Below are 72,089 nucleotides of genomic sequence, written 5' to 3'. Positions count from 1 at the left end.
ACATGTTCACCGCGATCTATGTGGACCATCCCAAGCTGACGAATGTTGAAAAATTGTACCACTTGAGGAACAAGACCCAAGGGAACGCAGGGGCAATTGCACAAAGGTATTCCCTGTGCGATGAAAATTTCACTCTTGCTTGGAATTCATTGAAAGCGTGATATGAAAATAAAAGAGTGTTGGTTGACAATCAGCTAAGAGAGTTATTTAACATACCCAATGCGACATCCGAAAATAGTGAAAATATTCAAAAAATTCAATGTACTGTTAGCGATTGTTTATCTACCCTAAAGACACTAAATGTTGACGCCAAAGGTTGGGATCCCATCCTAATTTATTTGATTTCCACAAAATTGCCTGATGAAACACTTTTAGTATGGGAACAGTCGCTCAAAAGCCATAAAGAACTGCCTACCTGGGTTGAAATGGAACAGTTCTTAACTAATAGGTACGAAGTCGTCGAAAGGCTCTCAAACATTAAATCCATTAAAACTTTAAATACAAATTCTAGTTTGTCCAAAGTGCACACCTACCATTTCCAAGAAAATCTAAACTCTACATGCAAACTTTGTGAGGAAGAACATAGTTTAAGAATTTGCCCAAAATTTAAGGAATTTGCAGTACAAGAAAGGATAGATTTCGTGTTTCGAAACAAATATTGTAATAATTGTCTATCGATGTCACATTTCAAACAAAAATGCAAAAGTAAAAACACTTGCTTCCATTGAAAAAACGCATCACACTTTGCTTCATTTAAAACCTCACAATTCCACAAATTCTGATATCAAAACCGGATCAACGGATTGCACCACTAATGTAGCTTCAATTGAAAACTATTCCGAATCGCAAGTGCACCCAAATGTAGTATCAAGCCAGGGACCCATATTGTTAAGAACAGCATTAGTACAAATAGAGAGTAGAGGCGAATTATTTACTGTTAGAGCTCTCATAGATCCAGGATCCCAAAGAACCTTTATATCAGAAAGAATAAGAAACAAGTTGCAGATTCCATACCGGAAGTCTCACTATGAAATTGTTGGTATAGGTGTTCAAACACAAAGATCCGATAAAGAATGCGAATTTGTTATTTATTCGTCTATATATAACACACGTTTTACTGTCAATGCTATTGTTTTGACGAAACTGACCAAACGTTTGCCCGAAGTCTCATTCGACGTTCCAAATAAATCAGACTTTCAAAATTTCGTATTAGCTGATCCATATTTTAATCAATCTGCTCCCATTGACTTGATTCTCGGCAATGATTCAGAACGTTTTATCAATATTGAGGGATTAAGAAAAAATGTGTGGGGAGAAACATCTGCATACAATACAGTTTTTGGTTGGGTGTTAAGTGGGCCAGTTAGAGCAAAAACTCACTCATTCACAACGTCCACGTTATACAAAGATTCAACTCTTAGCGACACAATACGCAAGTTCTGGGAGCAAGAAGAAATTCCAAGATGTCCTCCAACTTCCAGAGAGAATCAGTACTGCGAGGACTATTACGCATCTACAACAACACGTACTAAAGACGGGAGGTATATGGTTAGGCTCCCCTTTAAGAAAGAATTTCCTGATTCGATGTCATTATTTATTGCTCTCTCGCAATACTCCCGAATGGAAAATTCATTATATAAATCCCCAGAACTACAAGAAGAATACCATACTGCTTTAAAAGAATACATCTCACTTAATCACATGGAAGAAACATCTTCCTCAGAAGTTTTCGCACATGGCAGTTGCAAATCTTGTTATCTCCCACATCATGCTGTGGTACGACCCGAGCACAAAACAACTAAAGTTCGTATAGTGTTCAACGCATCAAGAAAAACTAAATCAGGATATTCTCTGAATGATGTGTTATACACCGGCCCAACTCCACAACGTGACCTTATCTCTGTAATATTAAACTGGAGGAGCTATAGATTTGTATTCATCGGCGACATTCAGAAGATGTACCGCCAAATCTTAGTACATCCTTCGGACAGACCCTTTCAGCGAATTCTCTTCCAAAATAATCCTCAGGGTCCTATCAAAGACTATGAACTAAAAACAGTCACTTTTGGACTGAATTGCGCTCCGTTTTTGGCAATACGGACTCTCTTACAATTGGCTAAAGACAATGAAACCCAAGTTCCCAAAGTTGCATCCATCCTAAGAAGAGAGACTTATGTGGATGACATTCTTTCCGGAGGTCACACTATTGATGAAACAAAAAGTACACAAACGCAATTAATTGAGATACTCAGTTCAGCTGGTTTCATTTTAAAGAAATTGACTGCAAACGATACCAAACTTCTTGAGCATCTTCAAGCTGAGGATCTCTTCGATCGCGATTTCCTCCGACTTGACAATACGAGTTCCACAAAAACGTTAGGTATAAAATGGAATGCAAAAAAAGATGCATTTAGTTATACTTTCATGCCATTTGCACACTCCCCAAATATAACGAAACGCAACGTTTTATCTGCTGTCGCTCAGCTCTTTGACCCCGCGGGTTGGTTAGCCCCAGTGGTTGTAAAGGCAAAGATTTTAATGCAACACCTCTGGTTGGAAGGATTGGATTGGGATGATGAGGTTTCTGACGATTCACTCGAAACATGGAATGATTTAGTTGCAAAACTTCCATTCGTTGAACAAATCTCAATACCACGGTGGATACACTACATGCCTTCACACAGAGTTCAAATACACGGGTTTGCAGATGCGTCTAAAGCTGCATATTGTGCTTGTATTTATCTTAGATGTGAAACTAACTCTCAGCTGTTGCACTCCAATTTATTAGTAGCAAAAAGCAAAGTATCTCCGCTGAAAACGATATCTCTCCCTCGTTTAGAACTGAATGGTGCACTGTTATTAGCTAAACTGCTTCAATACGTATGTACGTTTCTGCACTTCGAAATATCTGATATTTACTTATGGACGGACTCCTCGATCGTTTTGGGTTGGTTGTCTAAACCTCCTTGCGTTTGGGAGACCTATGTAGCCAATCGAACATCTCGGATTCTTGAATTAGCTCCAAATGTACAATGGCAATATGTCTCAACTCAAGAGAATCCAGCAGATCTCGGTACTCTAGGATGCCCACCACAAGAATTAGCTACCAATAATTTATGGTGGCATGGTCCAAAGTGGCTTTTAACTCCCGACTCAACGTGGCCCACAAAACACTTATTGTTTACTCCTGATGAAGGGAGAAAGATACAAGTGTTGAAAGTAGCTGTTGAACAGTTTGATATCCTTTCCCGGTTCTCATCATACAGTAAAGCACTTCGTGTTCTATCCTATGTTTTTCGTTTTGCATATAATTGTTTATCAAAATATAGAACAAGTATTAGTTTCACATCTCTAGGGTTGTCGCAAAAGGAAGTTAATTTAGTAAAAACTCGGCTTTTACTTCTATCCCAAAAACTATTTTATAGTGAAGAATACACATCTCTCGAAAATTCGAATCCCGTATCTGGGAAAAGTTGTTTGAAATCCCTCAACCCGTTTTTAGACGACAACAAATTATTACGTGTTAACGGCCGTTTAGCAAACTCGGGTTTGCCGTACAACGAACGTTACCCAATTATACTCCCCGGAACTCCCGATTATGTTCCTTATATTTAACCCATTTACATGAAGTCCTCTTTCATGGTGAGTGCAATCAATTATGCAGAATTTCTCAAACGGAATTTTATATCTCTAGATTAAAGCCCCGGGTTAAAAGCATAATTTATAAGTGCAAAGTATGTACAATATTTAAGCAAAAGGCTTGCCAGCAAATTATGGCACCATTAATCCAAGAACGCTGTGCCCTCACTCCGGCGTTTCACGTTACAGGTGTAGACTTTGCGGGGCCATTTGAGCTAAAAAGCTCTAAAATACGAAATGCACCTACAATAAAAGGCTATGTAAGCGTATTCGTATGTTTCTCTACAAAAGCCATACATTTGGAATTATGCTCCGATTTGTCTTCGGCTGCATTTGAAGCGGCATTTGCTCGATTCGTTGGGAGGCGGGGGTTACCTCGAAAAATTCTCTCGGATAATGGTAGAAACTTTTTGGGGGCAAGTAGAAAATTGCTCAGAGAATTTAGGCTCTTTCTTAAAACATGTTCAGATAACATATCGCAGAAGTACATTACTCACGGCTTTGAATGGTATTTTATTCCACCTCACGCACCACATATGGGCGGCTTGTGGGAGGCGGCTGTTAAAAGTTTTAAATTCCACTTTAAACGGATTTCTGGTACACAACGGTATACATTTGAGGAAATGTGTACATTACTTGCAAGGATTGAAAGCGTTCTTAATTCAAGGCCTATTTCAGCCGTATCTGAAGATCCCTCTGATTTAACTGCTTTGACTCCGGGTCATTTTATAAAAGGTGCCCCTATGTTAGCCTTACCCGAAACACAAATCCAAAATCTCTCACCCACATCCAAATGGGAAAGACTTAAAGTTCCCACCAACAATTTTCAATTCGTTGGAAACAAGACTATTTGAAAAAATTACACAATCGATACAAATGGAAAAATTCTCTCACAAATTTAAAAGCTGGTGATCTCGTCGTGATAATGGACGATCTCGTTCCACCCAACGAATGGCAATTAGGACGAATTGAAAAGACGTATATAGGCTCGGATAACAATGTTCGTGTTGCAGACGTAAAAACATTATCGGGTATTATCACTAGACCTACAGTTAAACTTTGCTTCCTTCCTCTTTTGGATGACGCAAATTCAGAAAATTCCACTTGTAACTCCACAACCATATCATAAGTTAATATCACCTCTCGTTGCTATGCAACGAGAGTCATTCCAAAAAATTAACTGTTTTCTATTCTTCCAGTACATAGTTTACTATGAAACGTAACACAGACATCCACATGTGTAAGCTTTGCTTTAGATATCATCCTATTCGAGTGTGTAGAGCCTTTTTGAAAATGAAAGTTCCTGATCGTAAACGTGTCATAGCAAAACACAGGTACTGTTTTAACTGTTTGGCAAGGAGCCATGAAGTGGACCGGTGCACATCCAAAGATAGATGCTTTAAGTGTAAACGTACTCATCATACACTGCTCCATATGGAACATCCTCGCTTACAGGAAGCAAAACGTAAAAGCACAACAAATAATCTAATCGTCAAGGAACCAAAGTCAAAGAAAAATCCAAAACCACAACGTCTGCCTGTTATCGGAAGCAATCAAATCATTGGCAACCGTTCTCTGCTTTGCTTCGACTACTCTAACGTCGATCCCAGGCCGGGAGCATGTCTAAAAATGTTTAGACCTTAGCATACTATAGTTATTTTATACTTTTTTCTTGAATTGAATTTCAAATAATTAAAAATTGTAACTGATCTTTATTACGGATACTTCCAGTTCTAAAAGAAACATTATTGTGAATTGTCAATTTAAAACTACATCTTTAAGCTACAAATTTAAGCAAATGTCAAACGAATAGTTATCATCAAATCTGAATCTTTCACTTTTTACTTTGGATTCAAAAGATGAGGTTCAGCAAATAAACCTATTTTGAACTATAAGTCGCTGTCCATTGGTTTTTTATTCCTAACCCTCTTCTTAGCCGCTGCCCAATAATAATAATTTGTTTGAGCTGACTAATTGTCCGATTTCGTAAGGAAGTTAACTTTCCCAAACTTACTCAGCATCCCGAATTTACTCCGCATCTCAAATCCCAGTAGTTGGATTTTTATTTATTACAAATGCATATAATTTAACATCATCTACAGGCCAGTCCATATCTGCAATTGTTCAGATAACAATTTGGTATTAGAAAGTCCTGACGTGGATGTTAAATGTTCCTATGTCTGTTCACTTTTTGATTCCCTCTTTTCCTTCGTTCCTACTGTTAGGAAAGAAATTAGGTACTCTGGTGATCCTTGGATGGTGTGTAGAGGAGTCGGGTTTGCTACATCAATCAGGGATTTAGCTTTCTTGTCATTCCAAAGAAACCCATCCCAGCAAAACTGGCAAATCTACTGCAATTACAGAAATGAGGCTAAGTCTGTTATACGCAAAGAGAGAAGACTATGGAAACTTTATGGAAATATGGATTCTTGTAGGCATTGGAAGGTTCTAAAAAGCCATGGTTGTGGTTGAAATGACAAAGAAGGGATCAATATCGATGTGAATGCTATCAATGAGTTTTCTGCTAGTTCTTCTGATATATCGAATGATATTTTCTTTAATATTGATGACATCACCGATTTTTATTCATCATTTTCATTTCGTTGTATAAATGAAGAGGAACTGATTGAAGCAATGAGTAAGATTAAATCTACATCTGTTGGTTTTGACGGCATACCTATATCTATCATCAAATTCGTGTTTCCCTATATGTTAGGGATTCAGACGATTTAAGACACATTTCTATTTTGCCTGCTATTTCTAAGATTATGGAACATCCCAGCTAACATTTTGTTCCGAAATAGTTTCGAATTCGGACAGAATTTTTAAAAAAATTTCCGATTCTGATGCCGAATTCGGAAAGAATTTTCTAAGGAAATTCTAAAAAAAGTTAGGGTTTCGCGAATGGTAGAATCATTACAAGGTAGGGCATAGCAAACAGCTGATTACAATTTTTTTCTATTGGTTTGCTTATTCTTTCAAATCAGTATATACAAATTGTGTATGTATGTGTATGGTTTTGAAAAATATGACATAATATTTTATACATATTATAAATCAGTCTAAATGAAAATTGTTATTACAACATTTATTATTTGTATTTATTACAACATTGCACAGTATCCGATTTTCCAAAAAAACCTGGTCAAAAATCGAAAAAAAAAATTATCAATTTACACTAAAAAGGGTCAGATATTGTTTATAGGATCCCATTGCGTGTAGTTATGAAAAAATATATACATTTCTTGTTTAATAAGTGGGTATAAAAGCAAGTCGAAGTGACCCTATTTGGAATTTTATTTTTTGTTTTAATATTTAAGTTGTTTACAAATCTATGATAATATGCAAAATAAACAACGGTTATTAAATATTTTCTTTTTGTAATTGTAATGAAAGGTATGTGAAATAGAGCTGGCAAACCATCGATATTCCCAACATTAGATATTTTCGATATAATAGTTTAAAAAATCGATTGCTATCGATATTATCGTTAATTTGTCACCACCATTAATTTGGAAATGAAAATGGCGGAAATGTCTACGCTTTTCTTGATATTTTGCACAAATAGTTCACAGAAATCAAAAAGGAGAAATGAAACAATTGCATTTATTTAATAAAAATACACTTTACTTTTTCGATAAATTTGTACGTGTGACTACCAACTTACATTCGTACATCCACAAAAACGAAAAGCCGCGGATTTCTATTAATTTCAATGCATTTTAAGTTAGGGGTTGTAATCCGATAATATCGATAGTCAAAACTATCTCTCGATATTGTATTTTTAAAAAATAATCGATATTATCGATAGTGCCATCGATTTTTTGCCAGCTCTAATGTGAAACGTATTTAAGATGTTCAGTGTCGCCAATGAATTGTGCGTACTTTAACAATTGATGTCCGTACTTGTTAATCTTTTCAAGATAAATTTTCACAATAAATTATGAAAATAGTTGTGAGTAAGATCGAGTTGGGCCGTGTAATTTATCATTTCATAAAAAAAGACAGGGTTTTTTACCAATTTCCATCGAAACATCCTGCACACATTTGCACTTTTCGTTTTTATGTGATATTTTGTCTTGCAGGTATATACAGATTTTCTTTCATTCAGAATGTAAGAATATAGTATAGGGTCACTTTCTGGCGTTTGGGCATAATTTAGAGTTTTGATATATTTTAAGATCTATAGTAAAACTTTATGGCGAACAAATTTCTAGAATATTTTGGTCTGATCCGACCACATTTTTTAGGAGATTTTAAAGATTTGTGGAAAAAGGGACCAAAAGGACCCCTTTTATGACTCGCACGAGGGTTAATTTTTTAAGACAAATATTCCTTGCATTCTTGTCAGTAAAGTTGCCAAAGACATTATACACCTAAAGTGCAAGGATTCCAAGTGATCTTAACTGAAATATTTCCAAAACTGTTGAAATTGTGGAAGCTTGCACCCCTATTTTAGTTTCTTGGTTTTTTGGCAAAATTGATACCGATATTTCCTTGGTATGTAATGCAAATAGAGATTTCATATCTTTGGTGACTTATAGTGAAATTTAGCTGAAAACATTTTTGTCTTTGACGCCATTCTTCTAAAATGATGCTTTGTATGACAATTTTGCCAAAACTTTGATGAAGTACGACATTAACCCTAAAATGTTTTTCTAATTTGCATATTTCCGGAGTTAAGGCAAGATATAGAGTTTTGGTGTATTCTAGGACCTATAGTAAAAATTGATGGCGAAGAATTTTGTAGAATATTTTGATCCGATAAGATCACATTTTATAGGAGGAGGGACCAAAAAGACCCCTTAAATGACCGTCTGAGGGTTAAATAATATCAAAAATGTAATCAGCGGCCCGAAAAACATAAGAACCAAAGGATAGGTCAAAATCCATTCATTTTTAAAGTTTTGGCCAGGGTTTTCGGAAAATCGGACACTGTGCATTGCGATGAAACAAACTTTTGAACATATACAGAAGCTGACTTTGTAAAGAAAACTTAGCCTCCCTTTCATTTTTCGCGTTTTTAGTTAATGATCCAAAATATCAAATAAACAGTACAACCTGTTGCACATTAAGTTATGGTAATTCGGACAGAATAAGCCTATACACCCAGGCATTGGACCTACCTTCCAAATTATTGTACCATGCGATGCCACTACCTGGGTAATTGTGCCATGGTTGTGAGTCTAGTTGTCTACCTTTATTCTCTGGTGTGCCGCAAGGATTTGTTCTGGGTCCTATTCTATTTATCTAATACAAGCATGGTCACATTTGGCACGGCGGTGCCGATGATTTTCGGCAATTTACACGCACACGACCCGAATGCACAGAAAGAGCGTACAAAAGAGAACAAATGTTTTGATTTGTTATTGTTTTATAGCTTGCGTGAACACAAACTTACTAACACACTGTTATAAGTTGCCAATATTTAGAACACATTCACATTTTCTCCGTTCTCTTTTTGTCAAGCCTGATCTAATGTATGAATGTCTTTCCTCTTTGTACTAATTCTTCTGGCTGCTTACCTTTTATTTTTGCTGATGATATATTCTTGCTTTTTAATGGCAGACGTGATGCCTCTACTATACTTGAATATAACATAATTTCCAACTTAGGTTGCTTTGTTCGTTGGGCTACAAGAAACTCATTAAGAGTGAATCCTTCTAAGACCAAGGCTTACGCTTCTTGCAATCATAACTATTCTTACCACCCTTTGGGTCACACTAAAATTGACTTCGTACAGCAACATAAATGCTTGGGAGTAATTATCGATTGTGATCTTTCATTCAAAAGTTTAGGGCATATTGCGTATGGTTTATGGTTCTAATTTATATCTTTCTCACCGAATAAAGTTATTGCTGGCGAATTCTCTTTTGATGTTCCAAATATTGTATGGACTTGAGGTGTATTCTGATACTATTGGCGTCAATATTGACAAAGTGAGGCTATTGTCAATACTCTTACACGTTTTTTGTTTAATCTTCGAAGTAGTCATGTATCAGGTCATGTCATCCGGTTTCTGGGTTGCTCCTTCGATATGTTCATAACATGTCGTTGTACGTTGCATTTTTTTATAATCTTATAAAGAATGGTATATCTTGTGCCTTAAGGAGAACGTTTAATTTTCACATTCTACTAGAAATGTCGAAATTTTTATTCCTAGGATTTGGACAAATGTATATTCTAGGTCATTCTTAGTCAGAGTCGCTCGGTTTTGGAATTTTTTTACAATTAGAACTACACATTTTTTCTCATAGCAATAACGTTTTTAGTTTGAAAAGTCTTAGGTACATTCATGAGCTATTTGATTGATCTACATTTTTACAACATCCCACTTTCTGTTAAATCAGATTATATTGAGTTACCACTCATTGGATATGTTTTTTTGCGACTTTCTATCTATTTTATTGAGGTTATGGAGGTTTTAATCCGATAATATCGATAGACAAAACTATCTGTCGATATTGAATTTTTAAAAAATAATCGATATTATCGATAGTGGCATCGATTTTTGCCAGCACGGTGTGATCGATCAAATTGAAACGGAGGCAATTGGTAATTAACCGGTTACGATTAAAGAATTTAAATGAGCATTTAAGCAAGACAAAGAGGTAAAAAAGCTGGTTGAGTGTCTGAAGTATGGACGGAAATGTAAGCCCTGTACGAGTATATATATTCACCAGCTATTGAGAACAAAAATTCTACGTGATTTACACTCAGGACATTTTGGTACCGCAAGGATGAAAGCTTTATCTCGTGCTTATTGCTGGTGGAGGGATCTGGACAAGGACATTCAGAGCATGGAGCTAAATTGTCAAGCTTGTCAGACTTCTAGGCCGAATGATACTCCACAGCAAGTACATTGCAGGTTGCCACCTAAGAAGGTTTTTGAAAGGTGTTTGCCGAGCCCTATTTCGTATTAGTGGATGCCTACAGCAACTGGCCGGAAGTACGAGTAGTGCCTAACATTACAACTGAGACCACGGTGAGGGTATGTAGAAAAATGTTCGCTACTTTTGGTATACCAAATGTTCTGTTGAGTGACCATGGCACTCCGTTTAAGTCCACTGAGTTTGGAAAGTTTTTGAGACGAAATCGCAATTTACAAAAGAATATAAACAAAGTGCTTACATCATATCGATACGCAATTCACCCTGCCCTGCGAAATCATTATGATGATTACGATGATTATGTTTAACAGGCAAATTCAGTCCAGGATGTATTTAATTTTTTGCCGGTAGTGTGCCCCGTGATCCACTACGCACATTATAACGAAAGAATTTAAGGAAACAATGCTGCATACTCGATTTTATAAGCTTTTTTAATGTTCTTAGCATTTTCCAATCAGTTTGGGTATATTTAGGTACATATCTGGAATACAGGAAGTTTGAGCTTTTTCGCGTCACATTCGAATTATATCAGATGAAAATTTTCGTTCAGAATTGCTAATGGATGAACATCGTCTATCTTGTTCTGAAAAGTGTAGGAGTCCAGGGGCTCAATTCTGTTTCTATGAAAATGTAAAATGAAAACTTTTATAAAGGAAATAAATATTAAATGAAAAATTTTATAAGGCAATTATTTTTCATTTCAAATTTTCATAGAACGAGAATCCAGCCCCAGGTTTCTACCCTCTTTAAGATTACAGTTAGTCAGTCAGGTTTGAATGACTATTTTTTACGATTTCCAGCAACCATAATATACGTGGATGACCGACAAACTGTTAATCAGGCGATATTGGAGCAGAGCTATCACTCAAAAAGGCAGTCTATTTACCTTGCTGCATTATTGCAAACTCGATAACCATAGGGAAAACTCTCATCTGGTGAAAGCTTTTTGATGGCGGAACTTTGCATTTGCATCTGTACGTAATATGTGTTGCTTGATGGCAACCCCGATAATCAGATGACAAACAACAAAGAAGACAAAGATGTAAACAAATTTGTCAAAAGGTTAGGTTTAGGATGCGTAACTGCCGTGCCGGCAGTCACTCCACTCGGAGACCTTAAGGTCCATTGTGATCATCCTGACTATCGAAATATAAGTGTTGTAGAGATGATGATGTTACTGTAATTCAATGAGGTGTATGGTTGGTTATTGATTTGTAGATGAAGAATGTGGCTATGTGTATTGTTCGGAGGTGTGCCGGTTGTCGATTTGATGGATGGATGATGGATGGTGTTGAAAAGAAGATTCCTTGTAGACTATGAATGAGATGATGTTTGATGCAGCAATGTGGTGATATGTGAGTGCAGATGGTGTTGATGTGTAGTGGAAAGTGTGATGTGTTTCTTGCTTTGGGCGAGGCTGTATAATGTTGCGTGACTGCAGATTGTGGTGATATGTGTCTGATGGGTATATGGTGATTTGTGCATACGGAGATGATATTCTGAATGATATTAGATGCAGCTATATGGTGATGTGTGAGTGCAGATGCTGTTGATGTGTAGTGGAGAGTGTGATGTCTTTCTTGCTGTGGGCGATGCTGTATGATGTTGCATGACTGCAGATTGTGTTCTGAATGGTGCTGTAAGCCTACAGATGATGATGCAAGGCTGTTTATGATGATATAGTGAGCTATTGTGGATTAAGTTGGAAAGATGGGAAGGAGGAAAGGGGAAGGTGATAAGACAAAAGAGACAAGAATAAGAAGAATGAGTAATTGTAAAGAAGAGTAGTAGATTGTTTTAAGAAGAACGAGATTATTTTTCTAGACCGTACTAAGCCTGTTCTGACCCGCCCCAGAGACACTTTAGACTCTTGTAGTAAACCAACAGGATAGTAGGGTCAATAGAGGAGAAGTAAGAAAGAGAGTCAATCACATGTACACCAAATAGTCTATGCCTTTTGACCATCATTCTAGGACATCTACATAAAAGGTGCTCGATTGTCTCCGTTTCCTCCTCATCCTCACATAACCTACAGTACTCAATGTTGTTATCATCCCACTTACAAGTCAAAAATCTTATTCTACATGGGCCAGTTATGACCCCTGTAGCGATTCTGATTTCCGACTTGCAATGTGAGAGAAGGGACGCAGTTCTACGCCCTGAGATTGCCGGCCAGATTGACTTCGATACCTTGCAACCAGGTACGTCTTGCCAAATTCTTACGGTTTTCTCTGCATAAACCTGGCAGAGTTTGCTGAGGAATGAGCAGAGCGGTTTGACATAGTCCTCTACCATAAGGTCAGAGGACTGGGAGCCTCGCCTTGCTAGTTCATCAACAATCTCATTCCCTTCAACATTGCAGTGCCCTGGAACCCAACAAAGGTTGACGCTTAAATTGCAAGTTTTTAAGGTGGACCTACAATCTTGAACGATCTTAGATTTAATAGTGTAAGATCCTAACGCCTTAAGGGCAGCCTAACTATCTACATAGACTGTAACTGTCCTGCCTGCGTTGTCCGTCATTCCTGCTACTAATTCTAAGGCCTTCAATACTGCAAAGACTTCAGCCAGAAAAACACTGAAATGCAGTTTGCATTAAGCTTGAACGAGCATTTAATGTTTAGCTCTTCGCAGTACACCCCGCTCCAGTACCTTCATCCATCTTTGAACCATCAGTAAAGATGGAAAGGCTATCGGGTAGTGGTCTGCCATGCTTCCATGCACTTCTATCAGGGATAGTTATCTTCGCTACATCATAATCCAGTGAAGGCGAAATGTAGTCGGTTACACTCCCCCCTCTTAGTCCGATCCGACTGCGTAGCTGTTGTAAAATGCTAGCATGTCCAGACCCTGAAGAGTGCCACTGGTTAAGCTCCTTGAGCCTCAAGGCACTACGGGATGCTTGGTACTGAACAAGAATATCCAGAGGCTGGATGTTCAGTACTGCATTCAGAGCTGCCTGAGGGGTGCTCTTCACTGCTCCTGTAATTAGAATTGAAGCAGATCTTTGCACAGTAGCTAACCTAGACAAATTTGGCTTACTGTTCAGGGCCTGCCACCAAACAAGACATCCATAGGTCAAAATTGGGCAGACCACTGTCATAAACAACCAGTGTATCACATGCGGTCTCAAACCCCAACTCCTTCCTATGGAGTTCTTACAGGAGTAGAGTGCAACTAGACCCCTCTTAGAGCGCTCCTCTGTGTTCCTTTTCCATCTGAGACGATGGTCAAGAATCACTCCCAGGTACTTCGCCTCCGTAGAGGGACTTAGCCGCACTCCATCTAGTGTTGGCGGTACGAACTCGGGGGTTTTTCGTTTTCGTGTAAAGAATTTGTCAAAAAATAATTCGCATAATATGAAGAATCGGCGGTACTTCTTCTTCTTCTGTGCTTCTGTGAAAATAAATAAAATGTCATTCCCCACCAGTTTTCATTCGTTCTGTGCCATTTATTACTCAAATAATTCAGGTCTTTTCCATTCGTTTATTTCTGACGTATTCGTTTGTCTGATTTTGTTACGTGAACCAAAAAATTACGAAAATGAAAAACTTTCATTTGTTTGTTACACTAATACAAAAGTTAATTTATATAAAAACCAAATTGTGTTTTCGTTCATGAAATAGACGAACGGATGGACAAAAACGGGCTGTTGTTAGATTTACTGATGTGGGTTGTATATCTTATGTAGTTAGTAATATTGCCATAACAGCGAAAAATTGGCATTAATCGATAGCCAAACCTAGTTTTGGACTATTTTGACGATTTTCCAAATTTTATTGACGATTTGGCGATTTTTTGACAATTTCCGATCAAAAACTGTCGGCAACGCTGGGTGACCAAAGTTTGAAACTACTTCGAGTTTCCGAATACATCCAGCCTATTGTAAATAATAAACCTTATATAGCTGTAAACATATTTAGGTAAATAAAAGAAAATATATAAGAGTATAAATAAAAACGACTTTCACGACTTCCTTTGAATGAGTTAAAATGCTAGGGAAAAGATCGGATCTTTCACGACTTTCTTTGAACCAATGCAAAAGATGACATGAAATCACGTCATCCAATAGAAACATTTCCTTCAAATTTTGCTGGGTACAAGAACAATTTTTGTAAGTTCTCAGTCACAGAACTATCAAAAAATCACTCTCAATTAGCTCTCTTTTACTTTATGCCATGTTCATACCGGCATTTGAATCACGTTGTTCGATAATTTCGTACACGAATTAACCCTCTCATCCCCGATGTTGCATATATGCAACATTGTCTTTATGAGCGTGTAATTACCGCTATTTTAATATTAAAATGCGTTGTGTACAGTCCAAATTATTCTAATCTTTTCTAAATCAAAATATATGAGCTTTATGTTAAATTTTAGTTCTGATCCTTCAAAAGTAAGACCAAACGAACGCTCCTGAACGATTAAAACATTTTTGACACAATTCCACAAAATAATGACCATATAAATTTCAGAAATAATGTTCTGTATCTTCCGAAACAGTGGGAGTAACGATCCGAATTTTTGACATATACTTTAATTATATGTTTTCAAAATAACTATTAGCACAAGGAAAAAAATTTGGGGATGAGAGGGTTAACCCGTTCATACGACATGGTACACAAATCATAGCAACATAATTCATAGTTTCATGCTTTTTATTTACTGATTTTAAAGAAAGTTTCGGCCAAAAGACGAGTAAAATTAATTGATCTGAACTGAAAAAATATTTTTATTTGGTATGATTTCAATATATACTAGTCGTTAAACCGTTTAGTTTTCATTCATGATATGCAGTTTTTCTACGAATGTTTGGGTTTTAAATAAATTTTGTATTTTTCCTGTCTAATATTTATTTCGATAAATCCTCTCATTTGTTAGAGATGGGACATATTTCATCCTCGTTCGGAGTGTAATGTAAATTGAACAATGTACAGAAATAATTGTTCTTTCTCAAACTTTTGTTGGGAAATGAAGTAATTAAATCTTTTTTTGTTTTGTTTTTCTTTTCTTTTCTTTCTTTTTTTCTGACTACTCTATGCAAGAATAAAAGTTTTCTCGCTGCTCAAACTAATCTGGTTTTAAAGTATGTATGAAACATCTTTTTACACAAAAAGTTTACCACACGGATTCTAAGTCTTCGTTTTATAAGATTTATACCGATGTTTTAGCTGGTTGTTAAATAACATAAATGAACATGAAAATGAAATTTGGGTTCGAACAACGAATAGAGAGCGAATTAACCCTAGTATGAACAAGGCGTTACAGGTTTATTATCGAACCGCATTTTGTAAAGATTGTACAAATTTTTGGGTTAGGCCATGTTTGGGTTAGCCTTTTGCAGGGTTAACCTTCTTTATGAGAATTTATTTGAAATATAAGCAATGGAATTGACATTTGAAACCCAGTGGGTTTGTTAAATCCGGTGACACACGATCAGTTGACAGTCGATTTTTCGTAAATATGGATTGGATGCCAAACCGTCATCCAACTTATAAAATTTGTTCAATAAACATGGACACTGACTACCAGAAACAGATGAAAAAAAAAAAACAATAACAACAATTAAATAAAAATAAAATGATCCATATTAATAAATACATGGTTATTTTCTATATACTTGAAAATAACCCAGCAAAAAGTTTGCCTCCAAAGATGCAGTTAAATCATATGTACAAGGGATTTGAAAGTACATCAAATTATGCATTTTCACTCATGATTTTCACAACAGCGCTACTACTGAAAGATGTACTCCATTAGTACCGCATTTTAACTAACGCTTTGGCACTGCACTTTAACTATCCCCCTGGAATCGCATTTAAACTAACCCTTTACGGGTTTTCATGCAGTGCTTTGGATGGAGTTTAAAGGCAATTTCGGAATGTGTTTTTATGCAGTTCAAAGATGCAATAAAATTGCAAGCCATTGCAAAATATCCCAGGAATAAATTAAAAGAATTTACTATAACAAATGGGCGGGTAATTGGGATGGCTCTCACGGAAACACCCGAGCAGTAGTGCTGGCAAACCATCGATGGAAATATCGATATTATCGATACTTGATTTTTTACACCAATATCGATGAATAGCTTTTTATATCGATACTATCGAACATTTTGATATAACTAAATAGGAGCCGCAAAAACAATAGCCAGAAATTTGTTAAAGCAAATTGTTAACAGACGCGATTGATTCTTCATGCTTTTTGTGTAAATGAATAAAACGATTTCATGAAGTTTTTTAAAAGCTTAAAGAAAATGGCGCTGACGGAAGGGTGGGGTAGGAGCGAACTGGGCCGCCACTACCAACATGATCCCAAACACCAAGGAGGTTGATGGAGAAGTTACCTTGGAATTTAACGGCCATCATTTGTGCAAGATGAAGGGAATGTTCGAGGTGTAGAACAACTTGATAACGGGAAAATGTGGTTGGCAAATCAACTAGGAAACCTTGGAAGTAGATGACAACGGCAAAGACGAGAGCAGTGGCCACCACGAACATTATCGTTTCGAGTGACCATAAAATGGAACAAGGCAATAACGGCACCTTCGACTTCAGTATCACGTACCGGTGGTTGGTGAGAAGACCTTCCACACATAGGTTTCGCATGATGATCAAGAAGCAAACACCGACACCTATTTCAGATGGATCACTATACATTTCAGACATGACATAAACAATGGCTTGACCAATGGTAATAACCATACCAAAGAGTTTTTGGGCGTCATTGAACAAAGCACGATCCTTGGGAGTGTCACCAACTTGAATGATTTTGACACCAGTCAACAATTGCATAATCAAGCCAGATGTAACAATGGGAGAGAACCCCTATTCCATAAGGGTTGGCACGAATCAAGAAGAGAGGTTCAACAGAGGGTTTTGACATCATACCAAGAAGATGAAGAGCGTTGTGGCGATCCATAGCACTTTCTCTATGAATTTGATTTTGCGTTTGGTTTTGGCAATTTCTGGCAGTATACTGCAAAAGGGCTTTTATCTTCGGGGAATTTAATTGCCATGAGTCATTTTTGTTTTGTATTCACACTATTTTTTTATTTTTTTTAACGCCGACGAGTCAGTAAGAATAGAAAGTGAAATATTATTATGATTTCGTTAAAATGAGCTGGAACAAATCTCTTCAAACTCCTTCTCGAGAGCACGAAAACTTAACGTACCGACGTTTTAAAATTGGATTTTACAACGTTATTTCAATCAAATGTAAACAAAACACGTTTGTCGGTCATTTTGGATTCAAATTTGATAGGGTGATAAATCCACGATAGTATCGATTTTATCGATAGTTTGAAGCGGAAATATCGAAAAAATCGAATGGGGGTGATATCGATAGTTTGCCAGCTCTACCGAGCAGTTACTGCAACGAAAGCATGTGATTGCTTCAATATACTGGAAGAATATTTGCCTCCTCATTTAGATGGTCCACTGGAGTCATGAGGTGGCACCCTGTTGCTGTTCTCAGGGTGGCATTCGGAAGTGTACATATCGTAACTGTGTTTCCTCCGATCTCTATTTAATCCAAGCTGTGTTGTTCTTGCTTCATATGTTAAAGGCGTTTTTTATATTTTTTTTTATTCAGCCCAATCACGAATAACAATTCCTTGGCGAATTTTTCCCATTTCCTTTTCCTACTATCTCGAATGAAAAATCCGTACGGAATTCCTCTTGTTTATAATTTTAAAATGTGCACCTTTTTTTGGCAACCGTCTAAAAACGAATAAAGAAGAAAAGAGAAAAAAGTATATATCACAAAGACGTTGGATTTGTATTTTCCTCCAAAAGAATTAACTTTTAAAACTGCAGGGACTTTTCCAGAAAATGTAAGTATTTATGATAACTTATACTTAGAAAAGTTAATAAATCTTACACTCTCGTTTCATAGGTCAAAAATACAAATAAGACGCAAATGCAACATCTGGTTTCCCTAATGGAATCAAATCCAGACATCGCTCGCGAATTTTTCAAAGGCAACAAGGAGACACTTTTACGCTTTTGGGCCAAAGCCAAGCAAATGCATTGCAGATTGGAAGAAGGTAAAACAAAGGTTGGTGTATTTAATCAATAAATTATGTTACTTTTTGATCTTAGATTTGGGCAGAACAAAAAAGTATGTGAGACAGAGGGCTGCCCAGAATTTTAAAAACAAGAAGGGAACCGGCGGTGGCCCCAATAAAGAACAGATATTATCGCCCTCAGAAGAAGCGATATACAACATAATCACGATGAAATCTTCAGTAAAGGGGTGTCGGTAAAACCCATAGGTTTAGATGATCCAGAAGAAGATATTCTCCCATTAATCATCGAGATTTTGGACGAGTTTGTCAATAGCTACAGTGAAGGCATCTGCCCCAATTAAAAATAAAACAAAAAATAACAAGCCAAAAAGTGAAGCCAGTACACATATGTCATATGATGTACTTCAGACCGAACTCGCAATTCAAAACGAAGTATTGAAGTCAGTAAAATTGGTTGCCTCAATCCAAACTGAACAAACTGAAGTACAAAAGAATATATGCAAGTCAATAGACCAGTTGCGTGATATACACTCAAGACATCTCCAGGAGATGCAAAGGTTGAAAGCTATAGGAAATGCAGCGTCATAACATTGTTATGGAAAAGTATCGGCTTAAAGAAATAGAATATAAATTGCAAAAAAACAATTTGCAATTACAACAAATTAGTGAAACTGATTTTCAAAATTTTGACTAAATGTGTAACATTTGCTTTACTTTGTTCCTTCCACTGAAATGAGTACAAATATTTTTATTTATTCTATTGTTATGAATACAAATGTATTTATACCCTATACCACAATGTGGAAAAGGGTATAATAAGTTTGTTTTCCCAAAAATTCATGTAACGCCGCGAAATATTCGTCGTAGACCCCTCATGTGGTATACCAAACTTCATATCTCGACGAGATAAAGCGATTTAGCGATGTGTGTCCGTCCGTCCGTCCGTCTGTCCGTCCATTAAAAATTGTAATCAAGCTAGAGGCCGCAATTATGGACCGATTGTCACGAAATTTAGTATGGAGGTCGGGTTTGGACCAGAATAGAACTGATTAGTTTTTGGCGATGATCGTGAAATGTTAAAGGGATGAAATGGACCAAAAACAAAATTTTTGCTCGATTTTGTAGCCGCTCTGTAGGTCGCAATAATAGTCCGATCGGCGCGAAATTTTAAACGTAGTTTTGGTTTGAGATGAAGAAGTAGCGTGCAAGTCAACGGTATGATCGGATAATATTTAGCGGGTTAAATTGATCAAAACTTTTGTGTGAAAATTGGTAAAATTTCTAATGCACATCTTATAACAGCTAGCCCGGAAAGCTAGTGCACAGGGATAGTGGTATAGGGTATCACATGGTCGGCCCCGTCCGACTATAGTCTGTTCTTACTTGTTTTGTTTGGTTTTGTTTTTTTAAATTTAAAATAACGCGTAACTTCAGTCTTTTATTTTTCACAAAAATATATTTTGAGATCAAGAAATATATTTTAAGGCCAGCCATAACAAATATTTTATACATTCGCTAGTATGCAAAACTTCGCCAATGTTAAATCTTACAGTTTGTGCTGCAAAGAGGTATTGGTTGACACTAGTTGCAGGTGTTTCTTCCTGAGGCATTTCCACTGGCGTTGTATCAATTTCTTCTTCTCTCACTTTATAGTGTATACATATATTGTGCAGTGCGCAACATACATTCACAATTCTTGCAGCTTTTTCTGGCCCGTAGTGTAATTCTCCTGCACCAAGGAGACACCTCCAAAGTTTCTTAGAACTCCAATAGTTCTTTCAATAATGTTTTGGCACTTGGTGTGGATGTTGCGCAATGCCATTTCTTGGGAACCGATTTCCGGCATCTATGTGGGATAAGAAGCCAAGGCTCAAGAGGATTACCAGCATCTCCTTTAAATAAATGTCAAAATTATTTATGTTTTTTTAATTTTGGTATATCGCCTACCTCGGAGCCAAAGCTTACTTTCACCCTGTAAGTATCTCTCTTCGAAATAATTTCGAAGATCACTCGTGCTCCACACGAATGAATCGTGACAAGCCCCTGGGTGCGAAGCGTCTACATACCGGATTTTCAATTCATGGTCACAATACTAAAAGAAAATAGTGTTACTGATACGTGAAATACGCATAACAGAACAACAACTTACAAGCAAAACATTCATGCTAAATTTTCCTTTTCTGTTATAGAAAAGATGTTTGTTGTCGATTGGTGCAATAATTTGCGCGTGGGTTCCATCTATGCACCCAATAACACCAGGAATTCGATGTTTCTTGTAGAATCCCAAAGCAATCTTCCTTTTCTCCTCGGTACTTCTCGGCACTTTTATCCACTTAGTACGCAAGTGAGTTTCAAGTACCGTTACCATTTCCACAAGAACCTTGCTTAGAGTTGATTGTGCAAGTCCGACGTCACAGTCCTTTCCAACGCTTGTTTGGTATCCTCCTTCTGCAAAGAAACGTAGTGCCGCACTAAGCTTTCTTATTGCAGGAATTCCAAATTGTTTTTTTGTTGCTGGCGTATTTTTGGAGACCACTTCCAACAAGTAAAGAAAGACCGGCTTGTTAACTCGGTAATATTTTCTGAATCTTGAAAAATATGTAATAATCAGGAGAAATTTATTTATACAACTATTTTGTAAACTTACAAGGATTCTGGTAGTTCAAGTGGGTTAATTGCATCCCTCAACTGCCTTCTTGCTGCAATCACTTCCAACTTTTTTGATGCTCCTCATGGTCAGCAACATTCTCCAAATAAATGCGCATAACAATACTGTTCTTGTTTTAATTTTCTTTACTGTGTTTTCATATTCAATTAAAACTTCACTTCCCACAAAAAGTAAACAAACGCCAAAAAATACATATAGGGTAAGCAAAGTGCGAAAACGTCAAACAGCTGATTTTGAATGTTGCCATATTCCTATTTTTTCATTCCATCGGAATTAGTGGTTTGAGGAATCACCCCTTCAAGGAAATCATTTTCCGGAGGAACAGAATTCCTTGCGGAAATTCGTGATTGGGCTGATTGTCTTTCCATTGCCAGTTAAGATTTCAATCAGCACAACAACGAATATTTCTGCGGAATATAACTCTCGCGGAATAGATTTTTCTCGAAAAAACATTCCTTCTATTATGAATAATGTGAGAAAAATAGTCATTGAATTTGGCAGCACTGAAGGGTCTTCTTCTTATCTTGTGTGCCCTAATTGTTATGAAAAAGGAAAAAATGTTATGTGTTTGTGTTTTTAGACAAACAGCCCAATATTGAATGAAAATTCCGTGCGGAATTTCTCTCTTTCCCCTTCTTTCCTATCACAAACAAAAAATCCGCAAGGAAAAACATTTCGATGGAGAAAAAGTAGGTATCATGAACGCCCTCAAACATGTGCTTTCCTTCAAACAATCTCCCTTGCAAAACTGAAGGGAGTTTACGAAAAATCTTAATCAGCCCAATCATGAATATTCTTGCGGAATGCAGTTCTCGCGGAATAGATTTTTCTCGAGAGAACATTCCTCCTATCATGAATAATGTGAGAAAAATAATCATTGAATTTGGCAGCACAGCAGGGTCTTTTTCATACCTTGTGTGCCCTAATTGTTGTGAAAACAAAGAGGAAATGTTAAGTGTTTGTGTTTTTAGACAAAATAAACAAATTTTATCAAATAAATTACACTTTTACACATCAACGAAAAACATCAAACAAGGTTGGAAAATTCCAAGGAAACTGTGAATGGAGCTATGGAACTGCCACTATCACGAATGTATTTAAAACGAGTGTTTTTAATAAAAAGATGGCAAAAATTAAAAAAATATGAATTTTGAAATAAAAATAATTGAAAATATGCATTTATCCAGTGTTTTCAACAATAACGAATCGGTATTTTGTATGTGCAAAATTCAGCCATCCCATCGTTGTGAGAGTGAATGAGTTTGCAAACTAATGTTATTTTGTAAAATATGATCAGTTTTTAATAAATTACCAACAGCGAATTGAAGATTTTAATATAAAACCCCAACAAAACTGTTTATTTTGCATGTCTTGTACACAATTTTTGTACTGACCAACGATGGGATGAGAGAATTTTGGACATACAGAATTGTTGTACAACATTTGTTAAAATAAAAACACTGGATAAATGCATATTTTCAATTATTTTTAGTTCAAAATTCATATTTTTTCAATTTTTGCCATTATTTAATTACAAGCACTCATTTCTAACTGTCTCCTTAGAAATTTGTTTTATTATGACAGCGATACTATGTTCAATAGTAATTCTCGAAATTAATAGAAAAATACTAGTTCTTTTATTTCATATTCAGCCCAATCATGAATATTCTTGCGGAATACAGTTCTCGCGGAATAGATTTTTCTCGAGAGAACATTCCTCCTATCATGAATAATGTGAGAAATTGAATTTGGCAGCACTGAAGGGTCTTTTTCATACCTTGTATGCCCTAATTGTTGTGAGAACAAATAGAAAATGTTAAGTGTTTGTGTTTTTAGACAAAATTAAAAATTTATTCAAATAAATTACACTTTTATACATCAAAGACATTCGGAAGATGTTAATAACACTGTGATACAAAAGTGGACAAAATTTTTTTGCAGGATTTCTGATGCACAAATTCGGTTTTGTGGGAGTCCATAGAAGACGAAAATACCTTTGGTTTCTTTGGGTCACTTCGGGTTTTGATTTTATAACGGTAAATGTAGTGAAAAATTTACTTTCTTGAATTTTCAAATTTAAACGGACATTACTTCTTTTTTCCACAACCGATTTGCACACACTGTTTTTCGTTATAAAGGGGAGAGTAATGCCTTTCGAACAAGCCATAGATTTTTAAAATCGGTTAACAAATGGCTAGTCAATAGTGGCTTAAGTGTGACAAAAACGCATTAAAAAACAGTACAATGTTTTTCATTGTGCTCTAGGCTGCGTAAACGACACCTAACAGTACAATTATTTACTGTTAGCAAGTAGGAAATTTTGTTGGCTTTACAAAATGGGAAAAACCAACGAAATCGGTTGAAAAATGAATGAGTTATGGCATTTTTTGTTTTTCAACTATTTGATTTTTTTCATATTTTCCTTTATAAAAGATGGGTAGCTTAGCATGTATGATTCTAATTGTGATTATCCTGCTTAACAATTACGCACAAGGTATCAATGTTTTATAAAGGAAAATATGAAAAAAACCAAAAAGTTGAAACACAAAAAATGCCATAACGCATTCATTTTTCATGGGATTTTCTTGTTTTTTTCCCATTTTGGAAAGCCAACTAAATTTCCTACTTGCTAACTGTAAATAATTGTACTGTTAGGTGTCATTTACGCAGCCTAGAGCACAAGGAAAAACATTTTACTGTTTTTTAATGCGTTTTTGTCACACTTAAACCACTATTACATAGCCATTTGTTAACCGATTTTAAAAATCTATTGCTTATTCGAAAGGCATTACACTCCCCTTTATAACGAAAAACAGTGTGTGCAAATCGGTTGTGGAAAAAAGAAGTAATGTCCGTTTAAAGTTGAAAATCCAAGAAAGCCCATTTTTCACTACATTTACCGTTATAAAATGAAAAACCGAAGTGACCCAAAGAAACCAGAGGTATTTTCGTCTTCTGTGGACTCCCACAAAACTGAATTTATGCATTAGAACCCCTGCAAATTTTCACTGTAGCACAGTGTAATTATGAAAACTATCAAATGGGATTGCAAAATTCCAAGGAGACTCCATTGTGCTATGGAACTGTTATTGTGTTTGAAACGAGTGTTTTTTAATAAAATAATGGCAAAAATTTAAAAAAATATGCATTTTGAAATAAAAGTAATTGAAAATATGCATTTATCCAGTGCTTTATCAACAATTGTTGTGAAGCAAATTTGTATGTTCAAAATTCTCTCATCCAATCGTTGATCGGTACAAAAAGTGGAGAGTGACTGAATTTGCAAACTGTTATTTTGTAAAATTTGTTCAATTTTTAATAATTTTCCATCACAAGTTAAAGATTTTAGCATAAATCCCAACAGAAGTATTTATTTTGCATGTTTTGTACAAAGTTTGTGGGAAATACTAAGATTTTTTGTAAACTCCCTTCAGTTTTGCAAGGGTGATTTTTTGGAGGAAAACACATGTTTGAGAGCGTTCATGATACCTACTTTTTCTCCATCGGTTTTTTTATTTGTGATAGCAAAGAAGGGAAAATTCGCACGGAATTTTCATTCATGATTGGGCTGATTATATTTACACCGCAAATGTATTCCTTGAATAATGCTTTTTTTGTTCACACCATCAAACCAGGACACAACCAACAATTGACTGTCCAATATCCACAAATTTTTTTGTGGTTGCCTGAATGGCCACACTGGCAAGCAACCGATTTGAGTAAAGCTGTTGGACAAAACTGATCGTGTGTACCGCGTTTTACGTTTTAGTTTAATACCCCGTTTACACTTAACCGGATTTAATAAACCCACTGGGGGTTTCAAAGTGTAAATTCCATAGAGCAAACATCAAATATATCCTCATAAAGAAGGTTAATCCGACAAAAAACTCTAATGCAAACGCCGTTTAACATGGGTATACAAGCGACCTCTCGATTCTTCTGAAATTTTTACCACAGGTAGGCCTCTTTGTCCTGAACACAAATATATCGTCTGCTCCGTCGGAAAAGGTCGTAAGTCCACTTTTTTTGGAAATCGCGTTTTTGTTACAGGATGATAGTACATGTCAAAACACGTCGTATGATACAAAGAAAATGGTAGTATGTCGCGTTTTTCTATATGTTTTGCCCTTGTCGGAAAAGGTCGTAAGTCCACAGGAAAATGTATACTTTAAAAGAATACTACTGCTAAAGTAGTTCAGATATAATGTTTAACGTCGTCCATGGTTGGGGTACAATGTAAAGAACTAGCCTACACCTTTGGATGATAATCGGATGATATATGGCGGTGCCTTTGGACCAAACTTTTGAACAAAAATGTGATAATTTCTATATTGCAACGAAAATTTACATTTGAAATCTATTTTCCCTTATAAGCAAACTGATTATGAAAGATGGACTTCTGGCTTCTTTTCATTGATACAAATTGGGATGCTGTATGTGTTCAAATACCTCAAATATTGAAAAAAATATAAAAAACCCAAGATTTTTACTGTTTTACAGTCGCATATCTTACTTAACTTTATTAACTGGTAATTTGTGGTTTCTCTGGGGACATTTATTCACATAACGAGATTAGTTCGTATTCTGAATTGAATAAAGTAATACCTTCTAACGGACGGGTAAGTGCAATGTTTATATTATTAAATGATTCTAATATAATAATTGATTGAAATGTTATTAAACTATGAACACATAATGGTTTTTGCTAACAAAGATCAGTATGAATTTGGAATGGAATTATACGATGTTGTCATGGGTCTAGTTTCCTATGGTTTTCACGGTGAATCTGAAAGCTCTGATGATAAACTTCCTAAGCCCAGGAAGACATTACATGCTGAAGATTCTACATGGTTTGCAGACAAAAACAAAAAACCCCAAACGAAGAATAAATACCAAATTTCAGCCATTTCTGAGGAATATTGAGGCCACACCTTCAAAATACCGGAAATCTGGAGGTACCGTTCTATGGGGACTATATGAAGGCGTCAATACCAAACATCCTAGAAGTAATAGAAACTTCTATACCAAATCACGAAGATATATCTTTAAAATTGCGAGCTGTATCTTAATTTCAAAAGACGGACAGACGGTCATGGTTATACTGACTTAGAATTTTACTCTGATTAAGAATATATATAATTTATAGGGTCTACAGTGAATATATCGATATGTTACAAACTGAATTATTTAATTTAATTAAACCCTCCATATTATGGTGGAGGGTATAAAAATCTTCAGAAATGTTGGTGTCGATATACAATTGTAGCATCATCTTTCATAATCAGTTTGCTTATAAGGGAAAATAGATTTCAAATGTAAATTTTCGTTGCAATATAGAAATTATAACATTTTTGTTCAAAAGTTTGGTCCAATGGCACCGCCAAATATCATCCGATTATCATCCAAATGTGTAGGCTAGTTCTTTACATTGTACCCCAACCATGGATGACGTTAAACATTATATCTGAACTACATTAGCTGTAGTATTCTTTTAAAGTATACATTTTCCTGTGGACTTACGACCTTTTCGTACTCAAATTTGTGCGTTTTGTAAACTTACGACCTTTTCCGACAAGGGCAAAACATATAGAAAAACGCGACATACTACCATTTTCTTTGTATCATACGACGTGTTTTGACATGTACTATCATCCTGTAACAAAAACGCGATTTCCAAAAAAAGTGGACTTACGGAAAGGGGAAGGTGATAAGACAAAAGAGACGAGAATAAGAAGAATGAGTAATTGTAAAGAAGAGTAGTAGATTGTTTTAAGAAGAACGATATTATTTTTCTAGACTGTACTAAGCCTGTTTTGACCCGCCCCAGAGACACTTTAGACTCTTGTAGTAAACCACCAGGATAGTAGGGTCAATAGAGGAGAAGTAAGAAAGAGAGTCAATCACATGTACACCAAATAGTCTATGCCTTTTGACCATCAGTCTAGGACATCTACATAAAAGGTGCTCGATTGTCTCCGTTTCCTCCTCATCCTCACATAACCTACAGTACTCAATGTTGTTATCATCCCACTTACAAGTCAAAAATCTTATTCTACATGGGCCAGTTATGACCCCTGTAGCGATTCTGATTTCCGACTTGCAAAGTGAGAGAAGAGACGCAGTTCTACGCCCTGAGATTGTCGGCCAGATTGACTTCGATACCTTGCAACCAGGTACGTCTTGCCAAATTCTTACGGTTTTCTCTGCATAAACCAGGCAGAGTTTGCTGAGGAATGAGCAGAGCGGTGGCTTGACATAGTCCTCTACCATAAGGTCAGAGGACTGGGAGCCTCGCCTTGCTAGTTCATCAACAATCTCATTCCCTTCAACATTGCAGTGCCCTGGAACCCAACAAAGGTTGACGCTTAAATTGCAAGTTTTTAAGGTGGACCTACAATCTTGAACGATCTTAGATTTAATAGTGTAAGATCCTAACGCCTTAAGGGCAGCCTAACTATCTACATAGACTGTAACTGTCCTGCCTGCGTTGTCCGTCATTCCTGCTACTAATTCTAAGGCCTTCAATACTGCAAAGACTTCAGCCTGAAAAACACTGAAATGCAGTTTGCATTAAGCTTGAACGAGCGTTTAATGTTTAGCTCTTCGCAGTACACCCCCGCTCCAGTACCTTCATCCATCTTTGAACCATCAGTAAAGATGGAAAGGCTATCGGGTAGTGGTCTGCCATGCTTCCATGCACTTCTATCAGGGATAGTTATCTTCGCTACATCATAATCCAGTGAAGGCGAAATGTAGTCGGTTACACTCCCCCCTCTTAGTCCGATCCGACTGCTTAGCTGTTGTAAAATGCATGTCCAGACCCTGAAGAGTGCCACTGGTTAAGCTCCTTGAGCCTCAAGGCACTACGGGATGCTTGGTACTGAACAAGAATATCCAGAGGCTGGATGTTCAGTACTGCATTCAGAGCTGCCTGAGGGGTGCTCTTCACTGCTCCTGTAATTAGAATTGAAGCAGATCTTTGCACAGTAGCTAACCTAGACAAATTTGGCTTACTGTTCAGGGCCTGCCACCAAACAAGACATCCATAGGTCAAAATTGGGCAGACCACTGTCATAAACAACCAGTGTATCACATGCGGTCTCAAACCCCAACTCCTTCCTATGGAGTTCTTACAGGAGTAGAGTGCAACTAGACCCCTCTTAGAGCGCTCCTCTGTGTTCCTTTTCCATCTGAGACGATGGTCAAGAATCACTCCCAGGTACTTCGCCTCCGTAGAGGGACTTAGCCGCACTCTATCTAGTGTTGGCGGTACGAACTCGGCGGTTTTTCGTTTTCGTGTAAAGAATTTGTCAAAAAATAATTCGCATAATATGAAGAATCGGCGGTACTTCTTCTTCTTCTGTGCTTCTGTGAAAATAAATAAAATGTCATTCCCCACCAGTTTTCATTCGTTCTGTGCCATTTATTACTCAAATAATTCAGTTTTCATTCAAAACGACGGGTCTTTTCCATTCGTTTATTTCTGACGTATTCGTTTGTCTGATTTTGTTACGTGAACCAAAAAATTACGAAAATAAAAAGCTTTCATTTGTTTGTTACACTAATACAAAAGTTAATTTCTATAAAAAACAAATTGTGTTTTCGTTCATGAAATAGACGAACGGATGGACAAAAACGGGCTGTTGTTAGATTTACTGATGTGGGTTGTATATCTTATGTAGTTAGTAATATTGCCATAACAGCGAAAAATTGGCATTAATCGATAGCCAAACCTAGTTTTGGACTATTTTGACGATTTTCCAATTTTATTGACGATTTGGCGATTTTTTGACAATTTCCGATAAAAAACTGTCGGCAACGCTGGGTGACCAAAGTTTGAAACTCCTTCGAGTTTCCGACTACATCCAGCCTATTGTAAATAATAAACCTTATATAGCTGTAAACATATTTACAGCCAAAAAGTGAAGCCAGTACACATATGTCATATGATGTACTTCAGACCGAACTCGCAATTCAAAACGAAGTATTGAAGTCAGTAAAATTGGTTGCCTCAATCCAAACTGAACAAACTGAAGTACAAAAGAATATATGCAAGTCAATAGACCAGTTGCGTGATATACACTCAAGACATCTCCAGGAGATGCAAAGGTTGAAAGCTATAGGAAATGCAGCGTCATAACATTGTTATGGAAAAGTATCGGCTTAAAGAAATAGAATATAAATTGCAAAAAAACAATTTGCAATTACAACAAATTAGTGAAACTGATTTTCAAAATTTTGACTAAATGTGTAACATTTGCTTTACTTTGTTCCTTCCACTGAAATGAGTACAAATATTTTTATTTATTCTATTGTTATGAATACAAATGTATTTATACCCTATACCACAATGTGGAAAAGGGTATAATAAGTTTGTTTTCCCAAAAATTCATGTAACGCCGCGAAATATTCGTCGTAGACCCCTCATGTGGTATACCAAACTTCATATCTCGACGAGATAAAGCGATTTAGCGATGTGTGTCCGTCCGTCCGTCCGTCTGTCCGTCCATTAAAAATTGTAATCAAGCTAGAGGCCGCAATTATGGACCGATTGTCACGAAATTTAGTATGGAGGTCGGGTTTGGACCAGAATAGAACTGATTAGTTTTTGGCGATGATCGTGAAATGTTAAAGGGATGAAATGGACCAAAAACAAAATTTTTGCTCGATTTTGTAGCCGCTCTGTAGGTCGCAATAATAGTCCGATCGGCGCGAAATTTTAAACGTAGTTTTGGTTTGAGATGAAGAAGTAGCGTGCAAGTCAACGGTATGATCGGATAATATTTAGCGGGTTAAATTGATCAAAACTTTTGTGTGAAAATTGGTAAAATTTCTAATGCACATCTTATAACAGCTAGCCCGGAAAGCTAGTGCACAGGGATAGTGGTATAGGGTATCACATGGTCGGCCCCGTCCGACTATAGTCTGTTCTTACTTGTTTTGTTTGGTTTTGTTTTTTTAAATTTAAAATAACGCGTAACTTCAGTCTTTTATTTTTCACAAAAATATATTTTGAGATCAAGAAATATATTTTAAGGCCAGCCATAACAAATATTTTATACATTCGCTAGTATGCAAAACTTCGCCAATGTTAAATCTTACAGTTTGTGCTGCAAAGAGGTATTGGTTGACACTAGTTGCAGGTGTTTCTTCCTGAGGCATTTCCACTGGCGTTGTATCAATTTCTTCTTCTCTCACTTTATAGTGTATACATATATTGTGCAGTGCGCAACATACATTCACAATTCTTGCAGCTTTTTCTGGCCCGTAGTGTAATTCTCCTGCACCAAGGAGACACCTCCAAAGTTTCTTAGAACTCCAATAGTTCTTTCAATAATGTTTTGGCACTTGGTGTGGATGTTGCGCAATGCCATTTCTTGGGAACCGATTTCCGGCATCTATGTGGGATAAGAAGCCAAGGCTCAAGAGGATTACCAGCATCTCCTTTAAATAAATGTCAAAATTATTTATGTTTTTTTAATTTTGGTATATCGCCTACCTCGGAGCCAAAGCTTACTTTCACCCTGTAAGTATCTCTCTTCGAAATAATTTCGAAGATCACTCGTGCTCCACACGAATGAATCGTGACAAGCCCCTGGGTGCGAAGCGTCTACATACCGGATTTTCAATTCATGGTCACAATACTAAAAGAAAATAGTGTTACTGATACGTGAAATACGCATAACAGAACAACAACTTACAAGCAAAACATTCATGCTAAATTTTCCTTTTCTGTTATAGAAAAGATGTTTGTTGTCGATTGGTGCAATAATTTGCGCGTGGGTTCCATCTATGCACCCAATAACACCAGGAATTCGATGTTTCTTGTAGAATCCCAAAGCAATCTTCCTTTTCTCCTCGGTACTTCTCGGCACTTTTATCCACTTAGTACGCAAGTGAGTTTCAAGTACCGTTACCATTTCCACAAGAACCTTGCTTAGAGTTGATTGTGCAAGTCCGACGTCACAGTCCTTTCCAACGCTTGTTTGGTATCCTCCTTCTGCAAAGAAACGTAGTGCCGCACTAAGCTTTCTTATTGCAGGAATTCCAAATTGTTTTTTTGTTGCTGGCGTATTTTTGGAGACCACTTCCAACAAGTAAAGAAAGACCGGCTTGTTAACTCGGTAATATTTTCTGAATCTTGAAAAATATGTAATAATCAGGAGAAATTTATTTATACAACTATTTTGTAAACTTACAAGGATTCTGGTAGTTCAAGTGGGTTAATTGCATCCCTCAACTGCCTTCTTGCTGCAATCACTTCCAACTTTTTTGATGCTCCTCATGGTCAGCAACATTCTCCAAATAAATGCGCATAACAATACTGTTCTTGTTTTAATTTTCTTTACTGTGTTTTCATATTCAATTAAAACTTCACTTCCCACAAAAAGTAAACAAACGCCAAAAAATACATATAGGGTAAGCAAAGTGCGAAAACGTCAAACAGCTGATTTTGAATGTTGCCATATTCCTATTTTTTCATTCCATCGGAATTAGTGGTTTGAGGAATCACCCCTTCAAGGAAATCATTTTCCGGAGGAACAGAATTCCTTGCGGAAATTCGTGATTGGGCTGATTGTCTTTCCATTGCCAGTTAAGATTTCAATCAGCACAACAACGAATATTTCTGCGGAATATAACTCTCGCGGAATAGATTTTTCTCGAAAAAACATTCCTTCTATTATGAATAATGTGAGAAAAATAGTCATTGAATTTGGCAGCACTGAAGGGTCTTCTTCTTATCTTGTGTGCCCTAATTGTTATGAAAAAGGAAAAAATGTTATGTGTTTGTGTTTTTAGACAAACAGCCCAATATTGAATGAAAATTCCGTGCGGAATTTCTCTCTTTCCCCTTCTTTCCTATCACAAACAAAAAATCCGCAAGGAAAAACATTTCGATGGAGAAAAAGTAGGTATCATGAACGCCCTCAAACATGTGCTTTCCTTCAAACAATCTCCCTTGCAAAACTGAAGGGAGTTTACGAAAAATCTTAATCAGCCCAATCATGAATATTCTTGCGGAATGCAGTTCTCGCGGAATAGATTTTTCTCGAGAGAACATTCCTCCTATCATGAATAATGTGAGAAAAATAATCATTGAATTTGGCAGCACAGCAGGGTCTTTTTCATACCTTGTGTGCCCTAATTGTTGTGAAAACAAAGAGGAAATGTTAAGTGTTTGTGTTTTTAGACAAAATAAACAAATTTTATCAAATAAATTACACTTTTACACATCAACGAAAAACATCAAACAAGGTTGGAAAATTCCAAGGAAACTGTGAATGGAGCTATGGAACTGCCACTATCACGAATGTATTTAAAACGAGTGTTTTTAATAAAAAGATGGCAAAAATTAAAAAAATATGAATTTTGAAATAAAAATAATTGAAAATATGCATTTATCCAGTGTTTTCAACAATAACGAATCGGTATTTTGTATGTGCAAAATTCAGCCATCCCATCGTTGTGAGAGTGAATGAGTTTGCAAACTAATGTTATTTTGTAAAATATGATCAGTTTTTAATAAATTACCAACAGCGAATTGAAGATTTTAATATAAAACCCCAACAAAACTGTTTATTTTGCATGTCTTGTACACAATTTTTGTACTGACCAACGATGGGATGAGAGAATTTTGGACATACAGAATTGTTGTACAACATTTGTTAAAATAAAAACACTGGATAAATGCATATTTTCAATTATTTTTAGTTCAAAATTCATATTTTTTCAATTTTTGCCATTATTTAATTACAAGCACTCATTTCTAACTGTCTCCTTAGAAATTTGTTTTATTATGACAGCGATACTATGTTCAATAGTAATTCTCGAAATTAATAGAAAAATACTAGTTCTTTTATTTCATATTCAGCCCAATCATGAATATTCTTGCGGAATACAGTTCTCGCGGAATAGATTTTTCTCGAGAGAACATTCCTCCTATCATGAATAATGTGAGAAATTGAATTTGGCAGCACTGAAGGGTCTTTTTCATACCTTGTATGCCCTAATTGTTGTGAGAACAAATAGAAAATGTTAAGTGTTTGTGTTTTTAGACAAAATTAAAAATTTATTCAAATAAATTACACTTTTATACATCAAAGACATTCGGAAGATGTTAATAACACTGTGATACAAAAGTGGACAAAATTTTTTTGCAGGATTTCTGATGCACAAATTCGGTTTTGTGGGAGTCCATAGAAGACGAAAATACCTTTGGTTTCTTTGGGTCACTTCGGGTTTTGATTTTATAACGGTAAATGTAGTGAAAAATTTACTTTCTTGAATTTTCAAATTTAAACGGACATTACTTCTTTTTTCCACAACCGATTTGCACACACTGTTTTTCGTTATAAAGGGGAGAGTAATGCCTTTCGAACAAGCCATAGATTTTTAAAATCGGTTAACAAATGGCTAGTCAATAGTGGCTTAAGTGTGACAAAAACGCATTAAAAAACAGTACAATGTTTTTCATTGTGCTCTAGGCTGCGTAAACGACACCTAACAGTACAATTATTTACTGTTAGCAAGTAGGAAATTTTGTTGGCTTTACAAAATGGGAAAAACCAACGAAATCGGTTGAAAAATGAATGAGTTATGGCATTTTTTGTTTTTCAACTATTTGATTTTTTTCATATTTTCCTTTATAAAAGATGGGTAGCTTAGCATGTATGATTCTAATTGTGATTATCCTGCTTAACAATTACGCACAAGGTATCAATGTTTTATAAAGGAAAATATGAAAAAAACCAAAAAGTTGAAACACAAAAAATGCCATAACGCATTCATTTTTCATGGGATTTTCTTGTTTTTTTCCCATTTTGGAAAGCCAACTAAATTTCCTACTTGCTAACTGTAAATAATTGTACTGTTAGGTGTCATTTACGCAGCCTAGAGCACAAGGAAAAACATTTTACTGTTTTTTAATGCGTTTTTGTCACACTTAAACCACTATTACATAGCCATTTGTTAACCGATTTTAAAAATCTATTGCTTATTCGAAAGGCATTACACTCCCCTTTATAACGAAAAACAGTGTGTGCAAATCGGTTGTGGAAAAAAGAAGTAATGTCCGTTTAAAGTTGAAAATCCAAGAAAGCCCATTTTTCACTACATTTACCGTTATAAAATGAAAAACCGAAGTGACCCAAAGAAACCAGAGGTATTTTCGTCTTCTGTGGACTCCCACAAAACTGAATTTATGCATTAGAACCCCTGCAAATTTTCACTGTAGCACAGTGTAATTATGAAAACTATCAAATGGGATTGCAAAATTCCAAGGAGACTCCATTGTGCTATGGAACTGTTATTGTGTTTGAAACGAGTGTTTTTTAATAAAATAATGGCAAAAATTTAAAAAAATATGCATTTTGAAATAAAAGTAATTGAAAATATGCATTTATCCAGTGCTTTATCAACAATTGTTGTGAAGCAAATTTGTATGTTCAAAATTCTCTCATCCAATCGTTGATCGGTACAAAAAGTGGAGAGTGACTGAATTTGCAAACTGTTATTTTGTAAAATTTGTTCAATTTTTAATAATTTTCCATCACAAGTTAAAGATTTTAGCATAAATCCCAACAGAAGTATTTATTTTGCATGTTTTGTACAAAGTTTGTGGGAAATACTAAGATTTTTTGTAAACTCCCTTCAGTTTTGCAAGGGTGATTTTTTGGAGGAAAACACATGTTTGAGAGCGTTCATGATACCTACTTTTTCTCCATCGGTTTTTTTATTTGTGATAGCAAAGAAGGGAAAATTCGCACGGAATTTTCATTCATGATTGGGCTGATTATATTTACACCGCAAATGTATTCCTTGAATAATGCTTTTTTTGTTCACACCATCAAACCAGGACACAACCAACAATTGACTGTCCAATATCCACAAATTTTTTTGTGGTTGCCTGAATGGCCACACTGGCAAGCAACCGATTTGAGTAAAGCTGTTGGACAAAACTGATCGTGTGTACCGCGTTTTACGTTTTAGTTTAATACCCCGTTTACACTTAACCGGATTTAATAAACCCACTGGGGGTTTCAAAGTGTAAATTCCATAGAGCAAACATCAAATATATCCTCATAAAGAAGGTTAATCCGACAAAAAACTCTAATGCAAACGCCGTTTAACATGGGTATACAAGCGACCTCTCGATTCTTCTGAAATTTTTACCACAGGTAGGCCTCTTTGTCCTGAACACAAATATATCGTCTGCTCCGTCGGAAAAGGTCGTAAGTCCACTTTTTTTGGAAATCGCGTTTTTGTTACAGGATGATAGTACATGTCAAAACACGTCGTATGATACAAAGAAAATGGTAGTATGTCGCGTTTTTCTATATGTTTTGCCCTTGTCGGAAAAGGTCGTAAGTCCACAGGAAAATGTATACTTTAAAAGAATACTACTGCTAAAGTAGTTCAGATATAATGTTTAACGTCGTCCATGGTTGGGGTACAATGTAAAGAACTAGCCTACACCTTTGGATGATAATCGGATGATATATGGCGGTGCCTTTGGACCAAACTTTTGAACAAAAATGTGATAATTTCTATATTGCAACGAAAATTTACATTTGAAATCTATTTTCCCTTATAAGCAAACTGATTATGAAAGATGGACTTCTGGCTTCTTTTCATTGATACAAATTGGGATGCTGTATGTGTTCAAATACCTCAAATATTGAAAAAAATATAAAAAACCCAAGATTTTTACTGTTTTACAGTCGCATATCTTACTTAACTTTATTAACTGGTAATTTGTGGTTTCTCTGGGGACATTTATTCACATAACGAGATTAGTTCGTATTCTGAATTGAATAAAGTAATACCTTCTAACGGACGGGTAAGTGCAATGTTTATATTATTAAATGATTCTAATATAATAATTGATTGAAATGTTATTAAACTATGAACACATAATGGTTTTTGCTAACAAAGATCAGTATGAATTTGGAATGGAATTATACGATGTTGTCATGGGTCTAGTTTCCTATGGTTTTCACGGTGAATCTGAAAGCTCTGATGATAAACTTCCTAAGCCCAGGAAGACATTACATGCTGAAGATTCTACATGGTTTGCAGACAAAAACAAAAAACCCCAAACGAAGAATAAATACCAAATTTCAGCCATTTCTGAGGAATATTGAGGCCACACCTTCAAAATACCGGAAATCTGGAGGTACCGTTCTATGGGGACTATATGAAGGCGTCAATACCAAACATCCTAGAAGTAATAGAAACTTCTATACCAAATCACGAAGATATATCTTTAAAATTGCGAGCTGTATCTTAATTTCAAAAGACGGACAGACGGTCATGGTTATACTGACTTAGAATTTTACTCTGATTAAGAATATATATAATTTATAGGGTCTACAGTGAATATATCGATATGTTACAAACTGAATTATTTAATTTAATTAAACCCTCCATATTATGGTGGAGGGTATAAAAATCTTCAGAAATGTTGGTGTCGATATACAATTGTAGCATCATCTTTCATAATCAGTTTGCTTATAAGGGAAAATAGATTTCAAATGTAAATTTTCGTTGCAATATAGAAATTATCACATTTTTGTTCAAAAGTTTGGTCCAATGGCACCGCCAAATATCATCCGATTATCATCCAAATGTGTAGGCTAGTTCTTTACATTGTACCCCAACCATGGATGACGTTAAACATTATATCTGAACTACATTAGCTGTAGTATTCTTTTAAAGTATACATTTTCCTGTGGACTTACGACCTTTTCGTACTCAAATTTGTGCGTTTTGTAAACTTACGACCTTTTCCGACAAGGGCAAAACATATAGAAAAACGCGACATACTACCATTTTCTTTGTATCATACGACGTGTTTTGACATGTACTATCATCCTGTAACAAAAACGCGATTTCCAAAAAAAGTGGACTTACGGAAAGGGGAAGGTGATAAGACAAAAGAGACGAGAATAAGAAGAATGAGTAATTGTAAAGAAGAGTAGTAGATTGTTTTAAGAAGAACGATATTATTTTTCTAGACTGTACTAAGCCTGTTTTGACCCGCCCCAGAGACACTTTAGACTCTTGTAGTAAACCACCAGGATAGTAGGGTCAATAGAGGAGAAGTAAGAAAGAGAGTCAATCACATGTACACCAAATAGTCTATGCCTTTTGACCATCAGTCTAGGACATCTACATAAAAGGTGCTCGATTGTCTCCGTTTCCTCCTCATCCTCACATAACCTACAGTACTCAATGTTGTTATCATCCCACTTACAAGTCAAAAATCTTATTCTACATGGGCCAGTTATGACCCCTGTAGCGATTCTGATTTCCGACTTGCAAAGTGAGAGAAGAGACGCAGTTCTACGCCCTGAGATTGTCGGCCAGATTGACTTCGATACCTTGCAACCAGGTACGTCTTGCCAAATTCTTACGGTTTTCTCTGCATAAACCAGGCAGAGTTTGCTGAGGAATGAGCAGAGCGGTGGCTTGACATAGTCCTCTACCATAAGGTCAGAGGACTGGGAGCCTCGCCTTGCTAGTTCATCAACAATCTCATTCCCTTCAACATTGCAGTGCCCTGGAACCCAACAAAGGTTGACGCTTAAATTGCAAGTTTTTAAGGTGGACCTACAATCTTGAACGATCTTAGATTTAATAGTGTAAGATCCTAACGCCTTAAGGGCAGCCTAACTATCTACATAGACTGTAACTGTCCTGCCTGCGTTGTCCGTCATTCCTGCTACTAATTCTAAGGCCTTCAATACTGCAAAGACTTCAGCCTGAAAAACACTGAAATGCAGTTTGCATTAAGCTTGAACGAGCGTTTAATGTTTAGCTCTTCGCAGTACACCCCCGCTCCAGTACCTTCATCCATCTTTGAACCATCAGTAAAGATGGAAAGGCTATCGGGTAGTGGTCTGCCATGCTTCCATGCACTTCTATCAGGGATAGTTATCTTCGCTACATCATAATCCAGTGAAGGCGAAATGTAGTCGGTTACACTCCCCCCTCTTAGTCCGATCCGACTGCTTAGCTGTTGTAAAATGCATGTCCAGACCCTGAAGAGTGCCACTGGTTAAGCTCCTTGAGCCTCAAGGCACTACGGGATGCTTGGTACTGAACAAGAATATCCAGAGGCTGGATGTTCAGTACTGCATTCAGAGCTGCCTGAGGGGTGCTCTTCACTGCTCCTGTAATTAGAATTGAAGCAGATCTTTGCACAGTAGCTAACCTAGACAAATTTGGCTTACTGTTCAGGGCCTGCCACCAAACAAGACATCCATAGGTCAAAATTGGGCAGACCACTGTCATAAACAACCAGTGTATCACATGCGGTCTCAAACCCCAACTCCTTCCTATGGAGTTCTTACAGGAGTAGAGTGCAACTAGACCCCTCTTAGAGCGCTCCTCTGTGTTCCTTTTCCATCTGAGACGATGGTCAAGAATCACTCCCAGGTACTTCGCCTCCGTAGAGGGACTTAGCCGCACTCTATCTAGTGTTGGCGGTACGAACTCGGCGGTTTTTCGTTTTCGTGTAAAGAATTTGTCAAAAAATAATTCGCATAATATGAAGAATCGGCGGTACTTCTTCTTCTTCTGTGCTTCTGTGAAAATAAATAAAATGTCATTCCCCACCAGTTTTCATTCGTTCTGTGCCATTTATTACTCAAATAATTCAGTTTTCATTCAAAACGACGGGTCTTTTCCATTCGTTTATTTCTGACGTATTCGTTTGTCTGATTTTGTTACGTGAACCAAAAAATTACGAAAATAAAAAGCTTTCATTTGTTTGTTACACTAATACAAAAGTTAATTTCTATAAAAAACAAATTGTGTTTTCGTTCATGAAATAGACGAACGGATGGACAAAAACGGGCTGTTGTTAGATTTACTGATGTGGGTTGTATATCTTATGTAGTTAGTAATATTGCCATAACAGCGAAAAATTGGCATTAATCGATAGCCAAACCTAGTTTTGGACTATTTTGACGATTTTCCAATTTTATTGACGATTTGGCGATTTTTTGACAATTTCCGATCAAAAACTGTCGGCAACGCTGGGTGACCAAAGTTTGAAACTCCTTCGAGTTTCCGACTACATCCAGCCTATTGTAAATAATAAACCTTATATAGCTGTAAACATATTTAGGTAAATAAAAGAAAATATATAAGAGTATAAATAAAAACGACTTTCACGACTTCCTTTGAATGAGTTAAAATGCTAGGGAAAAGATCGGATCTTTCACGACTTTCTTTGAACCAATGCAAAAGATGACATGAAATCACGTCATCCAATAGAAACATTTCCTTCAAATTTTGCTGGGTACAAGAACAATTTTTGTATGTTCTCAGTCACAGAACTATCAAAAAATCACTCTCAATTAGCTCTCTTTTACTTTATGCCATGCTCATACCGGCATTTGAATCACGTTGTTCGATAATTTCGTACACGAATTAACCCTCTCATCCCCGATGTTGCATATATGCAACATTGTCTTTATGAGCGTGTAATTACCGCTATTTTAATATTCTGCTTTGAATTTTTCCCAAAAGTATACACAGGAGGCTGTTTAACCTTGTAACAACAAAAATATCGGTTGTGTCTCCATCAACATAACTACGATGCATTATTCAGTGTGAAGTCTAGCACTCCAGTGCAAATTAAAATGCGTTGTGTACAGTCCAAATTATTCTAATCTTTTCTAAATCAAAATATATGAGCTTTATGTTAAATTTTAGTTCTGATCCTTCAAAAGTAAGACCAAAAGAACGCTCCTGAACGATTAAAATATTTTTTACACAATTCCACAAAATAATGACCATATAAATTTCAGAAATAATGTTCTGTATCTTCCGAAACAGTGGGAGTAACGATCCGAATTTTTGACATATACTTTAATTATATGTTTTCAAAATAACTATTAGCACAAGGAAAAAAAATTGGGGATGAGAGGGTTAACCCGTTCATACGACATGGTACACAAATCATAGCAACATGATTCATATTTTCATGCTTTTTATTTACTGATTTTAAAGAAAGTTTCGGCCAAAAGACGAGTAAAATTAATTGATCTGAACTGAAAAAATATTTTTATTTGGTATGATTTCAATATATACTAGTCGTTAAACCGTTTAGTTTTCATTCATGATATGCAGTTTTTCTACGAATGTTTGGGTTTTAAATAAATTTTGTATTTTTCCTGTCTAATATTTATTTCGATAAATCCTCTCATTTGTTAGAGATGGGACATATTTCATCCTCGTTCGGAGTGTAATGTAAATTGAACAATGTACAGAAATAATTGTTCTTTCTCAAACTTTTGTTGGGAAATGAAGTAATTAAATCTTTTTTTGTTTTGTTTTTCTTTTCTTTCTTTTTTTCTGACTACTCTATGCAAGAATAAAAGTTTTCTCGCTGCTCAAACTAATCTGGTTTTAAAGTATGTATGAAACATCTTTTTACACTAAAAGTTTACCACACGGATTCTAAGTATTCGTTTTATAAGATTTATACCGATGTTTTAGCTGGTTGTTAAATAACATAAATGAACATGAAAATGAAATTTGGGTTCTAACAACGAATAGAGAGCGAATTAACCCTAGTATGAACAAGGCGTTACAGGTTTATTATCGAACCGCATTTTGTAAAGATTGTACAAATTTTTGGGTTAGACCATGTTTGGGTTAGCCTTTTGCAGGGTTAACCTTCTTTATGAGAATTTATTTGAAATATAAGCAATGGAATTGACATTTGAAACCCAGTGGGTTTGTTAAATCCGGTGACACACGATCAGTTGACAGTCGATTTTTCGTAAATATGGATTGGATGCCAAACCGTCATCCAACTTATAAAATTTGTTCAATACCAGAAACAGATGAAAAAAAAACAATAACAACAATTAAATAAAAATAAAATGATCCATATTAATAAATACATGGTTATTTTCTATATACTTGAAAATAACCCAGCAAAAAGTTTGCCTCCAAAGATGCAGTTAAATCATATGTACAAGTGATTTGAAAGTACATCAAATTATGCATTTTCACTCATGATTTTCACAACAGCGCTACTACTGAAAGATGTACTCCATTAGTACCGCATTTTAACTAACGCTTTGGCACTGCACTTTAACTATCCCCCTGGAATCGCATTTAAACTAACCCTTTACGGGTTTTCATGCAGTGCTTTGGATGGAGTTTAAAGGCAATTTCGGAATGTGTTTTTATGCAGTTCAAAGATGCAAGAAAATTGCAAGCCATTGCAAAATATCCCAGGAATAAATTAAAAGAATTTACTATAACAAATGGGCGGGTAATTGGGATGGCTCTCACGGAAACACCCGAGCAGTAGTGCTGGCAAACCATCGATGGAAATATCGATAATATTGATACTTGATTTTTTACACCAATATCGATGAATAGCTTTTTATATCGATACTATCGAACATTTTGATATAACTAAATAGGAGCCGCAAAAACAATAGCCAGAAATTTGTTAAAGCAAATTGTTAACAGACGCGATTGATTCTTCATGCTTTTTGTGTAAATGAATAAAACGATTTCATGAAGTTTTTTACAAGCTTAAAGAAAATGGCGCTGACGGAAGGGTGGGGTAGGAGCGAACTGGGCCGCCACTACCAACATGATCCCAAACACCAAGGAGGTTGATGGAGAAGTTACCTTGGAATTTAACGGCCATCATTTGTGCAAGATGAAGGGAATGTTCGAGGTGTAGAACAACTTGATAACGGGAAAATGTGGTTGGCAAATCAACTAGGAAACCTTGGAAGTAGATGACAACGGCAAAGACGAGAGCAGTGGCCACCACGAACATTATCGTTTCGAGTGACCATAAAATGGAACAAGGCAATAACGGCACCTTCGACTTCAGTATCACGTACCGGTGGTTGGTGAGAAGACCTTCCACACATAGGTTTCGCATGATGATCAAGAAGCAAACACCGACACCTATTTCAGATGGATCACTATACATTTCAGACATGACATAAACAATGGCTTGACCAATGGTAATAACCATACCAAAGAGTTTTTGGGCGTCATTGAACAAAGCACGATCCTTGGGAGTGTCGCCAACTTGAATGATTTTGACACCAGTCAACAATTGCATAATCAAGCCAGATGTAACAATGGGAGAGAACCCCTATTCCATAAGGGTTGGCACGAATCAAGAAGAGAGGTTCACCTGATACCAACAGAGGGTTTTGACATCATACCAAGAAGATGAAGAGCGTTGTGGCGATCCATAGCACTTTCTCTATGAATTTGATTTTGCATTTGGGTTTGGCAATTTCTGGCAGTATACTGCAAAAGGGCTTTTATCTTCGGGGAATTTAATTGCCATGAGTCATTTTTGTTTTGTATTCACAATATTTTTTTATTTTTTTTAACGCCGACGAGTCAGTAAGAATAGAAAGTGAAATATTATTATGATTTCGTTAAAATGAGCTGCAACAAATCTCTTCAAACTCCTCCTCGAGAGCACGAAAACTTAACGTACCGACGCACAGAGGGGAAACATAGGCCTAAAGTAGCTCAAAACTCAAAATATGAAAGTCGTTTTTTATGAAAAAATGTTGATAAACGGCAACCAGACTCTTTTCTACATTTGCTATAACCATCCTCGACTTTGCAAGATAAACCAATCCAATGCAGCAGTCGATCGAACTCAGCCATACTGAAAACAAAAAGTAAATTTTCGAAAACTAAGAAATTAGGTGAACATTAAAATGACGTTATTTTCGCGAAAATTTATATTTTTCAAGATTTATTGTTTTTGTACAGTCTCCGAACAAGATTAGCATTTAAATTTTTCAGATTGATTTTACTTTTTTGCTCTTTAATAATGGTGATACATATCCTCTTTATGAAAATTTTTTATGATAATTTTTAAGATTACTACAATTTCAATAGCGAAAAAGTCTATTTCCCCGTCGTTTCCCGACTATAGTTTCTTCTAATGTTTTATGCGCTTGAGTCTCAAATATCAGATTCAATCATAAAAAATTGCGCATATTTGCGCCATTCCGAAAAAATCTAATTTTTCTCAACTAAAATATGAAATATTTTTATATGGAATTGCAAGGTTTACTCACACTAAATTTTGTTCCGCCTTATAACCGGGACTCTTATTTATCAGACAAAACCAACACCTATCAAATATGTTTGCATTATTCAGAAACATTCACGGCTTTTCTCATGTGAATTAAGAAAAAATTAATTTAAGTAAGTTTCAAAAAATAAAATTTGGAATGAAATATATTTATATGGGACTATATATACATCTGTACCGATTTGTTTGAATATTGGCTCAATGTTTTTTTAGGCTAGTTCAGGTTGCATGTGTAAAATTTCAGTGATTTTGGTGCATTTTTATCTCATATAAGATGCGAATATATATGGAAGCTGCATCCAAATCTGGACCGATTTTCATTATTTTCTATAGGATTAATCCTTGTACAGAAGATATGCTTTGTGCAAAATTTTATATCAATCTGACTATAAATGAGCTTTCTAGGGCTTTTGATCAACTTTTAACACAAGTTTCCCCTCTGTGCGACGTTTTAAAATTGGATTTTACAACGTTATTTCAATCAAATGTAAACAAAACACGTTTGTCGGTCATTTTGGATTCAAATTTGATAGGGTGATAAATCCACGATAGTATCGATTTTATCGATAGTTTGAAGCGGAAATATCGAAAAAATCGAATGGGGGTGATATCGATAGTTTGCCAGCTCTACCGAGCAGTTGCTGCAACGAAAGCATGTGATTGCTTCAATATACTGGAAGAATATTTGCCTCCTCATTTAGATGGTCCACTGGAGTCATGAGGTGGCACCCTGTTGCTGTTCTCAGGGTGGCATTCGGAAGTGTACATATCGTAACTGTGTTTCCTCCGATCTCTATTTAATCCAAGCTGCGTTGTTCTTGCTTCATATGTTAAAGGCGTTTTTTATATTTTTTTTTATTCAGCCCAATCACGAATAACAATTCCTTGGCGAATTTTTCCCATTTCCTTTTCCTACTATCTCGAACGAAAAATCCGTACGGAATTCCTCTTGTTTATAATTTTAAAATGTGCACCTTTTTTTGGCAACCGTCTAAAAACGAATAAAGAAGAAAAGAGAAAAAAGTATATATCACAAAGACGTTGGATTTGTATTTTCCTCCAAAAGAATTAACTTTTAAAACTGCAGGGACTTTTCCAGAAAATGTAAGTATTTATGATAACTTATACTTAGAAAAGTTAATAAATCTTACACTCTCGTTTCATAGGTCAAAAATACAAATAAGACGCAAATGCAACATCTGGTTTCCCTAATGGAATCAAATCCAGACATCGCTCGCGAATTTTTTAAAGGCAACAAGGAGACACTTTTACGCTTTTGGGCCAAAGCCAAGCAAATGCATTGCAGATTGGAAGAAGGTAAAACAAAGTTTGGTGTATTTAATCAATAAATTATGTTACTTTTTGATCTTAGGTTTGGGCAGAACAAAAAAGTATGTGAGACAGAGGGCTGCCCAGAATTTTAAAAACAAGAAGGGAACCGGCGGTGGCCCCAATAAAGAACAGATATTATCGCCCTCAGAAGAAGCGATATACAACATAATCACGATGAAATCTTCAGTAAAGGGGTGTCGGTAAAACCCATAGGTTTAGATGATCCAGAAGAAGATATTCTCCCATTAATCATCGAGATTTTGGACGAGTTTGTCAATAGCTACAGTGAAGGCATCTGCCCCAATTAAAAATAAAACAAAAAATAACAAGCCAAAAAGTGAAGCCAGTACACATATGTCATATAATGTACTTCAGACCGAACTCGCAATTCAAAACGAAGTATTGAAGTCAGTAAAATTGGTTGCCTCAATCCAAACTGAACAAACTGAAGTACAAAAGAATATATGCAAGTCAATAGACCAGTTGCGTGATATACACTCAAGACATCTCCAGGAGATGCAAAGGTTGAAAGCTATAGGAAATGCAGCGTCATAACATTGTTATGGAAAAGTATCGGCTTAAAGAAATAGAATATAAATTGCAAAAAAACAATTTGCAATTACAACAAATTAGTGAAACTGATTTTCAAAATTTTGACTAAATGTGTAACATTTGCTTTACTTTGTTCCTTCCACTGAAATGAGTACAAATATTTTTATTTATTCTATTGTTATGAATACAAATGTATTTTTGTTTGGTTTTGTTTTTTTAAATTTAAAATAACGCGTAACTTCAGTCTTTTATTTTTCACAAAAATATATTTTGAGATCAAGAAATATATTTTAAGGCCAGCCATAACAAATATTTTATACATTCGCTAGTATGCAAAACTTCGCCAATGTTAAATCTTACAGTTTGTGCTGCAGAGAGGTATTGGTTGACACTAGTTGCAGGTGTTTCTTCCTGAGGCATTTCCACTGGCGTTGTATCAATTTCTTCTTCTCTCACTTTATAGTGTATGCATATATTGTGCAGTGCGCAACATACATTCACAATTCTTGCAGCTTTTTCTGGCCCGTAGTGTAATTCTCTTGCACCAAGGAGACACCTCCAAAGTTTCTTAGAACTCCAATAGTTCTTTCAATAATGTTTTGGCACTTGGTGTGGATGTTGCGCAATGCCATTTCTTGGGAACCGATTTCCGGCATCTATGTGGGATAAGAAGCCAAGGCTCAAGAGGATTACCAGCATCTCCTTTAAATAAATGTCAAAATTATTTATGTTTTTTTAATTTTGGTATATCGCCTACCTCGGAGCCAAAGCTTACTTTCACCCTGTAAGTATCTCTCTTCGAAATAATTTCGAAGATCACTCGTGCTCCACACGAATGAATCGTGACAAGCCCCTGGGTGCGAAGCGTCTACATACCGGATTTTCAATTCATGGTCACAATACTAAAAGAAAATAGTGTTACTGACACGTGAAATACGCATAACAGAACAACAACTTACAAGCAAAACATTCATGCTAAATTTTCCTGTTCTGTTATAGAAAAGATGTTTGTTGTCGATTGATGCAATAATTTGCGCGTGGGTTCCATCTATGCACCCAATAACACCAGGAATTCGATGTTTCTTGTAGAATCCCAAAGCAATCTTCCTTTTCTCCTCGGTACTTCTCGGCACTTTTATCCACTTAGTACGCAAGTGAGTTTCAAGTACCGTTACCATTTCCACAAGAACCTTGCTTAGAGTTGATTGTGCAAGTCCGACGTCACAGTCCTTTCCAACGCTTGTTTGGTATCCTCCTTCTGCAAAGAAACGTAGTGCCGCACTAAGCTTTCTTATTGCAGGAATTCCAAATTGTTTTTTTGTTGCTGGCGTATTTTTGGAGACCACTTCCAACAAGTAAAGAAAGGCCGGCTTGTTATCTCGGTAATATTTTCTGAATCTTGAAAAATATGTAATAATCAGGAGAAATTTATTTATACAACTATTTTGTAAACTTACAAGGATTCTGGTAGTTCAAGTGGGTTAATTGCATCCCTCAACTGCCTTCTTGCTGCAATCACTTCCAACTATATTGATGCTCCTCATGGTCAGCAACATTCTCCAAATAAATGCGCATAGCAATACTGTTCTTGTTTTAATTTTCTTTACTGTGTTTTCATATTCAATTAAAACTTCACTTCCCACAAAAAGTAAACAAACGCCAAAAAATACATATAGGGTAAGCAAAGTGCGAAAACGTCAAACAGCTGATTTTGAATGTTGCCACATTCCTATTTTTTCATTCCATCGGAATTAGTGATTTGAGGAATCACCCCTTCAAGGAAATCATTTTCCGGAGGAACAGAATTCCTTGCGGAAATTCGTGATTGGGCTGATTGTCTTTTTATTGCCAGTTAAGATTTCAATCAGCACAACAACGAATATTTCTGCGGAATATAACTCTCGCGGAATAGATTTTTCTCGAAAAAACATTCCTTCTATTATGAATAATGTGAGAAAAATAGTCATTGAATTTGGCAGCACTGAAGGGTCTTCTTCATATCTTGTGTGCCCTAATTGTTATGAAAAAGGAAAAAATTTTATGTGTTTGTGTTTTTAGACAAACAGCCCAATATTGAATGAAAATTCTCTCTTTCCCCTTCTTTCCTATCACAAACAAAAAATCCGCAAGGAAAAAAATTTCGATGGAGAAAAAGTAGGTATCATGAACGCCCTCAAACATGTGCTTTCCTTCAAACAATCTCCCTTGCAAAACTGAAGGGAGTTTACGAAAAATCTTAATCAGCCCAATCATGAATATTCTTGCGGAATGCAGTTCTCGCGGAATAGATTTTTCTCGAGAGAACATTCCTCCTATCATGAATAATCTGAGAAAAATAATCATTGAATTTGGCAGCACAGCAGGGTCTTTTTCATACCTTGTGTGCCCTAATTGTTGTGAAAACAAAGAGGAAATGTTAAGTGTTTGTGTTTTTAGACAAAATAAACAAATTTTATCAAATAAATTACACTTTTACACATCAACGAAAAACATCAAACAAGGTTGGAAAATTCCAAGGAAACTGTGAATGGAGCTATGGAACTGCCACTATCACGAATGTATTTAAAACGAGTGTTTTTAATAAAAAGATGGCAAAAATTAAAAAAATATGAATTTTGAAATAAAAATAATTGAAAATATGCATTTATCCAGTGTTTTCAACAATAACGAATCGGTATTTTGTATGTGCAAAATTCTGCCATCCCATCGTTGTGAGAGTGAATGAGTTTGCAAACTAATGTTATTTTGTAAAATATGATCAGTTTTTAATAAATTACCAACAGCGAATTGAAGATTTTAATATAAAAACCCAACAAAACTGTTTATTTTGCATGTCTTGTACACAATTTTTGTACTGACCAACGACGGGATGAGAGAATTTTGGACATACAGAATTGTTGTACAACATTTGTTAAAAAAAACACTGGATAAATGCATATTTTCAATTATTTTTAGTTCAAAATTCATATTTTTTCAATTTTTGCCATTATTTAATTACAAGCACTCATTTCTAACTGTCTCCTTAGAAATTTGTTTTATTATGACAGCGTGTATCGCTATGTTTAATAGTAATTCTCGAAATTAATAGAAAAATACTAGTTCTTTTATTTCATATTCAGCCCAATCATGAATATTCTTGCGGAATACAGTTCTCGCGGAATAGATTTTTCTCGAGAGAACATTCCTCCTATCATGAATAATGTGAGAAATTGAATTTGGCAGCACTGAAAGGTCTTTTTCATACCTTGTATGCCCTAATTGTTGTGAGAACAAATAGAAAATGTTAAGTGTTTGTGTTTTTAGACAAAATTAAAAATTTATTCAAATAAATTACACTTTTATACATCAAAGACATTCGGAAGATGTTACTAATTATGAAAAATATCAAATGGGATTGCAAAATTCCAAGGAGACTCCATTGTGCTATGGAACTGTTATTGTGTTTGAAACGAGTGTTTTTTAATAAAATAATGGCAAAAATTTAAAAAAATATGCATTTTGAAATAAAAGTAATTGAAAATATGCATTTATCCAGTGCTTTATCAACAATTGTTGTGAAGCAATTTTGTATGTTCAAAATTCTCTCATCCCATCGTTGATCGGTACAAAAAGTGGAGAGTGACTGAATTTGCAAACTGTTATTTTGTAAAATTTGTTCAATTTTTAATAATTTTCCATCACAAGTTAAAGATTTTAGCATAAATCCCAACAGAAGTATTTATTTTGCATGTTTTGTACAAAGTTTGTGGGAAATACTAAGATTTTTTGTAAACTCCCTTCAGTTTTGCAAGGGTGATTTTTTGGAGGAAAACACATGTTTGAGAGCGTTCATGATACCTACTTTTTCTCCATCGGATTTTTTATTTGTGATAGCAAAGAAGGGAAAATTCGCACGGAATTTTCATTCATGATTGGGCTGAATATATTTACACCGCAAATGTATTCCTTGAATAATGCTTTTTTTGTTCACACCATCAAACCAGGACACAACCAACAATTGACTGTCCAATATCCACAAATTTTTTTGTGGTTGCCTGAACGGCCACACTGGCAAGCAACCGATTTGAGTAAAGCTGTTGGACAAAACTGATCGTGTGTACCGCGTTTTACGTTTTAGTTTAATACCCCGTTTACACTTAACCGGATTTAATAAACCCACTGGGGGTTTCAAAGTGTAAATTCCATAGAGCAAACATCAAATATATCCTCATAAAGAAGGTTAATCCGACAAAAAACTCTAATGCAAACGCCGTTTAACATGGGTATACAAGCGACCTCTCGATTCTTCTGAAATTTTTACCACAGGTAGGCCTCTTTGTCCTGAACACAAATATATCGTCTGCTCCGTCGGAAAAGGTCGTAAGTCCACTTTTTTTTGGAAATCGCGTTTTTGTTACAGGATGATAGTACATGTCAAAACACGTCGTATGATACAAAGAAAATGGTAGTATGTCGCGTTTTTCTATATGTTTTGCCCTTGTCGGAAAAGGTCGTAAGTCCACAAAACGTACAAATTTGAGTACGAAAAGGTCGTAAGTCCACAGGAAAATGTATACTTTAAAAGAATACTACTGCTAAAGTAGTTCAGATATAATGTTTAACGTCGTCCATGGTTGGGATACAATGTAAAGAACTAGCCTACACCTTTGGATGATAATCGGATGATATTTGGCGGTGCCTTTGGACCAAACTTTTGAACAAAAATGTGATAATTTCTATATTGCAACGAAAATTTACATTTGAAATCTATTTTCCCTTATAGGCAAACTGATTATGAAAGATGGACTTCTGGCTTCTTTTCATTGATACAAATTGGGATGCTGTATGTGTTCAAATACCTCATATATTGAAAAAAATATAAAAAAAACCAAGATTTTTACTGTTTTACAGTCGCATATCTTACTTAACTTTATTAACTGGTAATTTGTGGTTTCTCTGGGGACATTTATTCACATAACGGGATTAGTTCGTATTCTGAATTGAATAAAGTAATACCTTCTAACGGACGGGTAAGTGCAATGTTTATATTATTAAATGATTCTAATATAATAACTGATTGAAATGTTATTAAACTATGAACACATAATGGTTTTGCTAACAAAGATCAGTATGAATTTGGAATGGAATTATACGATGTTGTCATGGGTCTAGTTTCCTATGGTTTTCACGGTGAATCTGAAAGCTCTGATGATAAACTTCCTAAGCCCAGGAAGACATTACATGCTGAAGATTCTACATGGTTTGCAGACAAAAACAAAAAACCCCAAACGAAGAATAAATACCAAATTTCAGCCATTTCTGAGGAATATTGAGGCCACACCTTCAAAATACCGGAAATCTGGAGGTACCGTTCTATGGGGACTATATGAAGGCGTCAATACCAAACATCCTAGAAGTAATAGAAACTTCTATACCAAATCACGAAGATATATCTTTAAAATTGCGAGCTGTATCTTAATTTCAAAAGACGGACAGACGGTCATGGTTATACTGACTTAGAATTTTACTCTGATTAAGAATATATATAATTTATAGGGTCTACAGTGAATATATCGATATGTTACAAACTGAATTATTTAATTTAATTAAACCCTCCATATTATGGTGGAGGGTATAAAAATCTTCAGAAATGTTGGTGTCGATATACAATTGTAGCATCATCTTTCATAATCAGTTTGCTTATAAGGGAAAATAAGTTTCAAATGTAAATTTTCGTTGCAATATAGAAATTATCACATTTTTGTTCAAAAGTTTGGTCCAATGGCACCGCCAAATATCATCCGATTATCATCCAAATGTGTAGGCTAGTTCTTTACATTGTACCCCAACCATGGATGACGTTAAACATTATATCTGAACTACATTAGCTGTAGTATTCTTTTAAAGTATACATTTTCCTGTGGACTTACGACCTTTTCGTACTCAAATTTGTGCGTTTTGTAAACTTACGACCTTTTCCGACAAGGGCAAAACATATAGAAAAACGCGACATACTACCATTTTCTTTGTATCATACGACGTGTTTTGACATGTACTATCATCCTGTAACAAAAACGCGATTTCCAAAAAAAGTGGACTTACGGAAAGGGGAAGGTGATAAGACAAAAGAGACGAGAATAAGAAGAATGAGTAATTGTAAAGAAGAGTAGTAGATTGTTTTAAGAAGAACGATATTATTTTTCTAGACTGTACTAAGCCTGTTCTGACCCGCCCCAGAGACACTTTAGACTCTTGTAGTAAACCACCAGGATAGTAGGGTCAATAGAGGAGAAATAAGAAAGAGAGTCAATCACATGTACACCAAATAGTCTATGCCTTTTGACCATCAGTCTAGGACATCTACATAAAAGGTGCTCGATTGTCTCCGTTTCCTCCTCATCCTCACATAACCTACAGTACTCAATGTTGTTATCATCCCACTTACAAGTGTCAAAAATCTTATTCTACATGGGCCAGTTATGACCCCTGTAGCGATTCTGATTTCCGACTTGCAAAGTGAGAGAAGGGACGCAGTTCTACGCCCTGAGATTGCCGGCCAGATTGACTTCGATACCTTGCAACCAGGTACGTCTTGCCAAATTCTTACGGTTTTCTCTGCATAAACCAGGCAGAGTTTGCTGAGGAATGAGCAGAGCGGTGGCTTGACATAGTCCTCTACCATAAGGTCAGAGGACTGGGAGCCTCGCCTTGCTAGTTCATCAACAATCTCATTCCCTTCAACATTGCAGTGCCCTGGAACCCAACAAAGGTTGACGCTTAAATTGCAAGTTTTTAAGGTGGACCTACAATCTTGAACGATCTTAGATTTAATAGTGTAAGATCCTAACGCCTTAAGGGCAGCCTAACTATCTACATAGACTGTAACTGTCCTGCCTGCGTTGTCTGTCATTCCTGCTACTAATTCTAAGGCCTTCAATACTGCAAAGACTTCAGCCTGAAAAACACTGAAATGCAGTTTGCATTAAGCTTGAACGAGCGTTTAATGTTTAGCTCTTCGCAGTACACCCCCGCTCCAGTACCTTCATCCATCTTTGAACCATCAGTAAAGATGGAAAGGCTATCGGGTAGTGGTCTGCCATGCTTCCATGCACTTCTATCAGGGATAGTTATCTTCGCTACATCATAATCCAGTGAAGGCGAAATGTAGTCGGTTACACTCCCCCCTCTTAGTCCGATCCGACTGCTTAGCTGTTGTAAAATGCATGTCCAGACCCTGAAGAGTGCCACTGGTTAAGCTCCTTGAGCCTCAAGGCACTACGTGATGCTTGGTACTGAACAAGAATATCCAGAGGCTGGATGTTCAGAGCTGCCTGAGGGGTGCTCTTGACTGCTCCTGTAATTAGAATTGAAGCAGATCTTTGCACAGTAGCTAACCTAGACAAATTTGGCTTACTGTTCAGGGCCTGCCACCAAACAAGACATCACTAGGTCAAAATTGGGCAGACCACTGTCATAAACAACCAGTGTATCACATGCGGTCTCAAACCCCAACTCTTTCCTATGGAGTTCTTACAGGAGTAGAGTGCAACTAGACCCCTCTTAGAGCGCTCCTCTGTGTTCCTTTTCCATCTGAGACGATGGTCAAGAATCACTCCCAGGTACTTCGCCTCCGTAGAGGGACTTAGCCGCACTCCATCTAGTGTTGGCGGTACAAACTCGGCGGTTTTTCTTTTTCGGGTAAAGAATTTGTCAAAAAATAATTCGCATAATATGAAGAATCGGCGGTACTTCTTCTGTGCTTCTGTGAAAATAAATAAAATGTCATTCCCCACCAGTTTTCATTCGTTCTGTGCCATTTATTACTCAAATAATTCAGTTTTCATTCAAAACGACGGGTCTTTTCCATTCGTTTATTTCTGACGTATTCGTTTGTCTGATTTTGTTACGTGAACCAAAAAATTACGAAAATGAAAGGCTTTCATTTGTTTGTTACACTAATACAAAAGTTAATTTCTATAAAAACCAAATTGTGTTTTCGTTCATGAAATAGACGAACGGATGGACAAAAACGAGCTGTTGTTAGATTTACTGATGTGGGTTGTATATCTTATGTAGTTAGTAATATTGCCATAACAGCGAAAAATTGGCATTAATCGATAGCCAAACCTAGTTTTGGACTATTTTGACGATTTTTCAAATTTTATTGACGATTTGGCGATTTTTTGACAATTTCCGATCAAAAACTGTCGGCAACGCTGGGTGACCAAAGTTTGAAACTCCTTCGAGTTTCCGACTACATCCAGCCTATTGTAAATAATAAACCTTATATAGCTGTAAACATATTTAGGTAAATAAAAGAAAATATATAAGAGTATAAATAAAAACGTAAACTTCATCTCTATTGGATCGATAAAATGGGTTCAAATGCTGATGAAAAGATCGGATCTTTCACGACTTCCTTTGAATGAGTTAAAATGCTAGGGAAAAGATCGGATCTTTCACGACTTTCTTTGAACCAATGCAAAAGATGACATGAAATCACGTCATCCAATAGAACCACTTTCTTCAAATTTTGCTGGGTACAAGAAAAATTTTTGTAAGTTCTTAGTCACAGAACTATCAAAAAATTACTCTCAATTCGCTCTCTTTTACTTTATGCCATGTTCATACCGGCATTTGAATCACGTTGTTCGATAATTTCGTACACGAATTAACCCTCTCATCCCCGATGTTGCATATATGCAACATTGTCTTTATGAGCGTGTAATTACCGCTATTTTAATATTCTGCTTTGAATTTTTCCCAAAAGTATACACACGAGGCTGTTTAACCTTGTAACAACAAAAATATCGGCTGTGTCTCCATCAACATAACTACGATGCATTATTCAGTGTGAAGTCTAGCACTCCAGTGCAAATTAAAATGCGTTGTGTACAGTCCAAATTATTCTAATCTTTTCTAAATCAAAATATATGAGCTTTATGTTAAATTTTAGGTCTGATTCTTCAAAAGTAAGACCAAAAGAACGCTCCTGAACGATTAAAACATTTTTTACACAATTCCACAAAATAATGACCATATAAATTTCAGAAATAATGTTCTGTATCTTCCGAAACAGTGGGAGTAACGATCCGAATTTTTGACATATACTTTAATTATATGTTTTCAAAATAACTATTAGCACAAGGAAACAAATTTGGGGATGAGAGGGTTAACCCGTTCATACGACATGGTACACAAATCATAGCAACATGATTCATATTTTCATGCTTTTTATTTACTGATTTTAAAGAAAGTTTCGGCCAAAAGACGAGTAAAATTAATTGATCTGAACTGAAAAAATATTTTTATTTGGTATGATTTCAATATATACTAGTCGTTAAACCGTTTAGTTTTCATTCATGATATGCAGTTTTTCTACAAATGTTTGAGTTTTAAATAAATTTTGTATTTTTTCTGTCTAATATTTATTTCGATAAATCCTCTCATTTGTTAGAGATGGGACATATTTCATCCTCGTTCGGAGTGTAATGTAAATTGAACAATGTACAGAAATAATTTTTCTTTCTCAAACTTTTGTTGGGAAATGAAGTAATTAAATCTTTTTTTGTTTTGTTTTTCTTTTCTTTCTTTTTTTCTGACTACTCTATGCAAGAATAAAAGTTTTCTCGCTGCTCAAACTAATCTGGTTTTAAAGTATGTATGAAACATCTTTTTACACAAAAAGTTTACCACACGGATTCTAAGTCTTCGTTTTATAAGATTTATATCGATGTTTTAGCTGGTTGTTAAATAAAATAAATGAACATGAAAATGAAATTTGGGTTCGAACAACGAATAGAGAGCGAATTAACCCTAGTATGAACAAGGCATTACAGGTTTATTATCGAACCGCATTTTGTAAAGATTGTACAAATTTTTGGGTTAGGCCATGTTTGGGTTAGCCTTTTGCAGGGTTAACCTTCTTAATGAGAATTTATTTGAAATATAAGCAATGGAATTGACATTTGAAACCCAGTGGGTTTGTTAAATCCGGTGACACACGATCAGTTGACAGTCGATTTTTCGTAAATATGGATTGGATGCCAAACCGTCATCCAACTTATAAAATTTGTTCAATAAACATGGACACTGACTTCCAGAAACAGATGAAAAAAAAAAAACAATAACAACAATTAAATAAAAATAAAATGATCCATATTAATAAATACATGGTTATTTTCTATATACTTGAAAATAACCCAGCAAAAAGTTTGCCTCCAAAGATGCAGTTAAATCATATGTACAAGTGATTTGAAAGTACATCAAATTATGCATTTTCACTCATGATTTTCACAACAGCGCTACTACTGAAAGATGTACTCCATTAGTACCGCATTTTAACTAACGCTTTGGCACTGCACTTTAACTATCCACCTGGAATCGCATTTAAACTAACCCTTTACGGGTTTTCATGCAGTGCTTTGGATGGAGTTTAAAGGCAATTTCGGAATGTGTTTTTATGCAGTTTAAAGATGCAATAAAAATGCAAGCCATTGCAAAATATCCCAGGAATAAATTAAAAGAATTTACTATAACAAATGGGCGGGTAATTGGGATGGCTCTCACGGAAACACCCGAGCAGTAGTGCTGGCAAACCATCGATGGAAATATCGATAATATTGATACTTGATTTTTTACACCAATATCGATGAATAGCTTTTTATATCGATACTATCGAACATTTTGATATAACTAAATAGGAGCCGCAAAAACAATAGCCAGAAATTTGTTAAAGCAAATTGTTAACAGACGCGATTGATTCTTCATGCTTTTTGTGTAAATGAATAAAACGATTTCATGAAGTTTTTTACAAGCTTAAAGAAAATGGCGCTGACGGAAGGGTGGGGTAGGAGCGAACTGGGCCGCCACTACCAACATGATCCCAAACACCAAGGAGGTTGATGGAGAAGTTACCTAGGAATTTAACGGCCATCATTTGTGCAAGATGAAGGGAATGTTCGAGGTGTAGAACAACTTGATAACGGGAAAATGTGGTTGGCAAATCAACTAGGAAACCTTGGAAGTAGATGACAACGGCAAAGACGAGAGCAGTGGCCACCACGAACATTATCGTTTCGAGTGACCATAAAATGGAACAAGGCAATAACGGCACCTTCGACTTCAGTATCACGTACCGGTGGTTGGTGAGAAGACCTTCCACACATAGGTTTCGCATGATGATCAAGAAGCAAACACCGACACCTATTTCAGATGGATCACTATACATTTCAGACATGACATAAACAATGGCTTGACCAATGGTAATAACCATACCAAAGAGTTTTTGGGCGTCATTGAACAAAGCACGATCCTTGGGAGTGTCACCAACTTGAATGATTTTGACACCAGTCAACAATTGCATAATCAAGCCAGATGTAACAATGGGAGAGAACCCCTATTCCATAAGGGTTGGCACGAATCAAGAAGAGAGGTTCACCTGATACCAACAGAGGGTTTTGACATCATACCAAGAAGATGAAGAGCGTTGTGGCGATCCATAGCACTTTCTCTATGAATTTGATTTTGCATTTGGGTTTGGCAATTTCTGGCAGTATACTGCAAAAGGGCTTTTATCTTCGGGGAATTTAATTGCCATGAGTCATTTTTGTTTTGTATTCACACTATTTTTTTATTTTTTTTAACGCCGACGAGTCAGTAAGAATAGAAAGTGAAATATTATTATGATTTCGTTAAAATGAGCTGCAACAAATCTCTTCAAACTCCTCCTCGAGAGCACGAAAACTTAACGTACCGACGTTTTAAAATTGGATTTTACAACGTTATTTCAATCAAATGTAAACAAAACACGTTTGTCGGTCATTTTGGATTCAAATTTGATAGGGTGATAAATCCACGATAGTATCGATTTTATCGATAGTTTCAAGCGGAAATATCGAAAAAATCGAATGGGGGTGATATCGATAGTTTGCCAGCTCTACCGAGCAGTTGCTGCAACGAAAGCATGTGATTGCTTCAATATAATGGAAGAATATTTGCCTCCTCATTTAGATGGTCCACTGGAGTCATGAGGTGGCACCCTGTTGCTGTTCTCAGGGTGGCATTCGGAAGTGTACATATCGTAACTGTGTTTCCTCCGATCTCTATTTAATCCAAGCTGTGTTGTTCTTGCTTCATATGTTAAAGGCGTTTTTTATATTTTTTTTTATTCAGCCCAATCACGAATAACAATTCCTTGGCGAATTTTTCCCATTTCCTTTTCCTACTATCTCGAACGAAAAATCCGTACGCAATTCCTCTTGTTTATAATTTAAAAATGTGCACCTTTTTTTGGCAACCGTCTAAAAACGAATAAAGAAGAAAAGAGAAAAAAGTATATATCACAAAGACGTTGGATTTGTATTTTCCTCCAAAAGAATTAACTTTTAAAACTGCAGGGACTTTTCCAGAAAATGTAAGTATTTATGATAACTTATACTTAGAAAAGTTAATAAATCTTACACTCTCGTTTCATAGGTCAAAAATACAAATAAGACGCAAATGCAACATCTGGTTTCCCTAATGGAATCAAATCCAGACATCGCTCGCGAATTTTTCAAAGGCAACAAGGAGACACTTTTACGCTTTTGGGCCAAAGCCAAGCAAATGCATTGCAGATTGGAAGAAGGTAAAACAAAGGTTGGTGTATTTAATCAATAAATTATGTTACTTTTTGATCTTAGGTTTGGGCAGAACAAAAAAGTATGTGAGACAGAGGGCTGCCCAGAATTTTAAAAACAAGAAGGGAACCGGCGGTGGCCCCAATAAAGAACAGATATTATCGCCCTCAGAAGAAGCGATATACAACATAATCACGATGAAATCTTCAGTAAAGGGGTGTCGGTAAAACCCATAGGTTTAGATGATCCAGAAGAAGATATTCTCCCATTAATCATCGAGATTTAGGACGAGTTTGTCAATAGCTACAGTGAAGGCATCTGCCCCAATTAAAAATAAAACAAAAAATAACAAGCCAAAAAGTGAAGCCAGTACACATATGTCATATGATGTACTTCAGACCGAACTCGCAATTCAAAACGAAGTATTGAAGTCAGTAAAATTGGTTGCCTCAATCCAAACTGAACAAACTGAAGTACAAAAGAATATATGCAAGTCAATAGACCAGTTGCGTGATATACACTCAAGACATCTCCAGGAGATGCAAAGGTTGAAAGCTATAGGAAATGCAGCGTCATAACATTGTTATGGAAAAGTATCGGCTTAAAGAAATAGAATATAAATTGCAAAAAAACAATTTGCAATTACAACAAATTAGTGAAACTGATTTTCAAAATTTTGACTAAATGTGTAACATTTGCTTTACTTTGTTCCTTCCACTGAAATGAGTACAAATATTTTTATTTATTCTATTGTTATGAATACAAATGTATTTTTGTTTGGTTTTGTTTTTTTAAATTTAAAATAACGCGTAACTTCAGTCTTTTATTTTTCACAAAAATATATTTTGAGATCAAGAAATATATTTTAAGGCCAGCCATAACAAATATTTTATACATTCGCTAGTATGCAAAACTTCGCCAATGTTAAATCTTACAGTTTGTGCTGCAGAGAGGTATTGGTTGACACTAGTTGCAGGTGTTTCTTTCTGAGGCATTTCCACTGGCGTTGTATCAATTTCTTCTTCTCTCACTTTATAGTGTATGCATATATTGTGCAGTGCGCAACATACATTTACAATTCTTGCAGCTTTTTCTGGCCCGTAGTGTAATTCTCTTGCACGAAGGAGACACCTCCAAAGTTTCTTAGAACTCCAATAGTTCTTTCAATAATGTTTTGGCACTTGGTGTGGATGTTGCGCAATGCCATTTCTTGGGAACCGATTTCCGGCATCTATGTGGGATAAGAAGCCAAGGCTCAAGAGGATTACCAGCATCTCCTTTAAATAAATGTCAAAATTATTTATGTTTTTTTAATTTTGGTATATCGCCTACCTCGGAGCCAAAGCTTACTTTCATCCTGTAAGTATCTCTCTTCGAAATAATTTCGAAGATCACTCGTGCTCCACACGAATGAATCGTGACAAGCCCCTGGGTGCGAAGCGTCTACATACCGGATTTTCAATTCATGGTCACAATACTAAAAGAAAATAGTGTTACTGATACGTGAAATACGCATAACAGAACAACAACTTACAAGCAAAACATTCATGCTAAATTTTCCTTTTCTGTTATAGAAAAGATGTTTGTTGTCGATTGATGCAATAATTTGCGCGTGGGTTCCATCTATGCACCCAATAACACCAGGAATTCGATGTTTCTTGTAGAATCCCAAAGCAATCTTCCTTTTCTCCTCGGTACTTCTCGACACTGTTATCCACTTAGTACGCAAGTGAGTTTCAAGTACCGTTCCCATTTCCACAAGAACCTTGCTTAGAGTTGATTGTGCAAGTCCGACGTCACAGTCCTTTCCAACGCTTGTTTGGTATCCTCCTTCTGCAAAGAAACGTAGTGCCGCACTAAGCTTTCTTATTGCAGGAATTCCAAATTGTTTTTTCGTTGCTGGCGTATTTTTGGAGACCACTTCCAACAAGTAAAGAAAGGCCGGCTTGTTAACTGGTTATATTTTCTGAATCTTGAAAAATATGTAATAATTAGGAGAAATTTATTTATACAACTATTTTGTAAACTTACAAGGATTCTGGTAGTTCAAGTGGGTTAATTGCATCCCTCAACTGCCTTCTTGCTGCAATCACTTCCAACTTTTTTGATGCTCCTCATGGTCAGCAACATTCTCCAAATAAATGCGCATAGCAATACTGTTCTTGTTTTAATTTTCTTTACTGTGTTTTCATATTCAATTAAAACTTCACTTCACACAAAAAGTAAACAAACACCAAAAAATACATATAGGGTAAGCAAAGTGCGAAAACGTCAAACAGCTGATTTTGAATGTTGCCATATTCCTATTTTTTCATCCCATCGGAATTAGTGATTTGAGGAATCCCCCCTTCAAGGAAATCATTTTCCGGAGGAACAGAATTCCTTGCGGAAATTCGTGATTGGGCTGATTGTCTTTCCATTGCCAGTTAAGATTTCAATCAGCACAACAACGAATATTTCTGCGGAATATAACTCTCGCGGAATAGATTTTTCTCGAAAAAACATTCTTTCTATTATGAATAATGTGAGAAAAATAGTCATTGAATTTGGCAGCACTGAAAGGTCTTCTTCATATCTTTTGTGCCCTAATTGTTGTGAAAAAAGAAAAAATGTTAAGTGTTTGTGTTTTTAGACAATCAGCCCAATATTGAATGAAAATTCCGTGCGGAATTTCTCTCTTTTCCCTTCTTTCCTATCACAAACAAAAAATCCGCAAGGAAAAAAATTTCGATGGAGAAAAAGTAGGTATCATGAACGCCCTCAAACATGTGCTTTCCTCCAAACAATCTCCCTTGCAAAACTGAATGGGGTTTACGAAAAATCTTAATCAGCCCAATCATGAATATTCTTGCGGAATGCAGTTCTCGCGGAATAGATTTTTCTCGAGAGAACATTCCTCCTATCATGAATAATGTGAGAAAAATAATCATTGAATTTGGCAGCACAGCAGGGCCTTTTTCATACCTTGTGTGCCCTAATTGTTGTGAAAACAAAGAGGAAATGTTAAGTGTTTGTGTTTTTAGACAAAATAAACAAATTTTATCAAATAAATTACACTTTTACACATCAACGAAAAACATCAAACAAGGTTGGAAAATTCCAAGGAAATGGAGCTATGGAACTGCCACTATCACGAATGTATTTAAAACGAGTGTTTTTAATAAAAAGATGGCAAAAATTAAAAAAATATGAATTTTGAAATAAAAATAATTGAAAATATGCATTTATCCAGTGTTTTCAACAATAACGAATCGGTATTTTGTATGTGCAAAATTCTGCCATCCCATCGTTGTGAGAGTGAATGAGTTTGCAAACTAATGTTATTTTTATACCCTATACCACAATGTGGAAAAGGGTATAATAAGTTTGTTTTCCCAAAAATTCATGTAACGCCGCGAAATATTCGTCGTAGACCCCTCATGTGGTATACCAAACTTCATATCTCGACGAGATAAAGCGATTTAGCGATGTGTGTCCGTCCGTCCGTCCGTCTGTCCGTCCATTAAAAATTGTAATCAAGCTAGAGGCCGCAATTATGGACCGATTGTCACGAAATTTAGTATGGAGGTCGGGTTTGGACCAGAATAGAACTGATTAGTTTTTGGCGATGATCGTGAAATGTTAAAGGGATGAAATGGACCAAAAACAAAATTTTTGCTCGATTTTGTAGCCGCTCTGTAGGTCGCAATAATAGTCCGATCGGTGCGAAATTTTAAACGTAGTTTTGGTTTGAGATGAAGAAGTAGCGTGCAAGTCAACGGTATGATCGGATAATATTTAGCGGGTTAAATTGATCAAAACTTTTGTGTGAAAATTGGTAAAATTTCTAATGCACATCTTATAACAGCTAGCCCGGAAAGCTAGTGCACAGGGATAGTGGTATAGGGTATCACATGGTCGGCACCGTCCGACTATAGTCTGTTCTTACTTGTTTAAAATATGATCAGTTTTTAATAAATTACCAACCGCGAATTGAAGATTTTAATATAAAAACCCAACAAAACTGTTTATTTTGCATGTCTTGTACACAATTTTTGTACTGACCAACGATGGGAAGAGAGAATTTTGGACATACAGAATTGTTGTACAACATTTGTTAAAAAAAAAACACTGGATAAATGCATATTTTCAATTATTTTTAGTTCAAAATTCATATTTTTTCAATTTTTGCCATTATTTAATTACAAGCACTCATTTCTAACTGTCTCCTTAGAAATTTGTTTTATTATGACAGCGTGTATCGCTATGTTCAATAGTAATTCTCGAAATTAATAGTAAAATACTAGTTCTTTTATTTCATATTCAGCCCAATCATGAATATTCTTGCGGAATGCAGTTCTCGCGGAATAGATTTTTCTCGAGAGAACATTCCTCCTATCATGAATAATGTGAGAAAAATAATCATTGAATTTGGCAGCACTGAAGGGTCTTTTTCATACCTTGTATGCCCTAATTGTTGTGAGAACAAATAGAAAATGTTAAGTGTTTGTGTTTTTAGACAAAATTAAAAATTTATTCAAATAAATTACACTTTTATACATCAAAGACATTCGGAAGATGTTACTAATTATGAAAAATATCAAATGGGATTGCAAAATTCCAAGGAGACTCCATTGTGCTATGGAACTGTTATTGTGTTAGAAACGAGTGTTTTTTAATAAAATAATGGCAAAAATTGAAAAAATATGCATTTTGAAATAAAAGTAATTGAAAATATGCATTTATCCAGTGATTTATCAACAATTGTTGTGAAGCAATTTTGTATGTTCAAAATTCTCTCATCCCATCGTTGATCGGTACAAAAAGTGGAGAGTGACTGAATCTGCAAACTGTTATTTTGTAAAATTTGTTCAATTTTTAATAATTTTCCATCACAAGTTAAAGATTTTAGCATAAATCCCAACAGAAATATTTATTTTGCATGTTTTGTACAAAGTTTGTGGGAAATACTAAGATTTTTTGTAAACTCCCTTCAGTTTTGCAAGGGTGATTTTTTGGAGGAAAACACATGTTTGAGAGCGTTCATGATACCTACTTTTTCTCCATCGGAATTTTTTTCCTTGCGGATTTTTTATTTGTGATAGCAAAGAAGGGAAAATTCGCACGGAATTTTCATTCATGATTGGGCTGATTATATTTACACCGCAAATGTATTCCTTGAATAATGCTTTTTTTGTTCACACCATCAAACCAGCACACAACCAACAATTAACTGTCCAATATCCACAAATATTTTTGTGGTTGCCTGAACGGCCACACTGGCAAGCAACCGATTTGAGTAAAGCTGTTGGACAAAACTGATCGTGTGTACCACGTTTTACGTTTTAGTTTAATACCCCGTTTACACTTAACCGGATTTAATACACCCACTGGGTTTCAAAGTGTAAATTCCATAGAGCAAACATCAAATATATCCTCATAAAGAAGGTTAATCCGACAAAAAACTCTAATGCAAACGCCGTTTAACATGGGTATACAAGCGACCTCTCGATTCTTTTGAAATTTTTACCACAGGTAGGCCTCTTTGTCCTGAACACAAATATATCGTCTGCTCCGTCGGAAAAGGTCGTAAGTCCACTTTTTTGGAAATCGCGTTTTTGTTACAGGATGATAGTACATGTCAAAATACGTCGTATGATACAAAGAAAATGGTAGTATGTCGCGTTTTTCTATATGTTTTGCCCTTGTCGGAAAAAGTCGTAAGTCCACAGGAAAATGTATACTTTAAAAAAATACTACAGCTAATGTGGTTCAGATATAATGTTTAACGTCATCCATGGTTGGGGTACAATGTAAAGAACTAGCCTACACCTTTGGATGATAATCGGATGATATTTGGCGGTGCCTTTGGACCAAACTTTTGAACAAAAATGTGGTAATTTCAATATTGCAACGAAAATTTACATTTGAAATCTATTTTCCCTTATAAGCAAACTGATTATGAAATATGGACTTCTGGCTTCTTTTCATTGATACAAATTGGGATGCTGTATGTGTTCAAATACCTCAAATATTGAAAAAAATATAAAAAAACCAAGATGTTTACTGTTTTACAGTCGCATATCTTACTTAACTTTATTAACTGGTAATTTGTGGTTTCTCTGGGGACATTTATTCACATAACGAGATTAGTTCGTATTCTGAATTGAATAAAGTAATACCTTATAACGGACGGGTAAGTGCAATGTTTATATTATTAAATGATTCTAATATAATAATTGATTGAAATGTTATTAAACTATGAACACATAATGGTTTTTGCTAACAAAGATCAGTATGAATTTGGAATGGAATTATACGATGTTGTCATGGGTCTAGTTTCCTATGGTTTTCACGGTGAATCTGAAAGCTCTGATGATAAACTTCCTAAGCCCAGGAAGACATTACATGCTGAAGATTTTACATGGCTTGCAGACAAAAACAAAAAACCTCAAACGAAGAATAAATACCAAATTTCAGCCATTTCTGAGGAATATTGAGGCCACACCTTCAAAATACCGGAAATCTGGAGGTACCGTTCTATGGGGACTATATGAAGGCGTCAATACCAAACATCCTAGAAGTAATAGAAACTTCTATACCAAATCACGAAGATATATCTTTGAAATTGCGAGCTGTATCTTAATTTCAAAAGACGGACAGACGGTCATGGTTATACTGACTTAGAATTTTACTCTGATTAAGAATATATATAATTTATAGGGTCTCCACTGAATATATCGATATGTTACAAACTGAATTATTTAATTTAATTAAACCCTCCATATTATGGTGGAGGGTATAAAAATCTTCAGAAATGTTGGTGTCGATATCAGCAAAAATGTCTAAAATCGTATTTTCCATTTCAAAAAAAAATCAAAAAAAATTTTGATACTACATCTATGATTTTTGGTACATAGATTAAGAAAAAAATCGTCATTCCAAATCTGTTTTCGTTACCAACTTTGATCGTTGCGCGCAAAAGATATGACCGTTTTAATTAATCTAATAAGAAAAAATTCTAAAAAAAATCGCGGCTTAATATAGTAAGCTGTTATATCATATTATCGTTAACTGAATTCCCACTCTTTGCGATGTGCAAAAAAAAAAAATCGAAAAGTTTCAATGAATTCGCGAAAAATTAAATTTTTTAAAAAATGTCACGTATTTACAAACATATTTTTGAAACAATAGCGCTTATACTTTCAAAAAAATATATAAAAAAATTATAGCAGCATCCAGACATTGTGAGGAATAAAATGAAACCTAAGTCGTGAAGTTTGGAGCTATAGTATTCATGTTATTTGCAAAAATACAAAGAAAATATGTCGAAAAAATTAAAAATCATGTTATTCTAATTTTATTTTTTTATGGTTTTATAGGAAAGGTGGAAGAAAAAATTTTTGAGTTCTTCGTCATTTTCGTCCAAATTTCCCGCAATAATGAAGATGTTCCGTTGCAACAAATTTTTCGCTTATAGTTTTCCTATTGGCGAATATTTTTAGAACATTATATTAAATCACAAGGAATTCCAATTATGGCATAACATTAAAATAATGTTATATTGAATACTAGCAAAGTGCCCGCTACTTCGTATGCGTTAAATATATAAAACAAATGAACAATATATAATATAGAATGGTGGAAACATTTTGTGTACTAATACGTACCACTTTAGTTCGATTTTTGTCGCGCCTACACATCAAGAGCAATCCACATTTTTTGAGATATTTTAATTGAGGTTCTCAGCGCAAATACGGCCTAACCCAACAACCGCCATCCTCATTTCTAGCTCTACCTGTTCCCCAATTAGAGAACTATTTAGTACTTTACATGTAAATATATACATACGAACCTCCTCCTATTATTTCAAAATTCCCATTACACAATAACAAATTGTACCAAATCCTGTGCCATTTACAACTTTTTACGTATATTTATGGCACATATTTCTTAAATCGGACGTTATAAGCAAATGATAACAATAATCTTAATTCCAAATCTCACGAATCCAGATCTATCCGTTCATCCAATACAAAATTGTACCATACATGGAACCATTTCGTACCCCTAAGTGTACCTAATTCCACATTTTAGGATTCGAGCGCTATAATTTCACCTAAATCCTAATTGTACAAAATGTAGTACTTTTTGTAAGCATAAGTACGCATTTCTAAAACTAAGTACGCATTTCCAAAACTAACCCCAACAGTAATATTAACTCCAAAATTCAAGATTCCAGCTCCAACCGTTCGCTCAAATCCAAGTTGTAGCATATCTCAATCCTACACTCCAACAGTAATATTAATTCCAAATTTCTTGATTCCAGCTCTACCCGTTCGCTCAAATCCAAGTTGTACCAAATTTAGTACCGTTTAGTACTTTTCGTACATATAAGTACGAATTTCCAAAACTTCATCAATCCTACACCCCAACAGTAATCTTAATTCCAAACTTCAAGATTCCAGCTCTAGCCGTTTGCTCAAATCCAAATTGTACCAAATTTAGTACTTTTCGCACTCATAAGTACGAATTTCAAAAACTACTTCTATATCTCAATCCTACACTCCAACAGTAATATTAATTCCAAATTTCTTGATTCCAGCTCTACCCGTTCGCTCAAATCCAAGTTGTACCAAATTTAGTACCGTTTAGTACTTTTCGTACATATAAGTACGAATTTCCAAAACTTCACCAATCCTACACTCCAACAATAATCTTAATTCCAAATTTCTTGATTCCAACTCTATCCGTTCGCCCAAATCCAAATTGTGCCAAATTTAGTACTATTTAGTACTTTTCCTACCCATAACTAAAAATTTCCAAAATTTTATCAATCCTACAATTCAACAGGTATTTTAAATTCAAAATTGGGGATGGCAGCTACATCAGATCACCAAAATCCAAATTGTACCAAATTTAGTACCATTTAGTACTTTTCGTACCCATAAGTACAAATTTTCAAAACTACCTCAGTGCTATGTTCAAACGATAACTCAAATCCAAATTTGGTTCCATTTAGTACTATTCGTATCCATAGTACGAATTTCTAAACCTACCCCTATCAACACTTCAACATCAATTTTAATTCCAAATGTATCCTATCACTGAAATCCAAATTGTACCAAATTTAGTACTATTTAGTACTTTTCCTACCCATAACTACAAATTTCCAAACCTTTATCAATCCTACACTCAAACAGTACTCCTTATTCCAAATCTCGGGTTTCCAGCTATATCCGTTCACCTAAATGCAAACTGTACCAAATTTGGTACCATTTAGTACTTTCGTACCCATGAGTACGAATTTCTACAACTACCTCAATCCTACACGCCAACAGTAATCTTAATTGCAAATTTCAGGATTACAGCTGCATCCGATCACAGTAATCCAAATTGTACCAAATTTGATACCATTTAGTACTTTTCGTATCCAAAGTACGTACTTCCAAACCTTCCTCTTTCAACACTCCATCAGTAATCGTAATTCCGAATTTCAGGATTCCAAATGTATCCGATCACATAAACTAAAATTTGGTACCATTTAGTACTTTTCGTACCCATAAAACTAAAAATTTCAAAAACTTCATCAATCCTACACACCAACAGTAATCCTTATTCCGAATCTCTGGATTCCAGTTCACCGTTCACCCAAATCCAAATTGTACCAGATTTGGTACCATTTAGTACTTTTCGTACACATAAGTACAAATTTTCAAAACTACCTCAGTGATATGTTCAAACAATAAGTTTAATTCCGAATTTCAGAATTCCAGATACATCCGATAACTCAAATCCAAATTTGGTACCATTTAGTACTATTCGTATCCAAAGTACGAATTTCCAAACCTACCTCTATCAACACTCCAACAACAATTTTAATTCCGAATTTCACGATTCCAAATGTATCCCATTATTGAAATCTAAATTGTACCAAATTTAGTACTATTTAGTACCTTTCCTACCCATAACTAAAAATTTCCAAAACTTTATCTATTCACACTCCAATAGTACTCCTTATTCCAAATCTCGGAATTTCAGCTATATCCGTTCACCCAAATCCAAATTGTACCAAATTTGGTACTATTTAGTACTATTCGTACCCAAGAGTACCAATATCCACAACTACCTCAATCCTACACGCGAACAATAATCTTAATTCCAAATTTCAGAATTACAGCTGCATCAGATCACGGTATTCCAAATTGTACCAAATTTAGTACCATTTAGTACTTTTTGCTCCCATAGGTCCGAATTTCCAAACCTACTTCTAACCAACACTCCAAAAGTAATCTTACTTTCGAATTTCAGGATTCCAAATGTATCTGATCACCCAAATCCAAACTGTACAAAATTTGGTACCATTTAGTATTTTTCGTTGCCATAAGTACGAATTTCCAAAAGTATTCCAATCCCACACTCCAATAGTAATCTTAATTCCAAATTTCACTATTCCAGCTCTATCCGATCACTTAAATTCATATTTTACCAAATTTGGTACCATTTAGTACTTTTCGTACCCAAAAGTACGAATTTCCAAAATACTTCTATCCTACACCCCGACAGTAATCATAATTCTAAATTTCAGGATTCCAGCTCCATCCGTTCCCCCAAATCCAAATTGCATCTTATTTGGTACTATTTAGTACCTTTCGTACCCATATGTACGAACTTCGAAAACTACCTCCATATCTCTAACCTACACTCCAACAGTAATAGTAATTCACAAATTTCAGAATTCCAACTTAATCGGTTCGCCCTAATTCAAATTGTACTAAATTTAGTACCATTTAGTACTATTCGTACACATGAGTGCACATTTTCAAAACCACCTCCTTGTATCAACTCATCTTCCTAACCTTGATTTGCATTCCAAATTTCAAGATTTTAGCTCTATCCGTTCACGTAATACCAAATAGTACTAAATTTAGTAACTTTTAGTACTTTTCGTACACTTATAGTTCGAATTTCCAAAAACCATTTGGTACACCTTTCTAACTCACCATCAGTGAACCTCATTCCAAATTTCAGAATTCTAGCTCTTCGCGTTTGCCTAATACAAAGGGTACCATATTTAGTACCTTTTAGTACTTTTAGTACAGTTCTAGTTCGAATTTCCAAAAATCCAGCCTTATCTGACACCTTCGGTCCAAGAGTGACCCTCACCCAAAATTTCAAGATTCTAGCTTTAGCCGTTTAGTCTGGGCGTTGATTATCAGTCAGTCAGTCAGTGAGTCAGTGAATCAGTGAGTCAGTGAGTCATCATTACTGAACTCTTTTATAAGTATAGATTACAACATTTGAAACGCATATAAACCGCGTAATAGTGAAAATGACATGATGCGCATCCGATTTTCCAACACAGCGAATCAATCCATTTTGTTTCATGTACAGTTTGTGAAATTCTATTTGGCGGCCACGATGTAGCGTCTGTTGCTTATTAGGGGACAAAATACAGTTAGATGGTCATAATTACCACGAAGTTCATTTACATTTTATGCGCATGCGATTTCGATGATAACCTTTAAAAACTATATCATTTGACGTCGTTTCATTGCGATCCATCAAGAACCGTGGATGTAGCATCGCACTTAATTTTTAGAAAAAATCAATTGTATCTCCGGATTAGCGATAGTTTTGAAATATATGTTTTCGCACATTTTAAACAGGCATATAGCTCTATTTATTTCAGTAAAAATTACACTTCCAAAACGCGTTTCAATGCGCGCAATTTTCAAAAACATTTTTTGCAGATTTTCGAAATTTGAGGGGTATCATATCCGCCGATCTAGTGGACGCATTTGGACGCGCCGTGGCTTGTTAGATTCAAAACGTAAAAAAACTAAATTCACGCGGGTTTCCACGGAAAGCGAGTGACGTTTGCAAATTTTGAACCAAAAAACAGGTTTTTTATAAAAATTTACGCACAAAAATTTCGACTTCAAGCTAATATTGTTGTGAACCTTTGAAGGCTACACACCCGAGCTATACATAAAAAAAAGCGTAATCGCGAGTACTACAATCTCATAATCAGTTTTTAAACGAGTACAGTTGCGCGTCCCGATTAGAGCAAAAATTCAAAAAACTCAATTTTTCAGTCTTCAAAATGTCAGCATCCGTTTGAGATTGATGCAGTGGTTATATTAAAAAATCATACATTAGAAACTTCATCTCTGAAGTGTATTCTTTAACTTCTTATGTGAACATTATACTCTACATGGTATTGTAAAGCCACTAATTGAAAATTGACTTAAAAAAACTTGTTTCCTTCAACGATTTTTTCCTATTTTTTTACATTAATATGACCACAGCTTCCGCTCAAATTATAATTTTAAGAAATCCATCGGTGAATCGTGCTAAAACAGTTTATTTTACCTAAATGCGTTCAAAAGTTATGATATATTACAACAATTCGCGAGTTACAATACCCCATACCTCAGTTTCAGCATAAGTAAATTTTCTACAAAAAGGGCGATATGCAATTGTAGCATACCGCCAAATAACTGATGACTTGAGGCATGTCCACTTTGTCCACCTTCTTAAAATGTATCTTATATACCTGATGAAACTATAGCTATCGATATGTTGCCTTCCAATCTAAACACTTGCTTTCCAATAAGACCAAAACTTCGTTATGCATAACCTCTGGTATTTCCATTGATTTGTAGCATATTTAAGAAAGTGGGGGTGGTCGGATCTTATTGCTAAAATATGTAGCCAGGATTGGGGAAACGGAATCGTTCGTAAGTTATATATATATATATATATACATATACATATATATACACATATATATATATATATATATATATATATATATATATATATATATATATATATATATATATACATATATATACACATATATATATATTCCATTCCAAATTCATACTGATCTTTGTTAGCAAAAACCATTATGTGTTCATAGTTTAATAACATTTCAATCAATTATTATATTAGAATCATTTAATAATATAAACATTGCACTTACCCGTCCGTTAGAAGGTATTACTTTATTCAATTCAGAATACGAACTAATCTCGTTATGTGAATAAATGTCCCCAGAGAAACCACAAATTACCAGTTAATAAAGTTAAGTAAGATATGCGACTGTAAAACAGTAAAAATCTTGGGTTTTTTATATTTTTTTCAATATTTGAGGTATTTGAACACATACAGCATCCCAATTTGTATCAATGAAAAGAAGCCAGAAGTCCATCTTTCATAATCAGTTTGCTTATAAGGGAAAATAGATTTCAAATGTAAATTTTCGTTGCAATATAGAAATTATCACATTTTTGTTCAAAAGTTTGGTCCAAAGGCACCGCCAAATATCATCCGATTATCATCCAAAGGTGTAGGCTAGTTCTTTACATTGTACCCCAACCATGGACGACGTTAAACATTATATCTGAACTACTTTAGCAGTAGTATTCTTTTAAAGTATACATTTTCCTGTGGACTTACGACCTTTTCGTACTCAAATTTGTACGTTTTGTGGACTTACGACCTTTTCCGACAAGGGCAAAACATATAGAAAAACGCGACATACTACCATTTTCTTTGTATCATACGACGTGTTTTGACATGTACTATCATCCTGTAACAAAAACGCGATTTCCAAAAAAAGTGGACTTACGACCTTTTCCGACGGAGCAGACGATATATCGTTTTTGATTTAGGGAGAAAAATGGAACAACGTGGGCCAAAAAATTAACCTTTTATGGACCAAATACACAATTGGTACCTTAACCCTTTGGGGACAAAAACTGGAAGGTCTGTTATTTGTCTACAGAATTGAAGGCATCGACGTCCGATAAGTTCAGAAGCTTTTTTGTTGTGTTTCGTTTTAGTTTTAATGTGAATATGCCTTAAAATTATTACCTTGAAGATCCCACAATATGATTTGACTATAACTGCATATATTTATAAAAGATTTGTAAATAATTTGACTTTAGAACACATCAGAATGCTGAAGACTCCAATTTGGCTAACATTATTTGGTAAGAGGTTTAACCCTGACTTCAAAAAAATCAATATTATGGAAAATATGGTAACCCAAAAAAAGTTGTATAATTCTTGTCGAGCAGTTTTACGCAAAATCACATAAAATTTTCTGCATTCGGCACGAGTTAATGAACCAATTTCAATTTTCACTTTCATTGCCGAACGTTGCCGATACTTTAAAAGCATACATAACCTCTTCGAAAATTCAAAGTTAACACCCATTTAATAACTATTTATACACATAAATGATGATAGGAGGGCATTTTTGATAAATAGATAT

The 72,089-nt window shown here is 35.5% G+C and overlaps 5 long non-coding RNA genes and 3 pseudogenes across 5 annotated transcripts; 1 reads left to right on the top strand and 7 right to left on the bottom strand.

Annotated features, from left to right (window-relative positions):
• Positions 1 to 16,675: 16,675 nt before the first annotated feature.
• Positions 16,676 to 17,379, bottom strand: LOC141386832 (protein transport protein Sec61 subunit alpha-like; annotated as a pseudogene).
• Positions 17,380 to 19,280: 1,901 nt separating this feature from the next.
• On the bottom strand, positions 19,281 to 23,419 carry LOC141386851 (uncharacterized). The gene is made up of 4 exons (XR_012408438.1): positions 21,206 to 23,419; positions 20,708 to 21,146; positions 20,506 to 20,650; positions 19,281 to 20,450 (listed from the first exon to the last, which is right to left on the bottom strand). It is a non-coding gene; the product is annotated as an uncharacterized lncRNA (long non-coding RNA).
• Positions 23,420 to 29,500: 6,081 nt separating this feature from the next.
• On the bottom strand, positions 29,501 to 32,433 carry LOC141386857 (uncharacterized). Its single transcript, XR_012408439.1, has 4 exons — positions 31,426 to 32,433; positions 30,928 to 31,366; positions 30,726 to 30,870; positions 29,501 to 30,670 (listed from the first exon to the last, which is right to left on the bottom strand). It is a non-coding gene; the product is annotated as an uncharacterized lncRNA (long non-coding RNA).
• A 6,876-nt stretch (positions 32,434 to 39,309) lies between these two features.
• LOC141386824 (protein transport protein Sec61 subunit alpha-like 1 pseudogene) lies at positions 39,310 to 44,440 on the bottom strand (annotated as a pseudogene).
• A 913-nt stretch (positions 44,441 to 45,353) lies between these two features.
• LOC141386864 (uncharacterized) lies at positions 45,354 to 46,944 on the bottom strand. The gene is made up of 4 exons (XR_012408441.1): positions 46,682 to 46,944; positions 46,184 to 46,622; positions 45,982 to 46,126; positions 45,354 to 45,926 (listed from the first exon to the last, which is right to left on the bottom strand). It is a non-coding gene; the product is annotated as an uncharacterized lncRNA (long non-coding RNA).
• Positions 46,945 to 55,888: 8,944 nt separating this feature from the next.
• LOC141386797 (protein transport protein Sec61 subunit alpha-like 1 pseudogene) lies at positions 55,889 to 56,933 on the bottom strand (annotated as a pseudogene).
• Positions 56,934 to 57,145: 212 nt separating this feature from the next.
• LOC141386805 (uncharacterized) lies at positions 57,146 to 58,636 on the top strand. The gene is made up of 4 exons (XR_012408436.1): positions 57,146 to 57,276; positions 57,378 to 57,618; positions 57,681 to 57,831; positions 57,887 to 58,636. It is a non-coding gene; the product is annotated as an uncharacterized lncRNA (long non-coding RNA).
• On the bottom strand, positions 58,559 to 60,080 carry LOC141386812 (uncharacterized). The gene is made up of 4 exons (XR_012408437.1): positions 59,855 to 60,080; positions 59,358 to 59,795; positions 59,156 to 59,300; positions 58,559 to 59,100 (listed from the first exon to the last, which is right to left on the bottom strand). It is a non-coding gene; the product is annotated as an uncharacterized lncRNA (long non-coding RNA).
• Between the last annotated feature and the right edge of the window lie 12,009 nt (positions 60,081 to 72,089).

Source organism: Musca autumnalis, unplaced genomic scaffold, assembly GCF_047663935.1.
Source record: "Musca autumnalis isolate F117 unplaced genomic scaffold, ASM4766393v1 scaffold_1, whole genome shotgun sequence".
Lineage (NCBI taxonomy): Eukaryota > Metazoa > Arthropoda > Insecta > Diptera > Muscidae > Musca > Musca autumnalis.
This window is presented reverse-complemented; position numbering and strand designations above follow the sequence as displayed.